Source organism: Dipodomys merriami, unplaced genomic scaffold (assembly GCF_024711535.1).
Source record: "Dipodomys merriami isolate MVZ:Mamm:240054 unplaced genomic scaffold, mDipMer1.0.p SCAF_1151, whole genome shotgun sequence".
Classification (NCBI taxonomy): Eukaryota; Metazoa; Chordata; class Mammalia; order Rodentia; family Heteromyidae; genus Dipodomys; species Dipodomys merriami.
Genome location: NW_027202440.1, coordinates 78,914 through 151,002, shown reverse-complemented (window position 1 = coordinate 151,002; position 72,089 = coordinate 78,914).

Sequence of the window (72,089 nt, the reverse complement as noted above, 5' to 3'; positions counted from 1 at the left end):
GATGCCTACCATTCCTACTGGAATCAAGACAAGATGGAAGATTGGAGAAAGGAGTTTATGGAAGGGATGGAGATGCCACATAATTGTAAGTCCTTTCCTACCACTGCCTGAGGAACACATCATACAAGGTTTCACTGGATCCATGCAAATTCTTTCTAATAAGACAAAGGTGAACTGCAGATGGACTTGGTCAGCTCCATAAATGTAAGACATATCTATTATATAGCTAAGTCCCAAAGTAGAGCTTTCATGGATGATCTGTACAAAAAGATGCTATTTAAGAATGCAAGAGGAAGTGTTGTATTGCAAAGTAAAACAGAAAATGATGCTCTTCCCTATAGATACACACTTGGAGATGTACTAGGCATGGTGTCATATTGACAATTCAGAAAACTCCAGCAATAGAGGGGCTGGGAAGGTGGCTCAGTGGTAGAGCGCTTGCCTTGCATGCTCGAGGCCCTGGGTTCGATTCCTCAGCATCACATAAGCAAAAAGAAAAAAGCCGGAAGTGGCGCTCAAGTGATAGAGCGCTAGCCTTGAGCTGAAGAGCTGAGGGACAGCACCCAGGCCCAGAGTTCAGGCCCCAAGACCGGACCCCCCCCCAAAAAAAAGAAAACTCCAGCAATAGAAAAAGAATGTCACTTTGCCTGACATGATTCTCAGCACTTCCTGAGAAACTGATCAAGGAACTGCATTTCCCCTTTTATCTCTTCATAGACTACTCCCCAGGGAGTTCACAACACCTGGATTTGGACAGACTGAGAGATGACACCAGAATGACAAGGGACTATTATCACTGCATTGACACCACCACTTGGATTTTGTCCCTATAGGACCTGTCCCCTTTCCTGCCAGGACTTCAGCTCTCTTGTAAACAGAATAAAAGGTCAGAATCATTGGACGTCAATGTAGCTTTCTTGGCCAGACTGGTTTTTGGGAGTTTGTGTTTCTGTCCATCCTGAAGAGAGAGTTACTATGGATGAAGCTGCCAACTCTGTTTAAATAACAGTTTTGAAATACAGCTTCATCCCACTTTATCTCTCAGAGCCAATCATGCCTTGCTCTCTTATGCCCTGTGAGCATTTTTTTAAAACCTGTGAGCATTTTTTAAAACATTGTTTTCACTTGCAAAGAAGACAGTTAATAACGGGATTGGCACTGTACTAACACAAGTCTTACTCCCACAGGAGAGAGGCTGCAAGACCATGCAAGTGGGTCAGAGATGGATGGGGCTCACTCACACGTTACTAGACAACTGTGCAAATGGGATGGAAGTGATATTGATACCTAGGACTATGCCTTGGAAGTTCACTTGTTTCAAATCTCCAAGGCTACACTTCTCCTTTGCAACAATAAATAAATTAAAAGTGTTGAGAGAACATTCTCCTGCTTTCCAAAACAATTCTGGGGCCAATGAAAACACGAGCCATGTTTCTGAATGCTGAAGGCTGCATTTAGGTTTATTTACTCCCCCTCTTTCTCATTCAACATAGGAGTCATCAACCTCTCTATTTCTCAAGGTCTTGAATATCTCCAAGCCCTACCTTTGGGAATCACGAGCAAGCTTGAGGATGGATGGAAGAAAAGAAGAAAATTAGAGGCATGGTAGAGGCAATTGGGGCTAAAAGGCCATGGAAGAATGGAGGTTGGAGTGAAGATAAGAATAAGAGAGAGTAAGAGAAAGACTGATGAAGAAATATGCATATTTTAGAGGTAGAAAGATGGGATGAAGACTCATTGTTCCACCAATGTTTACTGCTGTTAGTTTGAAGAGACATTGGGGAGTTGTGGCAAATCTGCCTCTCTCTCTGTCCCTTTGTTTCCTAATATGGTAGCTACTTAAGAGGAGATTTTTCTCTTAGGTAGCTCTGTGTCTGAGCTTCCCTCCATATTCCTTCATGAAGGAGTTAGGCCTCCCTGGCTAGGTAAAGGATAACAGCAAGGACCAGCTCCAATATGGGAGAGAGATGATTCAACAAGATGCCTGAGGAGAAGGACCCAGCAAGATGATGCATGCAAATCTCACAATGCAGTAATGACTCAGTAGAGACAGAGAAACCAAGGAGACTCCCTACAGCACTCCCTACACCCTATCTAACCCTATACCCACCAAATGGACCAAGCCATGCCTCAGAGGGAGAAGCTAAGACCCTATACATAAGGGACAGGTACAGGCAGGATGGAGATGCCATAAGGCTCCCGGATCCATTCTTTTTTTGTTGTTGTTGTTGGTCATGGGGCTTGAACTCTGGGCCTGAGCACTGACCCTCAGCTCTTCAGCTCAAGGCTAGTGCTCTACCACTTGAGCTACAGCACCACTTCTGGTTTTCTAGTGGTGCAATGGAGATAAAAGTTTCTCGGACTTTCGTGCCCAGCCTGGCTTTGAACCTGGATCCTTAGATTTCAGCCTCCTGAGTAAGTATAAAATTACAGGTGTGATCCACCAGTGCCTGCCTCCAATTCTATTTTAGCAGGATTTCCTTATGATATTATGATATTATTTAGTTCTCATAATCACTGGATATTACAGTCTCCTAGTTTTATAACTTTGCCTTGGAGATGTTGTGTCTCAAAGATGTTAAAATTCTCAAGGTCTCACCCTGAAAAAGTCACTGCTATAGTTTGGGTATTGAATGTGCTAAGGATTTCATCTCTAAAACACCAGTACTGGAGATATTAGGGGCCCTTTAAGAGTTGAGTCTTTATGGGGAGGTTGTCAGGTCAAGATCTTCCTGCTCCCCTATTCTGCCTGTCATCTGAGCATCTTCTCTGACACATGTTCCTATCAGGATATACAATCTTTGCCAGAGGCTCAAAGCAAGAGACTACTTGACCTTGGACTAGAACCCACAAACTGTGGGTAGCTAAGGGAACTTTTCAGTTATAAGCTAATTGCTTCAAGTATGTTACTGTAGTAAAGCAAAGCTGACCAATACAACCATGGTGATAAAACACACTCCCCTTCTTTTTGTTTGTTATTAGTCATGAACTTGAACTCAGAACCTGGAGTCTGTCCCAGAGCTCTTTTGCTCAAGGCCAGCTCTCTACCACTTTGAGCCATAGGTCTACTTCTCTGGTGGTTGGCTGGAAATAGAGTCTCATGGATTTTTGCTGCCTGAGGTGGCTTCAAATAGTGATTCTCAGATCTCAGCCTCGTGAGTAGCTAGGATTACAGAATGAGCCATTGGCTCCCAGTTCTTTTTCAAGCCAGAGCTTTAGACTAAGTTTTGTTTCCAACTCAAAGGAATCCTCTATACCTGCCCCTTGTCACTCTTAGCAATCTGTCCTCCAGCTAAATAAAGGATTGTGAGGAGAAGAAACTTGTGATTCACGTCAGAGTTCACCAGAAGACCATGAAGAATGGAAAATAGAGAATTAGAGACAAGGTTATAAATACTAACCTTTACCTTGCTCATGTAATTGTAACCCCTCTGTACGGTATTTTCACAATAAAAAAAAGAAATAGAAATACTAACCTTGTATTTCCCTACTTACTACTTTTTGCCTCCACAGCAATTTTTCTTTGTAAGTTTAGATGTAATTTGACAGCACTGTATCTTGACTCTTAATGATTGATCATTGATTTTTTTAAAAAAAGTCAAATGGACATCCCAGAGTTGTCAGAAGAGCTGAGGCTCTGTATTGAGTTGTAAAGGAGAATCTGTGACTCTGCTTGCCTTTGGTATTAAAGTAGGCAATCCTGCCATCTAGTGGACTTTGAATCAACTTCAGTTGAAAGTCTTCTGCAATTTAGGGGATTCTATTTTAAATAACAAGGGAAGCCTGGAGTTGCAGTTCATCTCTATAATCCTAGCTACTCAGGGGGCTGATCTCTGAGGATCATGGTTCAAAGCTTGCCTGGGCAGGAAGTCCTGAGACTCTTTATCTGTAAAGAAGCACCAGGAAAGTGGAAGCAGGGATGTAGCTCAAAGTAGTAGAGGGATACCCTGAAAAAAAAAAAGGCTCAGGGACAATGCCCACGATTGACAAAACAAACAAAAAAGCCCCCAAGATGCCAGAAAGGCCTTGTGGGAAAAATATCACTTCTTTCATGTTTCAGCTCTACAGGGAGGAGAAAATGTGAACCTGGCACCCTTGCTTGCCACTGGTAAACTTTGCCCATAATTACTAACACTCATGTTCGCTGAGCCCCTAAAATAAACACCAAAACAAAGATTATGTTTATCTTTCCTACAGACATTCCTAGTAACCAGAAAGAGTTTGCACAATACTAGTAGCAATCAGAAAATATTTGCTGAATAAACGTATGTGCTTAGGATAAGTAAATAAAAGAGATGGGAACAGGAGAGATTGCCGATGTCTCAAAGGGAAGAAAGTAAGTTTTGAAATTTTTGCTTTCTCAAACAGAGCAAACCTAGTCCCTGCAATTGCTGGGTGAACAGGGAGAAAAGAGCTTTATAAAGCAGCACCATCACTCACACCAAAAGCCTTGGGCTCACCAAAAGTCCCTGTCTCAGGTCTCCCAAGAGTCAGTTGTTGCCTATCTCTGACCAGCAGAGGGCAGTGCATGCTCGCTCAAGCCAGGGCTGAGTTCAGTCTGTACAATGTCATCTGACAGACTTTGTGTGCTCTTATTCCTTGGAGATGTCTTTATGGTGCTTATAACTGGGGAACAAGATTGCTTTCTAAGTATTGTATGGAAAACAAGTTGTGTTCTTGTTCTTTCTTTAAACAGTGATGCTGAGAATTGGGTTCAGTTCAATAGGGCTGACACTGACATAACACCCTGTAGTGGGAAGTCAGTTTAGAATGACTTTCAGATTGGCAAAATCATCTGTACATAGAAGGTACCAGAGGCTTCAAATAGAAAATGGAGACTAGAGTCTCAGGAGCCCAGCTAGAACTTTCCTCTAGGTCCTGTGGCCTCTCTCCTGACAACACATGTACATTACTTTTTTTTTTTTTTTTTGCTTATGTGGTGCTGAGGAATCGAACCCAGGGCCTCAGGCATGCAAGGCAAGCGCTCTACCACTGAGCCACCTTCCCAGCCCTCACATGTATGTTTCTTTGGCTGTAGATCTTTCTAGTCATGTCTTGGCTCATTTTAGGGTCTTTGGAGTCAGGGTGGGTAAAGACCACCCCTCAGCCCCCATCCCTGCCTTTCTGTTGCAGGGTTGGTCACTTGCTTTGGAATTTAAATGTAGTCAATCTGAAATCATTTATATTATTTCCAAACCAAACAACAAAATGGGTAAGTTGTGTGAGGTTTGATTTTCACAAATATTTTTTTTGGAGGGGGGGGTGTTGGGTCCAGTCGTGGGCCTGAACTCTGGGCCTCAGCACTGTCCCTCAGCTCTTCAGCTCAAGGTTAATGCTCTACAACTTGAGCCACAGTGCCACTTCTGGTTTTTTTTTCTTTTTTTTTCCCCCTGCTTATGTGGTGCTGAGGAATTGAACCCAGGGCCTCATGCATGCAAGCAAGCACTCTACCCCTGAGCCACCTTCCCAGACGGTTTAACAAATATATTTTTAGTGATTTTGGTGGTGGTGGTATGGGGCTTGAACTTGAGGCCATGATGCTGTCCCTGAGCTCTTTAGCTCAAGGTTAATGCTCAACTACTTTAAGCCACAGCTCAACTACCAGGTATTTGGTCATTAACTAGAGAAAAGACTCTCATGCAAATTCCTACCAAGGCAAGATTCCATGAGCCATCAGATTCCAGTGAAGGAATACTTGCTTTTGTTGTTGTTGTTGTTGTTATTTGTTTCTTTTTGTCTGCATGTACTTCCATTTACGGTAGCACCACTCACAATAAAGATAGGGAATCAATCAAGTGTACATCATTGGACCAATAAAAAGAGAGCATATACATTCAGTGGAATGTTATTCAGCCTTAAGTAAAAAATAAATAAATAAATAAAATAAAATCAGGTTCACGCCTGTAATCCTATCAATTCAGGAAGCTGAGATCTGAAGATCAAAGTTCAAAGTCAGCCTGGGAAGAAATGTCCATGAGATTCTTTTCTCCAATTAACCTCCAGAAAACCAGAAGCAGATCTATGGTTCAAAATGGTAGAGTGCTAGTGAGACAGTGCCCTAGACCCATGTTCAAACAAATAAAAAGAAAACAATTTCAACAATATAAATTGCACAGTAGAACACTAAGCTTCAAGAAATAATGCAGAGCCGGGTGCTGGTAGCTCACACCTATAATCCTAGCTACTCAGGAGGCTGAGATCTGAGGATCACGGTTCAAAGCCAGCCAGGCAGGAAAGCCCTTGAGACTCTTATCTCCAATAAACTACTATAAAACAAGAAGTGGCATTGTAGTTCAAGCAGTAGAGTGCTTGCCATGAGCTGAAGAGTGCAAGGACAGTGACCAGGCTCAGAGTACAAGCCCCACAACTGACAATAAAAGAAGAAAAAAAAAAAAAAGAAATAATGCAGGTACAGAAACACCAATATCAGACACACCCTTTTATATTTGAAGATTAAGAAATGTGGCTTTAGAGCAGACAGGAAAACCATAGGACACTGCTGAAGCATTGCTCATAGTCCTCCTTCAGTGAAGGGCAGAGCCTGAGGCTCCCGTGCCTTCTCTGATCCTGTCTCTTACCACTGAGCGCATGCTTCCTCGCTGCAGCCATACTGGCATTTGTACTGTTCTGCAGCAGCCCAAGATAACCTTGCCAGGCTGGGGGCCACTGTTATTCTACTGCCTGGAATGCTCTTCTCCAGACACCCAGCTGCTCATCCCCCATCCTCCCCCACTCCCACCCACCAAAGAGATCTACTCTATGATACCCTGCTCAAAAATACAACCTTGTGCACATGCATGCACACACACACATGGGTGCAGACACACACAGAATATTCCCACCACTCATCCTTTCTGCCTTACATCTTCCTTCTGATGTATTCTCTTTATTACTTATGTAAATCTGGGTAAAGTCTTTCTCCATGCTTGAGTGTAAACTCACAAGGAGAGATATTTTTGTGCTGTTCTTAGCATTGTGTCAGTCTTCAGCATGATGTCTCTCACCCTGTGGTCACTCAATAAATGTCCATTGACTGAAGGCCTACCCATTCCCTCACACACTTATTTGACAAGTGTCCTGTTGCACATGGTCAAAGCTCTTTCCCACTGCTTTCTTATGACTCCCTTCCACAGCCCTTCTCACCCTTGCCTTGTGGTCTCCACACCTGTGTTTCCATGCCCTTTGCCTGAAGCCTTGTGCACCTCAATCTCACATATGGAGAAGGTGTGCACACACCAGCTCACCTGCTCCTCCTCTGGGAAGCTTTTCCATCCCACACTGGCTCCTCCCTCTTCAGTTCTTCCAAGTCTTTCCTCCAGCACTGGTCCCATCCTGCTGGTTAGAAGCCCATGTAATGGTCTGTGTGATATTCTAGCTAAGCTGTGGGAGCCTCATTCTCTGGGCCAACTTTTGGTCCTGTCTCCTTCACCTACTGAGCCAAATGCACTCCAACTGTTCCACAAAGGTTTAGGAGTGGTCTAGCATGCCTGTGTATCAGACTATCCATTGAAAAGTCAAAGGTAGACCTGAGTTTTAGACAGGGAGCTCATCTTGCCCCTTAAGACAAGACTGGCATGGAATCATAAAATGACTTGCCTCCTGCTTGGCATAATACCCCTCTCCCCCATCTCCACAATGCAACCCAACACTGAAATAACAGCAGCGATGAGGCACACTCTCTACTGCACTAGGACTACAAGACACTAGCCTCTTAAGCCAAACCCACAGATGTGAATTGAAGCCCACTCCTTCACTCTGAGCCTCAACTGCAGCTTTTGGGGCAGCAAGGCCTTGTCTCCTGGCAGTCTCTGCATCACACAGAGGAGATCATTTCTGACACATCTAGCTCTGCATTGAGAGCTGAACTTGAAGGAAGAAAAGAGCACATTTTCTTTCCTAATTCCCTCTCAACGTGCACATCAGGTTGGGTTTGTAGAAGGCTGATTCCCAGAGGAATTCCTGAGCAGCCATCTGTTTGTGTGCTTCTGAGACATCTTGGTAAAGAGAGAAGGAAGCTGTTAATCAATCATGCAAAGGGAGCTGCTTGCTCTTTCACTAGGAAATGGGGGTGCACATGTCCTTGAGTGTGCACATGTTCTGATATTCTAAGGGTCTTGATACACTTGCACTATACATGTCCTTCTCTCCCTGTCCATTCTGCACAGCAGACTAACACCACCTTCCTTCCACACCCATTTTAATGTGTCACTGACACAGCTGTCCTTCAGATAAATACACAAATACCTTTCATAAGAACAGAGAAACAAACCTGTGCCACAAGAGATTAGCAAAGTCAAGTGCACTGCCTGATGCTGGAGGCTCTGTAATCCTAACTATCCTAGAAGCTACCTGGATTGCAGTGACAGCCAGTCTAGGAAGACTCCATCATCAATTAACTAGAAAAATGCAGACCTGGAGGTGTGACTCAAGTGGTAGAGCACCAGGCATGAACATGCAAATTGAAAGAGGGAGAGAAAGAAAAAGAAAGACTGAAACAGAGAGATGAAAGACAGAGAAATGGACAGAATTAGAGACAGATTCAAGAACAGGAAGAGAGAGAGAGAGGTAAGAGAAGAGGGAGATGAGAGGAAGAAGATGAGGGGAAGGAAAAGTAGACTAAGAGACGGTATGAGGTAGAAGAAGAGGAGGGAAGAGAAAGTAGAGAGGGGGAAAGATGGGGAAAGGTGAAAGAGGAAAGTGATGGAAAAGGAAGCAGAGAGAGAATTAAGAAAAAAAGCACTGAGATAAAGACTTGGTACGAGCAAACACTCACAAACATATACACACAACAAAGAAACAAAAGGAAAAAAATAAAAGGCATGGAAACATCATGGAATTTAACAGTATTTCCCTCCCCACGTACCCTCTTCACTGAACACTGGACCACGAGGAGTTCAGGATCCCACAGCACCCTTCATGACCTTCCGCCTCTCAGTTCTCCTTCAGCATTAGTGTCAACCCTGTCATTCACCAGGTGCCTATCCTTTACCCTCTTTAGCCCTCACTGCTTCTATCACCAGAATCCCACCTCATTCTTTGAGGGGAGATCTGCTCCCCAAATAACCCTGAACTGCACTTGTCCACCAGGAGACCCAGTCCTCCTCTTGCTACAAATCTCATCAGTCAGCTCTGCAGGCTCAGCCTCCTAACCCCAATGTACACAGAGCAAAGTCCAGCTGTGCCCAACTCCTCCCCATCACACACTTGTCACCCAAGACAGCATCAGCCCTCAGCACTTCCTCTGTGTGGAAATCTAATAGCCCTGGATGAACCAACGCAAACAACGCAGTGGTGGAGAGTCACATCCAATCTTACTGAATCTCCATTCATGTCCAGAAGTAGTCATCCCAGACCAAGTCCACAGAGGCCTGGTCCATCCACAGGCACCACTATACCTCCATGTTCTCTCAGGTCTCCTGCTCCTTCAGAGGTTTCTCCAGCTCTCACTGAAAGGAAGAGAACATATTTTAATTAATACACTTTGTGATTCCAAAAATAGGCTCTACATGTTCACAGTGGTCTCATATGTGAAACTCAGCACTCACAACACTCTGTTTACCTGAGGAGAAAAATTGGGCTAACAGAGGAAGTTGCAATAACGACTTCAGGGTGTATGCATTAGGGTCTTTCAAATATGTGTTTTATCTTTTACCATTGTGAGAAAATAAATGAGAAATCGGGTCCTCCTGGATGATGGCTTTATGTTGGGATAGTGATGAGTAAAGGATTATAGAGAAAACACACACAGAAGAAATGGCGTTGAAATGGAGGAAAGTGGGGCAGAAACCACTGTCATGGTACATGGAGACAGGTCTCATTTCTTTCCCAATGAAGACTTGCCCTTATGCTCCAACCTAGCCAGTGTAACTGGTGTGCTCAGGAGTTGGACCCAGTCATCTAGAGGCCACAGTAGGAGGAGCAGAGTCCAGGATGCCTCCTGACCCTCAGATCTATGGGCTTCAGCTGAAATGTAAATACAACAAATAAGTATATAAACATACAGGAAACCTACATGAAAGGTAAGGTGATTACTTGCTGTAGCATTTGGAACAAAACCACCTCAAGGACAAAGGTGAATGGTTGTCAGGTGAAGTCACCATGTGATCAAGCTGCAACCCCTACCACCTCTGAAGGTAAAGACACCTTCAGGCTACTTTTCCATTTTCCTTTCAGCCTGGGAAGGCCAGCTCAGTGTCAGATGTACTTTGACCAGAAGCTCGGCTGCAGAATCCTGTAGCACCAGGCACTTGGCCTGAGTGTGCTACACGGATACTATGCCAGGCATGCTGGGCTCATAGCACTAGTCATGCCTCCTGAAATGAGTGAACTAGTGTGTAAAGGACTGGTAAATAGTCACAAGAATCAAGTCTCTGTGAGAGCTTGGGGGACTACTACTCTTCCATGTGGCCTAGCGGACCATTGCCAAGGCCACTGGGCACATGGGAGGATGCTGCTACTGCTACCTTGGCAACCATGTGGTAACCATGAGGACATCGACCAGAGACAGGGAGAGAGGGGGAGAGACAGACCGACAGACAGACGCAGAGACAGAGAGACAGAGACAGACAGATACAGAGCCATAGAGAGAGAATGGGTTGATCAGGCAGGTTTGAGTCTCTTGGCAAGTATAAATTTTACAGACATGACAAAATTTCATGAAACCAAAAAACAAAATTAAGAGCTAATCCCCAAATAATGTACCTATAAAAGCTTGTTTTTTAAAAGATGGTTTGACTGTAGCCCAGGCTTGCCTTGAACTCAAGAGCCTTCTGCATTTGCCTTCTAAATACTGGGATTACAGGTTTGCACTACCAGTCCATCATAAAAAGATCATCTTCCATCCTGAGGCTATCCAGGTGTACATCAAGGGTTGCACCTCTTAGAACATGCTCTTGTGACAGGAAATTCCAAAGGATTTCATAGCTCTGGGTCAGATGCTACTATAACTCAGGAAATGACTAAGGTCTTAGGAGCTCTGATTGAGGAACCAGGGTCAATGACTAAATAGTAGAGCAAAAGATCCTACTACCACCCCTGTTACTCAGGAAAGCATGAGTGTTTTTGGATTTCTATGTCAGGAACCATAGAAAAAGGCCAAATACATTTACATCACAGGCAATCACAGGAGATTGTTTACAAACAGAATGAATTACTCAGTAAGTCATCCTATCAAGGGTAATAGGTTTCTTGGTAGTTACAAATATGGAAAAGGAAAAAAAAACTGGAAGAATATTTGGGGTGAGATTGCAGTTGGAGGTGTCAGTGTGAACTCATGATTTTGAGTATATATAGATGGATATATATACATAGATTGGTGTACAAATCAGAAGTTGAGACACTCAGGAGGCTAAGAGCTTGAACACTGAATTTTGAGACTAGTCCAGGCAGGAAAGTTTATTATATTTCACCTCCAAACTAACCAGCAAAAAGCAGGGCTTAAAGGGGGGCTCAATTACTAGGACCCAAGCAAAGCAAGCAAGAGGTTCTGAGTTTACATTTCTTTACTACTAAAAGAAATTAATATAAATTTAAATGTGTGTATGTGTAAATATACATGTATGGGGTTGTATATATCAATGCACACCCATATACATGAATACATGTATTTTGTATATTCGTTTCATGTATTTTCCAGTTCTCTTCTCCAAGAGGGCCTAGGAACAATAACATCTCAAAAGCAAAGAACATACCTAATACTCAGATGTTGGTTTCTAAATGCCATCCAGCCACATCTCCTGGATAATAGTTAATTCAAAGGCTAGAGCATGGAAGGTACTAAATAAACATTGATCTTGTGTATGAGTGAAGAGCAAAAGCACTAATGAGGGCTTAGGGGTAGAGTGCTTGCCTAGCATCCATGAAGCCCTGGGTTCTGCAGTGCCACATAAAGAGAAAAAGCTGGAAGTGGCACTGTGGCTCAAGAGGTAAAGTGCTAGCCTTAAGCAAATAAGCTCAGGGACAGTGCCCAGGCCCTGAGTTCAAGCCCCAGGATTGGCAAAAAAATAAAATTAAAATAAAATAAAAGCACTAATAAAAGTCTGTTAGAAGGGGCTCCCACTGGCCAAGTCTGGAACCATTTACTCATCAAAACCATGACAGGAGTGGAATTACAACCCAATGCATTCAATAGGAATCCCTTAGCAAGTTCAAACATGAATAAATATGTAAATACATAAGCAAACTGTCAATGATGTGAGGAATGGGATATTTCCACAGCCTTATGTGTTTTCCCACACATCACTCAGTTACAAAGGGAGAGGAGAATTTTTACAGTAGAAAAACGGGCAAATTTGGCCATCTTCAAGTGATCAAAATTACCTACTACACTCCTAAGACAAACTGATGTCCCCAGCCACCTGGTGAGATGCAGTGGGAGGCACACAGTGTCACTTCACGACAGTCCTGCAAGACCCAAGTCAAATCATGATAAAACTTCAGACAAGACTAAGTGGAAGAACAATCGATAAAAAAGAAGTGGCATATAATCTTGAAAACAGTCAAAAAAATCTTGAAAAATTTTCAAGATTGAAGAAGACTGCAGAGCCAGAACCAGAGCAGGCAATCTTGACTTCTGGATAGGATCTTTTCACTATCAAAACTATATCATGAGCCAGGCATCGGTGGCTCACGCCTGTAATCCTAGCTACTCAGAAAGCTGAAATCTAAGGATCATCATTCAAAGCCAGCACAGGCAGGAATGTCCATGAGACTCTTATCTTTAATAAACTACCAGAGAACCAGAAGTGATACTGTGGCTCAAGTGGTAGAGCCCTCGCCTTGAGGAAAAGAGTTCAGGGACAGAGCCCAGGCCCACAGTTCAAGCCTGACAAGCAAGCAAAAAAACACACAGAACCCTATAATTTGAGCTGGGCTACTCAGAGACTGAGGTCTGAGGATCATAGTTCAAAGACAGCCTGGACAGGAAAGTCCTTACCACTCAAAAAACAGCCAGTATCACACTCATCTCCAAACCAGGCAAAGATCCAACAAATAAAGAGAACTACAAACCAATCTCTTTGATGAACACATATGCAAAGCTACTCAATAAAATTTAAGTCAAGTTTGTAAAGACCATAAGCCTTATAGACCATGATAATGACAATGCGCCTCATGAAGGTTAAAAAGTGTTTGTGACTTTAAGTATCTCTATCCCACAATACTGTGAATTTTATGAAATGTATGTAATCACTTAATCTCAATTAAAAATTAAAAACTTGAAAAAAAGGTGTTAAAGATGTTTGACAAGAAATGAACTCATTACCTTACTCATGTAACTATAACTCCTCTGTATAGCCTCTTTACAATAAAAATTTTAAAAAAGTGAAGGGACAGAGTTCACACTTTGAGTTCAAACCACAACACTGACAAACACACACAGAGAAACCTGGTGCACAAAAAAGCATAGATATGGTAGAATAGAAGTAGTGAGGGGCTAGGAATGTGGCTTTGGGGTAGAGTGCTTGCCTAGCTTGCATGAAGCTTTGGGTTCAACTCCTCAGTATCACATCAACAGTAAAAGCTGGAAGTGGCACTGTGGCTCAAGATGTAGAGTGCTAGCCTTAAGCAAAAGAAGCTCAGTGACATTGCTCAAGCCATGAGTTCAAGCCCCAGGAAGAAGAAGAAGAAGAAGAAGAAGAAGAAGAAGAAGAAGAAGAAGAAGAAGAAGAAGAAGAAGAAGAAGAAGAAGAAGAAGAAGAAGAAGAAGAAGGAGGAGGAGGAGGAGGAGGAGGAGGAGGAGGAGGAGGAGGAGGAGGAGGAGGAGGAGGAGGAGGAGGAGGAGGAGGAGGAGGAGGAGGAGGAGGAGGAGGAGGAGGAGCAGGAGGAAGGGGAGGAGGAGGAGGAGGAAGAGGAGCAGGAGGAAGGGGAGGAGGAGGAGGAGGAAGAGGAGGAGGAGGAAGAGGAGGAGGAAGAGGAGAAGGAGGAGGAGGAGGAGGAGGAGGAGGAGGAGGAGGAGGAGGAGGAGGAGGAGGAGTGAGGTCAGGGCAGCGTTAGCACTCCACTCCTCACGCAGTACAGCAAATCATAGCAAAGCAGGCTGGTACCTTTACTTTTGAAAGCACTACTTTTGGGAAAGACCAAGGTAGCTTTCTACTAAAGCATAATAATCCTTTATGAATTCTATTTATTCTTTAATAAGCACATTAGAAATACTCACTATGCTGATTAACTTGCCCAAATACATACAAGTTCAAACTTTCTAGCTTCAATTAAAATTTTACTGAATGTATCTTCTAAAAACAAGATTGCTTTGGCTTTCATAGTCTTCATTCTTTTTCTTTTCACATTCATTAATCTGTAGAATATAGTAAGTTCAACATTAGCTAGCATTCAAATTTAATGTAAGAATTCTAGCCTTGATCTAAGTGTGTGGCTCATGTCTATAATCCTAGCTACTCAAGACACTGAGATCTGAGGATCATGATTCAAAGCCAGCCTGGGTAGGAAAGTCTTTGAGACTTTTTAATCTCCCATTAATGACCAAAAAGTCAGACATAAAGCTGTGGCTCAAGTGGTAGACTGCCTTGAGTGAAAAAGCTAGGGGACAGTCCCCAGATCCTTCGTTCAAGCACAACTATAAGCATGAGGAAAAAAAAAAGCATGATGCCAGTAGCTCACATTTTTCATCCTAGTTACTCAGGCAGCTGATATCTGGGGATCATGGTTCAAACCAAGCTAGCTAAGAAAGTCCAGGAGACTCTTATCTCCAATTAAGCACTCAAAAATCAGAAGTGGTGCTGTGGCTCAAGTGCTAGCATGCTAGCTATGAGAACATTGAAGCCAGCCCACTCTCCCTCCTCCTGATGTGCCCCTCCCACCTGCCCTGCCTGGGGGAGCCTCTTCATGGAGTTGGAAGCTCCTTCCCTTTACAGCATCTTGTAACCTTCCTGGCTGGTCCCCTCCCCCTCCCATCCTGGTGCCTCTGGCTTCAGCTAGATGGCCTATCCCCCAAAGTCTAATATGGATGTGATAACAAGGATACTTCTTCTTTTTTGGACAGGACTGGCATTTGAACTTAGGGCATTGAACTTAGTAGCCTACAAGTTGAACCATGTACCCAGTTCTCTTTTGCTTTAGTTATTTTTCAGAAAGATCTTATGGCTTGCCTGAACCATGATCCTTCTACTAATGCTTTTCTCATAGATGGGAGGTTTTTTTTGTTGATATAGGGTCTTGCTAGCTTTTTTAAAAAATTATTTTTATTTTTATTTTTCGGCAAGATTGACCTTGAATCATGATCCTCCTGATCGCCATCTACTACCATTGTATTGTAGGCATGAGCCACCACATGCACTTAGAAAAAAAAAAGTTTGGCTTTAAAACAAAATATTTTTATTGTAAAGATACTGTGCAGAGGGGATACAGTTACATTAGTAAGGTTGAATACATTTCCTATGGAACATTGTTACCACCTCCTTCGTTTTTCTCCCACCATCCCTTGCTACACCACCTCCTTCCTCCCTGCCCCTCCCCAAGTTGTAAAGCTCATTTTCAACATAGTGTCTTGTACATATTTATCCTTATTTCAGCATTTTGTTATTTCCCTTCCCCTCCCCAAATGAGAAAAATGTATATATAAGATGCAGGACACAGGAATCAAATACACTGAAAACAGGGGTTATACCGTGGGGGAAGAAGATACAAAAGAAACAAAAAAAAATCATGTAGTACATTATAAGTACATTAAAAACAACAACAAAGAAAAAACCATTTGTGTCCCTCTCTTGGGGTTCATTTCGCTCAGCATCATCTTATGTGGTCATATGTACATAGCTTTTGAACTTTTCTGCTTATCCTAGACATACACTACTTATTGCAAATAAGGGAAACCATGGGACCTATGTTTCTTTAGGCCTGGCTTACTTCACTTAATATAATTCTTTCTAAGTCTTCCATTTCCTAACAGATAGGGCAGTGTCATTCTTTCTGATGGAGGCATATAATTCCATTGTATATTTATACCACCACAGTTTCTTGATCCATTCATCTACTGAGGGGCATCTGGGTTGGTTCCATATCTTAGCTATAGTGGATAATGCTGTGATGAACAGAGTTGTGCTAGCAGCTTTAGTATGGCCTTGTTTGTTCTTTTGGATAAATGCTTAAAAGTGGGATTGTTGGGCCATAGAGGAGCTCTATATGGAGTCTTTTGAGGAACCTCCATACTGCTTTCCAAAGTGGTTGAACAAGTTTACACTCTCACCACCAATGCAGTAGGGCTCCCTTCTGGCCACATCCCCTCCAGCATCTGTTGTTATTAGATTTCTTGATTATACCCATTCTAACTGGGGTGAGGTGGAATCTCAATGTTGTAATGATTTACATTTCTTTTATAGCTAGAGAAGTTGAGCATTTCTTCATGTGTCTATTGGCCATTTTAGTTCCTCTTCAGAGAAATTTTTAGTCTTATAAGTTTTCCTCATGTCTGGAGAAGTGTGGGTTTTTGCACTGTTTTGTGTACGTGATTTTTGGTTTTATTTATTTATTTATTTTTGGTCAGTCCTGGGGCTTAAACTCTGGGCCTGGGTGCTGTCCTTGAGCCCTTTAGCTCAAAGCTAGTACTCTACCACTTGAGCCACAGTACCACTTCTGGCTTTTTCTGAGTAGTGTATTGGAGGTAAGAGTTTCACAGACTTTCCTGCCCAGGCTGGTTTTGAACTGCAATCCAAAGACCTCAGCCCCCTGACTATCTAAGGTATCATGCCTGAGCCACTGGCACCTGGCTTTGGCTTTTACTACTTTTTGGATTGAGTCTCATTACCTGTCTGTAATACACTGGAATGAGTGCTATTTTTTTTTCTGCTCCTGGGGCTTGAACTCTTGGGCGTGGGCCCAGTACCTGAGGTTCTTTTGCTCAAGAGTAGCTCTCTACCACTTGAGCCTCTGTACCATTTCTGGCTTTTTCTGAGTAGTTTATTGGAGATAGGAGTTTCAAAGACTTTCCTGCCTGGGCTGGCTTTAAACCACAATACTCAGATCTAGGTCTTTTGAATAGCCAGGATTACAAGTGTAAGGCCCTGGCGCACAGCTGAATCTCCCTATTTTAAGCCTCATATTGTAGCTTAGACAGCAGGTGTATGCCACAAGGGCCAACATCTCTGAATTTTCTGCAGATGCTGGCCTGGAACTCTGATCCTCACAATCTGAAGCCTCCCAAGTATTAGGATTATAGGAGTGAGCTACCAGTGCCTTAGATTCAAGGTCTGATATAACTGTTTATAGAGTCCTGCTTGATGCCTTACCTAGGACAGTATTTCAGTGACAACTGTTCTTTTCTCCCACTTCTGCACAATAAAGGAGAGGTTGTAATAAAACTCAAGTTTCCCTCCCCCTCACTAAGTAGGTTGAAACCAACTGCTTTTTTTTGGCAGACTTGTATATTCAGAATAAAGTGAGACTTCTGACGGAATGCCTGGAAAGGAAAATACCATCTCTAGGAAATTTTCAGGGATGTTCCCAGTGGCAGTTTAGGCTGTGATCAGATTCTAGAAAAATTGAGATTAAATCTCAAACTTTCTATCACAAAGTAGAATGATGTTTTCATTCATTCAGTACAGTGTTTAAGATCACTACAAATTGCTAGAAATTTTCTCAAGAAATACCAAAGCCACTTAGGCTCAAAGCTTTTACTTTCTAACAAATAGCTACATGAAAGGGGATGCTAGTTAATGAGAATGCTAGCTAGTACTTTGGAAAATTGAGAGGACCTAATAATTAGATTTAGATGACTTTGGAGAAAGGTGCAAAGAGGAAGATGAGAATGTTGCACGAGAGAAAGAAGAATGTCGAATGTTGAATGGAGTGACAGAAAAGCACTCCTGTGTTGCAGTTCATGTGCAGGAGGTCAGGATTGAACCAAAAGTTCACCTCTAGCTGGGTTCTGGTGGCTCACATCTGAAATTTTAGCTACTCAGGAGGATGAGCTCTGAGGACCTGGTTCAAAGCCAGCATTGGCAGGAGAGTGAGACATCTCTAAGTAACCGTCAGAAAACCAAGTGGCACTGTGGCTCTAAGTAGTGGAGTTCTAGCCTTGTATGAACAAACAGTGTTAGGGAGATTCAAGAAGGAGAGAAGTAATGGAAGAGAGAGGAGAGGAAGATGAGGGGAAGGGGAAGTAGAGGAAGAGAAGGTATAGGTTAGAAGAGGAGGGAAGAGAGATGATGGGAGGAAAGGAGGAAAAAGGGGAGAGAATGAAGTGAAAGAATAAGAATAAGAGAATAAGAAAAATTGCACAGGCATCAAGCCCAAGCTCCAGCATGCGCGCACGCACACACACACACACACACACACACACACACACACACACACACACACACACACACACACACACACACACACACACACACACACACAAAGGGAAAAAAACTGATAGTGAAATCAACAGTACTTCCCTCCAACCCATCCTCTTCACTGAACACTGGTCCATATGGAATTCAGGATTCCTTAGCTCCCTTCATAACCTGGATCCCATCATTTCTCCTTTAGTATTACTGTGTACCCTTGTCATTCACCATGTACCCATCTTGGCCCTCTTTTGGCCCTCATTGCTTCTCTCACTAGAATCCCATCCATTTTTTGAAGGAATCACTGCTACTCAAATATCCCTGAGCTGGACCAATGAAGCCCCAGCCTTCCATCTGCTGAAAATCTCATCAGTCTGCTCTGCAGGCTCAGCCTCCTATTCCCAGTGTACACATAGCAAAGGCCACGTCTACCCAACTCCTCCCCATCACACGCTTGTCACCTAAAGGCAGCATCAGCCTCCTCATAGCCTCTCTGTGCAAAGATAATGACCTGGCTGAACCAACACAAATATCACAGTGGTGAAGGCTCATATCTAATCTTCCTGAATTTCTGTTCATGTGGGAATAGTCAGTCCAGGCAGGATGTAGCTACAGGCAGAGTTCATCCAGTCCCATCCATCCACAAGTACCACTATATCTCCCATGTCTTCTCAGGTCTCCTGTTCCTTCATATATTTCACCATGTTTAGCTGAAACAAAGTCGGTAAATTTTAATGTATACACTTTGTGATTCAAAAAATGGACTCTTGGTGTTCAGAATGATTGATTATTGAACATCAGCTCCCCCAGCACACTGATTCACCAAGCAGAAAATTAGGGTCTACTCTTCCATGAGGCCAATAGACTTCTCCTGGAACTGCCAAGGGAAAGCACCATGCCCAAAGCCTGGTGCTCTGGGGAAGGGGTGTCAGCTGGTGGCCTCTCTGGGGACTCACTGGGTCTCTACCAAGATAAGCTAACACTCAGTGCTGACCCTCCCTCAATTCGTCTACCAGCCCATCACCCCCTTTCTCCCACAACCATTTATAAGGTGTCCCTCACACAGCTGTGCCTCACATAAGTACACAAATCCCTTTCATAACAACGCAGAAACCAAGCTATGTCCCAACAGACTAACAAAGTCAAATGCACTGCCTAATGCTGGAGGCTCTGCCTGTCATCCTAACTATCCCAGCAGCCTGTCTGGAAACACTCCATCTTCACTTAACTAGAAAAATTCAGGCCTGGAGCTATCATGTAGTGGTAGTGTAATAATCAACATGGCCAAAGGCATCCTCCTCCCCCCACATGCTGAGCTCAATGTTCCCCTGTGCCTAGCTGTAGGAGGGGGGTCAAGAAGGGATGGGACAATGCACTTCCTGGGTGCAGGGCATGAGTGGAGGTTGAAACTGTTATAGCTGTTGGAGTGGGGGAGGGGCCCAGTTTATATATATGCTGTCTGTTCTGAGGAGCAGGGGCTGGGGAAAGATAGAAATAGGCTCCAACCAGAGTAGAGCAGAGCAGAGCAGGGCTGCCCTGTGAAGAGGCCTGAGGCCTGAGGATAGGCCACTGGAGAGGCATGCAGAGGAGGAGGAAGGAAGCAAGAGGAAAAGCCTTCCCCTTTGGAGGTTTGCAGACTATTTGGAGGTTTGCAAGTCTGGAGGTGTGACTCAAGTGATAGTGAACCAGTCATGACCATGCAAGCTGAAAAAGAGAAAGTGTGAGAGAAGGAGGGAAAACCAGAGAGAGTCAGAGTCAGATTCAAGAGCAGGAAGAGAAGGAGAGAGAATGGAAGTGTGCATGAAGGGAACAAGAAGTGGGATAGGGGAAGTAGAATAGGAGAAGTTATGGGGAGAAAGAAAAGGGAAGAAGATGGTACAGGAGGGAATGAGGGGAAAAGGTAGAGAGGAAGGAGAAAGAAAAGGAAATTAAGAAAAAAAGCACTGATGTCAAGCCCCCCAGTACCAGCACAAGCATACACACAAAAAGAAAAAGGGGAAAAAAGCATGGAGGAATCATGTAAAACAACAGTACTTCCCTTCACCCACCCTCTTCACTGAACACTGGTCCATGTGGAATTCAGGATTCCTCAGCTCCCTTCCTAACCTGGCTCCTGTCATTTCTCATTTAGATTTAGTGGGCATCCTGTCATTTACCAGGTACCCATCTTTGTCCTCTTGTGGCCCTCAGTGCTTCTCTTACTAGAATCCCATTTCATTCTGTTTGCTGAGCTCTGCTCCCCAAATAGCACTGACCTGGACTCCTCATCCACCAGGAGCCCCAAGCCCATCTCTTGCTGCAAATCTCAAGTCTTCTCTGCAGGCTCAGCCTCCTGATCCCAGTGCACACATAGCAAAGGCCTAAGTCCTCCATTACACACTTGTCACTAATGGCAGCATCAGCCCTCAGCAACTGCCTCTGTGTGCAGATCTAATGTCCCTGGCTGAATCAACACTAATAACCCATGGATGGATGATCACATCCAAACTTTCCCAACTTCTGCTCATGTCCAGATGCAGTCATCCCAGGCAGGGTCCATCCTATATCTTCATGCTTTCTTAGGCTTCTTGCTCCTTCACAGATTTCTCCACCTCTAGAGAGAGGGAGGAAAAGTATTTTAATTCATACATTTCTGTGATTCAAAAATGAGTTCTGGATGTTCAGAATGCTGCTCATCAGCACTCTGATACCCCAAGAACAAAAACAGGGCTCTGCTATTCTTCCATGAGGCTTAGAGCCTTCTCATGGGAACTGAAGGGGAGAGGAAGCACCATGCCCAAAGTCTGGGGAAGGAGGTGTTAGCTGGGTATTCTGGGAACTCACAGAATCTCTACCCAGATATGACATCACTCAGTGTTCACACCCTTCAATTGTGCATGTACTTCTCACCCGGTGCATTTGGCACAGCAGCCTACTGCACCTGTCCTTCCCTCAACCATTTTCAAGGTGTTCCTCACACACCTGTCCCTCAGATAACTACACATCAGAGAAGCCATCCTGTGCTACACCAGTTTAACAAGATCAAAAGCATTGTTGATGGTGGTGGATCATGCCTGAAAGCTTAACTCTTCTAGAAACTAACACCCCGAAGATCACAGTTAAAGCCAACCTGAGCAGACTTCATCTTCAATTAACTAGAAAAATCCTGGCTTGGAGGTGTGACTCAAGTGGTACAGCATCCGTTATGAACATGCAAACTCTAAGAGAAAGTTCTAGAGAGGCAGGAGAGAAAAAGCAGTCTCATGAGGACAGAGGAAGGTAGAAGGGAAGAGAAGAGGAAGAGAAGTGGAAAGAGAAGAGGGAAAGAGGAAGAAGAGGAGGAGATGAATGGTCTGGAGGGAAGTTAGCTGGAAAAGGGGAGAGAGGAAATGGGGAGAAAGAAGAGAGTGTCTGAGTGTCACAAGTATCAATTGACCTACTGCTCCACATGCTTAAGTGGGACCATTAATAGATGTTTTGCCAGCTGCCAGTGGCTCACACTAGCAATCTTACCTACTCAGGAGACTAAGGTCTGAAGATTGTAGTTAAAAGCCAGCCAAGGCTAGAAAGTAAATGAGATTCTTATCTCCAATTAACTACCAAAAAGCTGGAAATGGTGCTGTGGCTCAAGTGGTAGAATGCTAGCCTTGAGCAAAGCAGCTCAGGGGCAGCACTCAGGCACTCACATCTCAGAAGCAGCACATACATACACACACACACACACACACACACACACACATACACACACACACACACACACACACACACACACACACACATACACACACACACACACACACAAAGATAGATGCTTCACATTTTCCTGGCCATGTTCTTTTTTCTTATGCTTCTTTTGGTGAAGATTTTGTCATCTTGATGTCAATTAATAACTATGCTGTCTTGGGCTTATCGTCCTCAACTTCATATTCATTGCCTTGTAGAATGAAGACATTTCTTGGCAAAATTCTTGCAGTGGGTGAATCCACTAAGAGTAGTCAATGTACATGTATGAAAATATAACCAGGAAAATTGAGGGCATGGGGTTGGGAGAGATGGAGAACTATCTAAGTGGTGACAATGATCAAGATGTACTGTACTCACAAAGTGACATGTTAAATTAGAACTCATTTGTACAAGTACATAGGTATAATTTTTTAAGTAGAAAAACAATGAAACCAGTGCATCAGTGCAATCCATACCTCTTAGGTCTAGATTGTGCATAGCTGCCTCTTTTAAAGAATATAGGACAGAGAAGAGTAGAACAAATCATTTCCAGAATAAAAGTGATCAACTCTACTCCGAAGTTAACATCAATAGTGATGTTGACAGACACCCTCGATTTCATGCACTGAGAACACATTTTCCCCCAATCCCCCAATCCTGGGTTTGAACTCAAGGCCTGGCTTCTGTCCCTGAGCTTTCTCCTCTCCACCCCTCCTTCCCCCACACACAATGCTAGTGCTCTAACACTTGAGCCATAGCTCCAATTCTGGCTCTTTTTGGTTAAATGGAGATGAGTCTCATGGATTTTCCCAGCTCAGGCTGGCTTAGAATCATAATCCTCAGATCTCAAGCTTGTATTACCGCTGTGAGCTACCAGTGCCCAGCGTGAGAACATACTTTTTCTCTGTAATTCTCCTCCCTGAAACCTCATAGCCACAATCTTAGGAGAAAAGATTCAGAGAGCTCCCAACTGAAGAATATTCTACAGAATGCCCTGTCCAATACTCCTAAAAAGGGAGAAATACCATCTCTTTCCCTTTGGTGATTATTATATGACAATAATAATAGCTATTATTATAATGCTCACAATATGTATTCCCATCCCCATTGCTATCAGGCTTGTTTGTATAACTTACTTTTTTTTTATTGTAAAGATACTATACAGAGGGTTACAGTTACATGAGTGAGGTAATGAGTACACTTCCTCTTGAACATTGTTACCCCCTCCATTGTTTTCCCCCTACCATCCCCTCCCTCCCTCCCTTCCCCGAGGTTCTTTTTTTTTTTTTTTTTGATTGTGATTAAGTGATTACATAATTTCCGGAAATTCATAGTATTGTGGAATAATGATGCTCATTTAAAGTCACAAGTTCATTCTAACTTTCCTGGAGCAAATTGTCTATCACAGTCTGTAATATATAACGGTGCTCACATTATAACTTACTTTTTGACAAATGACATATGAGAAGTGATGACCTGTCTTTTCTGAGTTTTAGTCATGTGGTTTTCACACTGTTTTCTTCCCTTGGGAACCTCCAGCAGTCAGTCTGAATCCCAGAATGGACACCATGCTGAGTGGAAGTGGACATGGATTAGGCTTGTAGCATGATAGAGTAATGAAAATTGTAAGCTATTGGGTCATTGGGGTTGGTTTGCCACAGTATAATTAAGCTCACATTGAGGTCCCAAATCTAGGTAATCTAGGCCTTTCTCTCTCCATTCCCTCCTGTCCCCTTCTCATTTTTCCTGAATATTCCCTCTTCTACCAGCTTCTCCTCAGGTGACACAAAGTCCTGAGTCTCCTTATCCTAGAAACTGTTTTTAGGCTTAATCATTGTGGATTCCTTTCTTACATTTTCTCTTAGCTGTTTCTTCACTTTTGTCTTTCTGGAGTTTTCAGCCAGAAGCTCTCAAGTGTGATGGAGCCTCAGATAAAATCCCTCTGCCACATCTGCCTTGCTTGCTTTCACTCTTCTCATGTTGGCATACTATAAAACCAGAATAAGATGAAGCTCCAGAAACCCTTTGGATAGAAAAAGAAACCACCGCATGGGAGTGAGGGGTGTGTTAGAAGAGATTGGGAGCTGAACACAGGCAGGAAGGCACATAGCTTCAGCCTCAGCTGTCTTCTGAATCATTGCCCAGGTACCAGCTGTAATTCTTTGCTCCAAAGTCAGTGTGGTGAATTCTGCCATTCTTATTGACTCATCCACATTCACAGACCTAGTTAGGCATCCAAAATGACTTAAAATATAGACTCCCCAAATCATAGAAATCTGTATCAGATAAAATGGGCAGAAAGAACTTCAGTTAATCAGGTTCAATTCATTTTTACATGCTTATAATTTAACTGAGAGAAAAATATCAAATTCACTCAGCCTTCACAAAATCAAAATATCAAAGCAACTACTTCTTATAGGAAGTAAATATTCACATCATAAATCAGAATTTCTGAAGGGGTGGTGTTCTCAGAAAGTAAGGAATTAGGGCTCAGGACACATTTCAGACACATTTCACATCAGCATCAAGATTAAATTCATTAGCACAGGCTGCAAAAGTTGCTTACTCTCAGCAGGTAAGAACCTATCATTTTTTTTCTGGCCCTTAGTAAAAAAATGATGGAAGAGTTTGATTTCCTTTCTCAATTTCAATCTTCAAAGTCACATTGTCTTCTAAGGAAGTCATTTATCTCACTCACCTGAAAATACAGAATATGTCTTCAAAGGAAGGTCTTCTGGGCATCTGGAAGCAAAATAGGAGGAGTGAAACAGGCTGCAAGATACTTGATTGTTCAGGAATAGAATGTTTGTCTTCTTCCACAGCCAAGCTAGTTTTGAGGGCTTGTCCTTTCCACAAGCCAGGTGGGACGGTGGTTAGGTAGGACGGGAGAAATGTCATAGAGTTTCAGAAAAAGGCAAAAGAAAGGTGTATGGCTTTTCTTCTCAGAACAGAACCTTTAAAAAGGATATGGTTTTTCTCTTTACATAACACTTAATTATACAGTAGTCCCCTTCACTGTAATTTCCCCTTCTGTAGTTAGTTACCTGTGATTAACTGTGATCTGAAAAGATTAAATGGAAAACTCTCATATTTTGGAAGAGACCACATTCACATAATACCTTTTTTGTTTTTTATTTTTGGTTTTTTGGATGTAAGGTCTCACTGTATATCTCTCTCATTATCTTCCTGCCTTAGCTTCAGTTTCCTAGGATTACAGGTGTGCACTTCCACACCCATTTCACATTACATTTTTACAGCATATTGTTACAATTCTTCTATTTTATTAGTTACTGTTATTATTGTCTTACTGAACCTAATTTATAACTTTAGCTTTATTGTAGCTATAATTGTCTGGGAAAAAACATAGTATATATGGTCATCTTGGTATTAATATGGTTGCTTTCAGAACTGATTGAGCATACTAAAATCAGCATAGGATCCAATCCCATATAGAAAATAGCATATTTCATACAAAATAAGTTACACTTTAAATCGCATCAAGGTTATATCTATTACCAACATACATGTAAAGGTACGTAAATAGTTGCTATATTGTCTGTTTAGGGAACAACAAATTTTTCCTATTTTAAATTTCTGGTTGGTTGAACTCCTAGATGTGGAAATTCTGGATACCTACGGTTAACTGTATAAAGTACTTCACTGATTTCACGTACTCACTTGGAATGCATCTCCAGAGGCTAATCTGGAACTACTATAAACATCAAAAAGACAGAAACTTGACCTTCTTATTTTGCCATAATTACTCACTAAAGAAAATATGGATAAATTTCATTCTGTACCTTCTCCTCCTCTTCCTCCTCCTCCTCTTCTACCTCCTCCTCCTCCTCCTCCTCCTCCTCCTCCTCCTCCATCATCCTCCTCCTTCTTATACTTCTTCCTTTTTTCAGTGCTGAGGGCCTTGCACATGCTAGGCTTGTTCTCTACCACAGTTTTACATCCCAACCCTCTAGAGCTTCTCAAAAGCCTAAGATGTTGATTTGGGTTTCCTGAGAGAAATTCATGTTTAATTCCTTGTTTTTTTAAGGTTATCAAATGAATAACTTTATATTTGTAAGATGTTATTATAGTAAATATGAAATAATATTTTTATGTTACTAGGTGGTGCCCAGTTTCCTTTTAGATAGAAAATATGTGGCTGGCTTCCAACCAAAATCTTTACATCTCAGCTTCCTGAGTACCTAGGATTGCAGGCATCAGTCACCTCTCCTGGCTGAGACAAATAATTTTGGTAAGGAAAATCACTATGATATGGAATATGAGGCATGAAGAATGTGGACTAAACAGGAATATTTTGAAAGCTTGAACAAAACTGAAGTTATCACAAATTTGCAGTCTTCAGTGATGAAAAAAATGAAAAAGAAGTTACAGAAGCAGAGAATTGAAAACTAAAAAGAAGTTAGTGAATAATTCCTTGTTAGCAGAAGTACTGATGATTTCTTTTTAGAAAAAGAAATAAAAAAAATCTGTTTGATATAGTGGTACATGCCTATAATTCTAACTACTTGTGAGGTAGACACTGGATTTTTCTGTTGGTATGGTAAAAATATAATACTGAAGTGCCAATCTCTAAAACAAACTGGTGCCACATGTTGATAAGAGAGGGAGAAGTTGGAGGACCATGGTTTGAGGCAGTTAAGATAAGACTATCTGAAAAGCAAACTAAAGCTCAACAAAGTGCTAGGGATTTGGATCAAGAGCAATTATCCAGCCAGGTTGAGGCCCTGAATTCCATCCCTTCTACTGAGAAAGTAAAGACAAGAAAAAGGAAAAAGATTCTTGATACAATTTTCAAGGTATTTTCTATGCAATTTTCTGCTATAATTTCCTTCTTCAATTGCCTTAAAAGTTTTGAGAAGTCATTTACACAAATGACTACCATCATTTGGGGAAATCAAGGGAAAGTCTTTGCAACCAGTTTTGTAAGACAGAACAACTCTGTAAAACTGAGTTCAATGAGATTAATATGAGAGGTAATGGTTTCATGAAAATGCACTTAATAACTACATGTCAGAAGGTGAGGAGCTCATAAAGAGGATGTACTTCTTAAAAGAACAGGAGGGTTGCGTTGATTTCATTTCAATTTATTTTTATTTTTATTTTTTGGGTCCGGTCGTGGGGCCTGAACTCTGGCCCTGGGCGTTGTACCTCAGTTCTTCAGCTCAAGGCTAGCGCTTTACCACTTCAGCCACAGCTCCATTCCCTCTTTTTCTTTCCGTTTATGTGGTGCTGAGGAATTGAACCCAGGACCTCAGGCATGCAAGTCAAGCGCTCTACCACTGAGCCACCTTCCAGGCCCTCAATTTTTAAAATTAGGGTAAATTTGGTTGGTACTTTAACACCTTTAAGCAAGGTGTTAAGACAATAAAATTATTGTTGAGATTTTTATAAAAAATATAACGCAATTGTTACATAGATTTTTTTTTATAAAAAATATTCAACAATTGTTGGATAAATCCCAACAATGTAAATGTGTTCTGTATCATCTGATGGTGTTACATATCTCATCATCTAAGGTTGGGAGAATGTTATCTTAATTTTCAGAATACAGAAATGGAGGCAAGAAGAGAAGTGGTGTATTTCTGAAGGCTGAAGTATAAATTACAATTAAGACTGAGTAGAAACCAGAATCCATGGCTCAAATTCAATTGATTATTTGCAAACCCTGGGACTATACTAATATCTAAAACTCTTCTGCTAGCTGGGTGACATTGGACATGTTTCTTAGAGTTGTCATGTGTTGCTTTTTTTCTGTAAAAAGCTAAAAATATTGGTGTTTTCTAGAATTAAAGATTATGCCTTTTGTAAAGTGTTATGCTCAGAACATGAAACAAGAATTCCATGAACTCTGAAGTTCTTTGTGCAGTTTGTCTTAAAATTATTATTTGAAGAATCAAGATAGTGAAATTATTCACATTCCTTTCATTCCAGAAAGCATTATCTGAACACATTTGAGAAGAATTTCTACAACAGTTTTGTAATGTATGGGCTTTTGATGTACTTATTTGCCTTCTCTCTGTATCTTCTTAACGGGGTTATTATTGTCTTATTCATGAGTTTAAGAGTTCTTTATATATTATGAATAAAATCTATTTGTCAAGAACTTTATATTTTGCTTCATTAGCAAAAATGCCTGCTATGTGGTTGAACAGAAATGGATGACATCTTTGCCTGATTTCTGAGCAACTGGGAATTCTTTCATTCTAATGCAGTAGCTATATCAGGTCAAGAAAGTTCCCATATAGGGGTTGGGAAGGTGGCTCAGTGTTAGAGTGCTTGCCTTGCATGCATGAGGCCCTGGGTTTTATTCCTCAGCACCATATAAGCAGAAAAAAGCCAGAAGTGGCACTGTGTCTCAAGTGGTAGAGCGCTAGCCTTGAGCTGAAGAGCTGAGGGACAGCGCTCAGGCCCAGAGTTCAGGTCCACAACCAGACCCTCCTCTACCCCCCCCAAAAAAAAGAAAGTTCCCATATAATAAGTTTGACAAATTTTTACCATCCTGCTATTTTGAACAGGACAGAATTATTTTAGGGTCACAAGTAGGGAATTCCCCTGTGACCTGTCTCCTGTACAGGCATGGAACCCCAATTTGCAAACTGCTGATTATACTGGAAACAAATTTTTGCTTGTTAGGACTGTCAGATTTTTGGCGTATGTGCTCAGGATGTTTTTCCAGAAAACATAAATCCACACATAGAAATTAGATAGTCACAGCTGTTTGAATTGGCAATAGTAATAATATTTTTTATTCTTGATGTGCCATATCTCTATATAAAACAGAATGAAAAACACAGTTTGTAACAGAATAAACATGAGTATATCACCTAGAATCTGGATATGGTTAGTAAACTCTAGGAGATTTTCTCATAGCTTTCAGACTTTTCATAAACATAAATAATAGAAAGCAAGTGAGATGGTTTATACCTATAATCCTAGATACTCTGAAAATGGACCTGTGGATAGTGGGAGTTCAAGGTCAAGCTGGAAAACATACAAGAGACCTCCATCTCAATCAAGAAAAGCTGGGTGTGCCAATGTGTGGCTTGTCATCCTACTGGACATCCAACTAGGAAGTTCACTATCCAGGTAGCCTAGGAATAAACAAATGCAAGACTCTATCTCAAAAACAACCAAAGCATGCTGGATGTGGCATGATTCAAGAGGTAAGGTGTTTGCCTGGCAAATGCAAGGCTCTGAATTGAAACCCAAGACCCTACCAAAAAATTAAAAGTAAATAATATGAAATAATTCTCTAGATAACTACACACTTAGTTTAATTATCTTATGTATTCTCCAAATAATCTTGTAGTGAAGGCAGAGAATTGAATAAGCCAGATCAATATAATACTCCAAAATCACAGAGTGGCCCAGAGGTCAGCTTTAAGATCATTCAATGTCTGGATCTTCCTGTTCTTAGATACACAATGTTATGTGGGGGGGGGGGAAACGAATGTATAAGGACAATGCATTTATTTACACCCTTCATCCAGTTTCACTTATTGAAATCCTATCTCAAATGTAATGTTATAGAAGTGGTCCTTTGTGTGTAAGTGGATGGTAATTAAGTCACGGAGGCAAGCCTTCATGAATGGGATTTAAATAAACAAAACCAAATAGATTTCACTCCTGATCTTTAATACAGAGCATCACTCAGAAAAAAAATCCTGACTATGCTGGCATTTCAATCTTGTATCACCAGGCTCCAGAATGTAGAAATAAATTTAGTATTTATAACCAATACAGTGTCTGGTAATTTGCCATCATAGGTCAAAAGGATGAACAGTAAGCCAGCTGAAAAGGACTGTTGTGGTTTCTCTATGTTTTATTCTTCCATCTTTCCAGAGTCCCTGTGATGTTGAAAAATGTGAAGGCTCCATAGGGAAAAGTTTTAAAACTTCCTCTTGTCCAACTCTGACTTCAAAACTTTTGGAATGTAAAGAATGACATCAAGTACTCAAGAGACCTAAGACAAGACAGTTGATCCTCGTCTGCTTTGCTCTTCAGCACCTGGTGAAAATTTACACTATATAAACAGGTCAACTAAAGGTAGTTATAATAAATTTTAAAATGCATAGCCAGAAAACACTTTATGAACACTCTCTCACTATAGTCTCATTGGCTCCCATGTCCAAAATAGGAAACTAAGGCTGAAAGAGAGGTAGGTAATTTACCCAAGTTTGCAAAATTGGTATATTTGTACATTTAAATGCAGACTAAACTATATCCATACTTAGGCTGACATACCATGTGCATTTATTTTTCTGCAGAAATAAAAGGCTCACGAACTTTTTTCCATGTTCTACACTCATATGTGCTACCATGATATCTCTATCCTTGTTGCCGCCAAGTCATATCAGCTGAAGTTGATACATCTGTACCCACTCAAATACAAATGGCTGAGACTTGGGCAACTGTACTTTTAAATCTCCCATGCAGTAATAATGTGTAAATAACAGTATGAAATCCTGAGCTAGAGAATAAAACTTCTATGATGGTGCTAGATCCACCTCACATATCTTTGTCTCTTTCTTCCTTCCTTTTTAGTGCTGGGGATTGAACCCAGGGCCTTGTGCATATTAAGCAAGTGCAACAACACTAAGCTACATGGCCATTTCCATCTCTCCAATTTGATTCACTGCTACCCTGTTCCTGGTACTTTGCATTCCTTGGTCATAATATTTGGAGATTAGTAAACTTCATAAGCTTTTCATGTTTTTTCTTCCTTCCCATGTATCAAGACACTGTGCAAGAAGGGTTTTCCTGACCTCCCAAGGCAGAATTCATGGCTCATTATCAGGTTCTATTTTACCATGCATATCACTCTATTATTACATTTATAATAACAACTCACTTAAATAATTGTTCTCTTCTTCAGACTATTGGTAGACTATTGTTCAATCTTATTTTTTATATAACCAGGAATAGAATTTTTTTGTCTTGTTTTCCTCTTTTTGACTTGGTAAAATTTTCCTGATTTTGAAGAACTATTTATTCTCCATGAATATTGTCTCAGGACATTTCTGCATAATGTCTATAATAAAATTAAGAGATTTCCAGCCAAAGAAGACAACTCAGCATTCTAGAGGTTAATGACTGTACTCTGGATTCCTGTGCGTTGGGCACTGCATTTGGCATCTCTGTTTTACAACAATGGACAATCTATATTGAAAGTTGCTTCTTTTTGTTTCCTATTTTGATCCATATGAAGTATTTAAGGTGTATAGCAAGTTAATTGTGGAAGTATGAGCTGGTAATCTTTTTAAAAATATTATTTATTGTAAAGATACTGTATAGAGTTGTTACAGATACATGAGTAAGGTAATGAGTGCATTTCCTATTGAGCATTGTTACCCTTCCTTTGTTTTCCCTCTATATTCCCTCCTCCCTACTTCCCCAACTCCTCCTTCCCCCTACTCCCGAAGTTGTAAAATTCGTTTTCAATGTCTTGTACATTCCATTGTTACAATAGTCAACCTGAATCCTTGTTTCAGCATTTTTTTTATTTCCCTGCCCCTTCCCAAATTAGAAAAATGTATATACAAGATGCAGGGCACTGGAACGAGGGTTATATGAACTGGTAATCTTTAGCCTTCAAATCTTAAAATGAGAATAAGCAATGCATGATGAAATTTGTTCATGAGGATACTCTCAACCTCCTGATTGATGCTCTGATTCTACCATTAAAGTATAATCTTGTTAGAATCAAGTTTTGATCCAGGTTAAAATGCAAATACCCGTGGAAATGATGACATTAAGTTGGTATTAGTTAATTATGCCTTCCTATTAATGAAATAACTTAGAAAAGGTTTTTACAAAAACTGGATGATAGCAAGAGGGATTTTAGAAAAGGCTTTATAGTGGGTAATGTATATAAAATTGTACAAAACTGGAACTGCATGATAGGAAAAGAATAAATTCACAGGGAGGTGTAACTTACTTTTCTAGATGAGCCAAGTTAAGATGAATTATTATGTAAGAAGAAAGTTTGTATTTGGTTCTTTCTGACAACTAGCAGATACTTATTTATAAAAAATAAATACTAGAATGAAAAATTCAAAAGAACTTTGATGATGCATTTAATATTTTGGGGACACAAAAGATTTTTAGTGTAGAGACAATTCAATAAATTATGGTATTTATAAGCACTGGACTCCCATGTAATCATTATAAATGATGTTCTTAGAACAGTGCAATTTCTTAGGATGTTATTAGATAGGAAATATATGCATGATATGATGCCATGAAAAGTCAATTTATAAAGTAGGCTCACACCTATAATCCTACCTACTCATAAGGGTGAGATTTGAGGATCATGATTCAAAGCCAGCCCCCACAGGAAAATCCATTTAACCACCAAAATGCCAGAAGTGGAGCTGTGGCTAGCCTTGAGAGAAAAAAAAAGCTGAGAACAATGTGCAGGCCCTGAATTCAAGCTCCAATTTGGCAATAAACAAATGAATAGTCAAACAAATATATGACCTCAAAGTTGTAGGAAAATATGTATATGCATATATGCATGGCAGAAAGGTCTAACCGTGTGTTCCAATGTTCACCTTGTGGAAGTCCAAAATGGGATCAACATAAACATTTACTTAAAGAAAATCAAGAGTGACAATATATTGGAAATGATCTGTACAACTTGTGGGGCATTGAGAGAGGGAGGGAAAGAGGAAAAAATGAGGGAGTTGGTAATAAGTTAGACAAGAAAGTAATCACTACCTTATTATGTAACTCTGTACATCACCTTGACAATAAAATTAAAACAAAAAAACTAAAAAAGAAAACTAAAAGCTTTTACTTATTGTATTTAAAACTATATTTTAAAAGAATTATAGGCATGTTTAAAAGTTCTAATGCATTGCCCCACTCTACTGGACTGGAATATGGGGAGAATTATTTACACGAGTCCATGAGTAAGAGCCCCAATAAGAATTCTACAAAGAAATGTCAACATGACCAAAGGATCCTACTCATAATACCTTGCTTCTACAGCAAATCACACAACCCCCCAATCCACATAATTTGATCATTTAAAGGGAAATGATGAACCTATTTCTCCATTTGTAGAAATACATACCTGTGACAAGGATGGAAAAGAGCCATAGTGAATGATACACAATTTTGAGGAAGAGTCCATAGATAGATGTGTCCCACACATTTCCAACCCTCAGTCTAGGAAAGTCAGTCATTCTTGTCATACTAATAAAACCACAAAAATGCTAACTGTGGGATTCAAAAAGATTGCATGAGAACATGTGTTCATTGTGACAGCACAGCAACTTCAGCACAAATTACTATGTCTCTCTTTCCTTGCCTTATTCCCACCTCATTCTTCAATTCTGAAGGTGAGATTCTGGGGAGCCACTTCTCTTTGCTCCAATAATTAATGAAAGGACACAGGTTATTGGAGATAAAATTTCTACACACATAGTTCTTGCATTCTCATTCTTTATTAAGCTTACTGAGTACTAATGGGATTCTAAAACACAAGAAAGTCTTAATTTTTCCACTAATTTTTAAAATGCCTCCTGTAAGAAGAATCAAAATTAATGAAAGAAATAACTCAGAAACAATATAAAGATATTTGTGGTGTATTGATACCAGGAGAAATTGAAATGTCACGTGTAAATACCAAATGACATTTACAAAGCACAAACCATAATTATTCTGTGAGCTAATGTGGTAATTACAGATTTATACTTTCCAAAAAAATCACCATTGAGAATACCACAGCCAATTTCAATCACAGAAACAAGCTGCAAAGAATTGCTGAAATGCTCACCTATTCAGTCCTAAAATTGAGAGGGTTGATTCTGTTGATGTGGATGGTTTGATCCTCTTCCTCCTCACAAATGAATATGCCTATGTAGAACAATTTATAACTATATTTTAACTTTACGGGTGTCTTGCCTTTCTGGTCTGATCTTCAGTCTGAGTACCGCTATTGAGCATATGTAGTTTAGAAACATGGGCCATCCCTTAACAAGCAGAAGCACGCTCTAAAACAGTTCTAACAGAAACTCTGTGATAATGGCAATATTCTATACATGTATTGTCTAACAGACTAGCCACTGGCTACATGTAGCTACTGAATATCAAATGTGAATAGTGTCAGAAATTAATTCTTCCAATTTTAGTTAAGTTAAATGAAATTTTAAACTGAGCTGGACAGCTCAGTTTCCAAATAAGGAAGCTAAAGTTCTCACAATGATAGTGATAAAATATAATCCAAGCTGGGCAAAGGTGGCTAACACTTGTAATCCTAGTTACTCAGGAGGCTGAGATCTGAGGATCTTGGTTCAAAGCCATCCCAGGCAGGAAAGTCAGTGAGTCTCTTATCTCCAATAAACCACTAGAAAACCAAAAGTAGCTCTGTGGCTCAAGCGGTAGAGTACTCACCTTGAGCTGAAGAGTGCAGGGACAGCGCCCAAGACCAGAGTTCAAGCCCACAACCGACCAAAATATCTATATCTATCTATCTATATATACATATACATATACATGTACATATGTATATATATATATACATATATATACATATGTACATATATATACATATTTATATATTTATATACACACATATATACACATATATACATATACATATATATATATATATATATATATATATATATATATATATATATATATATATATATAATCCAAGTGAAGAAGTTTCCATTGGATACTAACTGCATGTCTGTGAATTATCTGAGTTTTTCTGTCTTATAGAATTCAGTCATCACTCACCTAGATTGACCGCTGGGTGGAAAGGGGTGGGGAGAAACACAAGCTACTTGGGATACTGAGAACTGCTCCTTGAAGGTGAGGGTTGTGCATGAATCTTTTCTATATTTAGTAGACAGCGAAGTGTCTAGAATGCTGTAGGTAGAAAAATGTATTTCAAAGTGTAAAACAGGTGCTCTGTTTATCAAAATAGGAGAGAAATCAGACAGATGAATTGTATAAATATACAAGTAATATATAGAAAATTTGCTACATTCTATTCCATGATAGGTTCTGGAATAAACTTTAGTTTTATGTACATACTCTGTAAATATTCACAGGCTAACATACAGAAATGTAATCCTTTATTACTGTTAAAATACATAGAATATCTTCATAAAATATATTTGTGGACCTATTTTTTCCTTAATTTCTTCCACACCTGCATTAAAAATGGCTCTAAGAGAAAAGTTTCTAGATGTGTAAAATATGAACTCCATCTATTTCTTTTGTTGAATTTGTACTCTAGATAAGATTTAAGTCCCTATTTCATCTTAAGGCTTAGGGCTAGAAAAAGAATAAGTAATCTCAACAAATTGTCATGCCTCATTTTTAAGGAGAGCTATATATTTATTAGGAGAAATATGTATGGGTCTTGGTAGCTAGGAACATTCAAGAAACAAAAGAAAAAGAACAATTCCACAGCAGTCTCAAGTATTTGCATATCTTCAAGTGAACACTAGTTGCTCTTTATTCTATAGTATATTTACAAAGATATTTTTACAAGCTATTTCTAAGCTATTGTCATCCTCCAGAGTAAAGTTCAGGCATGCCTATTGCTCATTATATAGATTGCAGTTGCTCAAATTCAGAACCCGTTGTTTATTTAGGTTTCATCTGGCTATCTTTACCTCACTCAGTAGCACTGAGGGCTGGGATATTTACTTCAAATATATAAATACACACATACACATCACTAACTTTCACTATTGCTGTAAAAATTAAGTGCCTTTTGTCTCTGACCCAAGAGTATCACAAATTGTCTAGCATCCATGAAAATGTGACAAGTTCATTATTAACTTGCAAGTAGTTTAAATTTCTAGCTTCATGGAAGTCTAAATACTCATATGAAGAAATATATATACCTAGAGTTTTGGTGTGCTTCTACATTACAAAGCTCTCAATTTTCATCTTTTTTTAAAATAAATTTTTAATTGTAAAAATACTGTACAGAGGGGTTACAGTTACATGAGCAAAGCAATGAATACATTTCCTATCAAGCATTGCAAAGCAACTCATGGGTAGAGTGCTTACCTTGCATGCATGAGGCCCTGGGTTTGATTCCTCAGTACCACATACACAGAAAAGGCCAGAAGTGGCACTGTAGCTCAAGTGGTAGAGCACTAGCCTTGAGCTGAAGAGCTGAGGGACATTGCCCAAGCCCAGAGTTCAGGCCTTATGTCTGGCAATTAAAAAATTATTCTGTATCAATTTTCATATTATTTGCCTTATTTTAGAAATTAGAAGTCACATATTTCAATCAGAACTAACTAAATTTAATGGCTGCAACTTTCGACAGGATGTTTAGGTCCTAATAAGTTGTGGATATGCCCCCAAGGCTTTTTACTAAAAGCCGAGGGAAAGAGATCCAAAAATGGGAGCCGATAGGCAACCAGAGCATTATTATGTAGCTTTAGTTCATTGTTACAAAAACAGGTGTGCAAATCAATATGATGGTTCATAGTTACAGGACCAGAAGACATACTGAAAACTGACATCAGAGAAGGGTCAGTCACTGTAGGAAAACACAAAACAGGATGCACCAAAGGATGCAATCATCAATGTCCAAATAAGCAACACAAAATGGGATAAAGCCATTGTAAGCATATATTTGATGAGTGGTTCACATCAAGAATATACAAAGAACATCCTCCCAACAACAACAAACAACCTGATTTTACAATGTGCAAAGAACTCAGATGTTTCTCCAGAGAAGACCATTAAAGTGTTAACAAGCACATGAAGAAGTTGTTTAACATCACTATTCACCAGGAAAGTGTAAGTCAAAACAATGAAGAATATGAATGACCATTTCATATGAATTAGTATAACTACAAAAAACAAAGTAACAATACTGACAAAAGTGTGATAAAATTGGAACCTTTCTATGGGAAATAGAATGGCATCTTTTCTTTTTTTTTTAAATTTATTTTATTTTATTTGTGAACATACTAGTATGGCATCTTTTCAAACAATTAAAAACAAGATCATTCATGCCTATAATCCTAACCACTCAGGAGAGGAAGCTGAAATCCAAGGATGGAGGTTCAAAGCTAGCCTGGGTAGAAAACAGGAAGTGGATCTGTAGTTTAAAGTAGTAGAACACTAGCCTTGAGGAAAAGTTCAGAGACAGTGACCTGGCCCTGAGTTCAAGCCCATGACAAAGATAGAAAGAAAGAAAAGAGAATTGTCATATTATACAATGGCTCCACTTTTGGTCATATACTCTGAAGATCTAAGCAAGGTCTTGAAGAAATCTTTGAACACACATATTCATTTTTTACAATACTAAAACATGGAGGCAATCCAAATGGCCATCAACAAATGAATAGATAAAATAAATGTGGTTTAAACATACAATGGTATATAACTTCAACTTTAAAAAGGGTAAACAAAGGAGGAGGCTGCAATGCTTGGTAAGAAATGTACCCATTATCCTGCCCATGTAATTGTAACTCCTCTGTACAGTGTGTTCACAAATAAAATAAAATTAAATTAAAAAAAAAAAGAACTATGTTGTGACAGATGCTATATTATGGATGAATCTTGGGGACACTGCTAAATGAAATAAGCTGTAAAACTGAATTCAGAAATCCTTACACAAAAAACCATCAGAAACATTCACAAATGTAAAAGCAAAGGAGTTCTTATTGCAAGCTCCAGCTTGGTCCTCCACGCACCAGGTAATGTTAAGAGGCCCTGAGCCCAGGGTTATAGTAATTTTTATACACATTTTTAGGGAAGGCTGGGACTTTGTATACATCACAGCATCTTACAACAAATTATTACAAGTCGCGGGGAAATGATAATAAAATTCTATAGTATGATTGGCACACTACAAAGCAGAAACAGGCTGTTGGGTAGATCAGAGGGCTGACACACTTTTTTTTGGGGGGGGGTCCGGTCGTGGGGCATGAACGCTGGGCCTGGGCCCTGACCCTTAGCTCTTCAGCTCAAGGCTAGAACTCTACCACTTGAGCCACAGCGCCAATTCGGCTTTTTTCTTTTTGCTTATGTGGTGCTGATGAATCGAACCCAGGGCCTCATGCATGCAAGGCAAATGCTCTACCACTGAGCCACCTTTCCAGCCCCTAGGGCTGACACACTTTAAATGGTTGGCTTCCACAACAGGGAGTCTCATGGAGGTTTGTGCTAAACTGCAGGGTTCCTTTCTTAAACAAACACCACCTGTGGCCTGAGTGTTGGGGTCACCATGCCCTCCAGCACCTGCCTGCCTGCGATTTTCTCAAGGATTGTTCATGTTCCTAGTGGCCAAGAATTGCCTCTTCTGTTCCTTCCTATGCCAGGTTCATCTTCAGCTGCATAACTCATACTTCAGAAGATGACAGCTAGCTCAACAGGGAGTCACTCAGGCCTCAGTCTCCTCAAAGTCAGTGATAAAAAGATCAAATATTGCATAATTCTACTTATATCAGTTACATAGAACAGTCAAATTGATAGGAAATAAAATCGTACTTGATGGAGATCTTGAAGCAGAGGAGAGTGGAAAATTATTTTAATGAATATAGAATTTTAATCTTGGAGGATGAAAAGAGTGTGGACATCGAATGTATACAATATTTTGACTATACTTACTACTACTATGCTGTATTCTTAAAATAATTAAGATAAGAAACCTGGGAGAGGAGAAGAAAGAGAATGATGAAGGAGTAAATATAATCAGGGTACATTGTATACCTATGTGGATATATCAAAATGAAATCCACTTATATAACTAGGTAATGCTAATACAAAGTGTAAAAAAGATGATAAATTTTGAGTTGCTTGCATTTGACCACAATTACTGATAAAAAAAGAAAAAACAACCCCAGGTTGGGAAAACATTTAAATTGCCAGTAAGCAATAAACCTGGGTTCAAAACTATATCTCACTTAAGTGTGTGAAGCTGTTTTTTTCAATGTAAAGAGAGAAGGCTCAGGGAAATCATCTCTTTTGTACAAAATAGTCAATTTGCGGTAATTTGGATGTTATCATACACATTTAAAAAATATAATAGCATATGTAGCATCTGAGATATGTTTCCTCTTTTTTTTAAGCTTCAAAGTAGTTTCTAGTTGCACAGAAAATGCATCATCTATTCTGTTTACAAAACAGTAAAACATTAGAGGTGAGGTCCATAGCCCTTGATATACATGGCCAAACATCTCAGGTGCCTACCATAATATCCACCCTTCCTTTCTGAATCAATAGAGACACCTTTCCATTTAACTGAACCCCAGGCTAAGTAAAATAGTGATAACATTTCCCAATGGTGATAATATTTAGATAACGATACAGAGAAAAATGTTACCTGATAGCTTCTAGAATACTGTCTTAAAGGACAGTCTGCACATGTTCTGTATTTCTTTATTTCCTTCTTTCTGTTCCTTCACCTCACTTCCTGGAACTTGAAAGTGATTAAGGGCATTTTAGCCTTCACCTTGGGCCAAGACAGTGAGGGCTGTATACTAACTTTGGGGTATGCCTCCATGCTCTTGGAATCTTCATGCTTTTACTGTCTTCCTCTGGACTTTCAACAGATAAGAGATTAAACCATTATTAGTTGTATTGTTATGATACATTTGAGTTCTCCTTTCCTTAAGATACCTACACTGTGGATATGCACTCACAGAAAATACATTGTATTGCTTTTATATATATATATATATATATATATATATATATATGTATATATAATCCTTTAGGTAGTGTACAAAGGGTCATCACTCAACAAGTCAGTTATCGTTCCTTCATGATTTTTCTTTCAAAATGACATTACCAGTTATATAAAGAACACACGTTCTGCTACTAAGAACTTGCTTCATCTGCAGTTAAATTCCTAAGTATATGCTTTCAGATGCACAAATATGATCTTCGGCCTGAATTTAGCTCACAATGTACCTTCAGGAGAAAGTACTTCCCACAACAAAATACAGGACTATGAAGATAATACAAGCACTCAGGAATGGTGGCCCCTACTTCACCTGACTTTAGAAATACAGTCCAGTTATTTCTCTGCCCTAGATTTGCTAACGGTATCTTACCATATTGGCTCAAAGCAGAACTGAATTTGCCTTCTGTAAGGAGAAATCAAGTTGCATTCAAGGTAAGTATACAAGTTTATGTCAGAGGGCTTTGCTGCTTCAAACAGCTATTTAGCCATTCAATCTCTCTGTCAGCATGGTGTTTCATGGGAGACCAGAACCCTGTGAGTAACAAGTGTAGATGTGCCACTCCAAGAGAGTTGAACCACTTCAGCTGGGTAGTTATGGATAATAGGTGATGGTTGGAATTGGCTCCAACACGGCGGGGATGAATGACTCAGCAAAAAATACACACCTTGTTCCCATCAGGCTTCAGGTGCTAATGCATGTGCTGTTTCTGACTATGGTCTGGGGCGTGTCCCTTTACCTTCCATCCAACAAAAGTGTTTTCCCCACTTGTGCTTTGAGATGGGGCATCCAATAAGGAAACTTCCTACTCATGCTCTGAGACTGGGACACCAATCACCAGATGCCATGCAGCACAAGCCCACCCCTTGACCAATCAATCCAGGAACACGCCCTACGGGGCAGAGTCAAAGGGCTGTACATATACTCAGGGATGTGGGCTTCTTCAGATCCGCTTTTGGCTTCTCCTTTTGCTGAGGGGTCTCTTTCACTGCTCTCTTTTCGCTTTGAAGAAACCTGTTTTAGGGGGGAGATAGGAAGGGAAAAATACAAATTGAATCAATAGGGATACAGTGAGATGAGATGTACAACACGCTATGGCGAAAAACAAACTTTACAACTTTTGAAGCAGGGTGGTGGTGGGGTTCAAATGGAGAGGTGGGGAGGTGAAATGGGGAGGTGGGGGTGAAATGGGGAGGTGGGGGTGAAATGGGGAGGTGGGTTGAATTGGGGGGAGGTGGGGTGGAGGAAGTGTAGTCGTGGAGATGGGAGGGCAGAGATGGTAGGGGAAAAACAAAGGAGGAGGCAACAATGCTCATGTAATTATAACCCCTCTGTACGGTATTTTCACAAGAAAAAACTTATCTTTTAAAAAAAAATTTCTGCTCTCGAATTCTTTAAAGAAAACAAACCTGAGGGGCTGGGGGTTTAGCCCAGCTGAAGGGCGCCCAGAAGAATGTAATGAGCACCCTGTAAGACTTCTTAAAAGCTGCTTAACTCCTGTAAGAGGGAATAGAAGACTGCCAGGCAGGCAGGATTGACTAAGATGTGGGAAGTGTTCTCATACTCTTCATCTAGAGGGCTAGAAAACATATTGATCTGCTTGCTGCCTCAAGCAATTCAGAAAGTGGCTTGCATTTTCTAAAACCTAAATCCAAACTTTCAACTTTTCCTTCCCACCAAGAATTCTCCTTCAGGCATCTTCCTACCATAGTGTCTTGGCAGCTTGGAAATGCTCTGCCTCAGAAATGTGGCATCAAGAAAGTGCCCTGTGGTCAGCCAAGCAGCTAGGATCTAACTGATTCATCTATATCTCTTAAAATGCTACAGCCTGCTCTGTGTTCTTTGCTCTGTGTTCAATATGTATGCTTAAGTCCACAGCTACGTACCTCCTCTTTCTAGTAGTCATAGGAGCAGAAGTACAAGGCAGGTTCTTTATATGAAGCAGCCACACACAGCTGTTGGTTTCATAACCATCCACTGAGGTGGGTTTGCATAAGGGAACCAAGGCAATATGTGAATAAGCTCATAAGCTTTTTTTTTTTTTTGGTCTGGTCGTGGGGCCAGAACTCTGGGCCTGGGCACTGTCCCTCAGCTCTTCAGCTCAAGGCTAGCACTCTACCACTTGAGCCACAGCGCCACTTCCGGCTTTTTTCTTATGTGGTGCTGAGGAATCGAACCCAGGGCCTCGAGCATGCAAGGCAAGTGCTCTCCCACTGAGCCACCTTCCCAGCCACTAAGCTCATAAGCTTATAAGCCTCCATTCCAAAGAGTGAGCTGCTGACAATAAATTCTGTCTGGGAATGGATTCTGTAGGAGTTAGAATCTTTTCTCTCAAAGTGATTGCTTGAACTAAAGCAACTAAGAGTAGCCATCTTACAAAAAGCTATTTTAACTAAAGTATATCCTGTTACTAGAATGGTTCTAGGGACTTTGGAGGCATGGATTAACTCATAGAGCACAAACTAAGATTTTTCTAAAAATTTGTGGCCTGGTTGTCCTGGTTTAGTTGTTTGCTCTGAAACTGTTAACCCCTTTGAAAATAGCCAGCTGAGCTTCAAAATTGACAATTGAACAAGACTGTGAGCACAACTTCTGATCAAGAAAAGTAGTAGCTCATTAAGGGTAAAACCTGTTCAGATTCCCACTCAGCACTCTGGAACTGCATGTCCACCCCCTCCCCAATGCCACACTGGCCTAGCCTGGCACATACACAACCCAAGCCTCGGGCTGGCAGGGTTGTGCTTGTGAGAGGCCCACCAGCCACACAGATGCGAGAGTGGAGAGAGAGCAAGGGGAAGGAGGAGGCCCCAACCCAAAAGGTTGGATGGGAAGGGGACCGCCCCCAATCCCCACCCCACTGGTATGGGAAGGGCTCAGGACAATTGCCTGCCCATGTGGGGGTGGGGGTGAAAAGACAAACCCTTGTGTGGAGGGCTGACTTTCAATAGATTGCAGCGAGGGAGCTGCTCTCCTACTTATGAAACCCCGACTCAGAAGCAGGTCGTCTATGAATGGCTTTGTGCCAGGTTCCACACAAAGGTGCATTGCATGACAGGAGGGAGGCAGTGCCCTTTCCAGCCTCACCCTGTTTCCCAGGATGAGAGGCTTTCAGCAGTGGACCCCAGTCCCAACGCGCGGTGGTGGGGCAACGACCCCGTGTGGATGCCGGGCTGGTTGCTTAATTGGCTTCCTGTCAGTAACATGCCCTTTGACAGAACTAAACTTTGCCATGCAAAGTTCTTTCAAGTTGATGGTCTTTCTTGAGATATTGGGGTACACTATGGGAGTATTCCCAACAATTTGGGGACTTGTCCAGGATCCTTGTTACTCAAGGGGATCCTGGGAATCCCTCAGGAGGAGACACATCCTACCTTGTTGAGGTAGCTCAAGCTTGGTTAAACACCGTCCCATGTGGTTAATGATGAACCCAAGATGGAAAGTTTATCAGCCATGTCAGGAAGGAGCCCAAGGAAACACCCAATAAAAAGTAACCTCATGCATTGACCATGAGAAGAAAAATTGGACTAGAGGGGGAGGCGGGGAAGGGAGGTGAAGGGTAAACAAAGGATGAGGCTGCAATGCTTGGTAAGAAATGTATGCATTATCCTGCCCATGTAATTGTTGCCCCTCTGTACAGTATGTTCTCAAATAAAATAAAATAAAATTTAAAAAAAAAAGAAAAAAAAAAAAGAAAAATTGGACTAGAGTATAGTACCTTGTTGGTGAGAATTTTCATGGGCTGAGTGTGTCTTAGGCACAAAGAGAATTTGAGTCTTGACCTGCGTGTTCATTCTCTGGCCCAAGAAAAAAATGTGGGAGCTGGAGGAAGACATACTTGACAAATCCCAATAAGGGGAGAGTTGAATATGAAAGGGTTGCACAAGAAACTTACAATAGGGAGGATTAAGTGCACCCAAAACTGAAATCACAAGAGACCTGCTAAAATGGGGAATAAGAATTGTAGACCTAAGGAACCCAAGAAAAATGGATCCATAGACCTGCTCCTGATAATCCACTGGAAGAATGTTGAAAAATGTCTGAGAACACTATGAATGATTTTCATTTTTGAGCTCTAGAATATGCACTTGTCCAAACAAAAACTTGTGTATATGTGCTTGCATGTTTGTGTTAAATCCTATATCCGGAAGGGAGAACTCAAAATATCCTACTCACTAAACTCCTTCAGCTGACCCACTTTGACTCTGAGGCTTGGATGGATCCTCTAGCTGATCCACAGATGTATGGCATTGGAAACTGTTTCAGAAGCAGACTTTCAGGGTAGACTTAAAATTTAGGTCAAAAGCCAGGTGCCAATGGCTTGCATCTGTAATCCTACCTACTCAGGATCTGAGGGTTGGGGTTCAAAACCAGCCCAGGCAGGAAAGCCCTTGAGACTCTTGTCTCCAATTAACCACCAGAAAACTGGGAGTGGTTCTGTGGCTCAAGTGGTAGGGCATTTGCCTTGAGCTAAAGAGCTCAGAGACAGCACCCAGGCCCAGAGTTCAAGTCCCACAACCAACAACAAGAAAAATGCTTGGGTGAAATGGATTAAATATTCTGTCCACCATTACTGTTAAGATTGTGTGGCACAAAGGCCAGAAAAACAAGTGGTCCACTTCCCACTGTGATGAACCTCTGACCCCCAAGGGCATGTGGTGCATGATCTGTTGGTCAAACACGGCCTGGGGAAACTTGTAAGACCCTGCTGTTCCTGTTCGCAAGAGTAAGGATCTAAGACAAAAACCCCATCTTCCCAAGGCCAACTATACCCCTTGCCTCTCTAGGTTGGGGGGACAATTGGCATTTCTGGGAAACTTATCAGGATGAGTGAAGGCCGATCCTGTGAAGAGATGAGCAGTATGCACTAACCATGGCCAACTAGAGAAGAACCTGTGCTTTGGTTCAATTGGCCATCCCTTTCACCCTAGCATTTCACCTACCTGTCCATTCTCAAACATTTTATACTAGGTAAGGAGAAAGCCCTTCCCTAGAGGGTCATTCATATCTCATATTTTCATGGGTGCTATTCAGGATTCCCCAAAAGTTTCCAAAAAGTTCAAAGCCAGAAACCAAATAGCAGCTTATGAATCAGTTTTATTCTGATGATTACTATAAATAAAAAATGTAATTTGGGGGCTGGCAAACTATTTAACTAGCATTCACATGATGTCCTGTGTTTTATTCCTCAGCACCACATAAACAGAAGAGGCTGGAAGTGGCACTGTGGCTCAACTGGTAGAGCGCTAGCCTTCAGCAAAAGAAGCTGAGGGACAGTGCCCAGGCCCTGAGTTCAAGTCCCAGTACTGGCAAAAAAAGAGGGTTGTTAAAAGATTTTTTTAAGCCATAAACTAAATGCTCTAGTAGGATAGCATGGGAAAATTAGTTCTAGAAATGTTATCTGAAAAGGGAAGAGTTCATGTGGTGATTGGAGGCCAAAGCTGCACAAAGGCCTTAGAACAATTGAACATTGGCAACTAAGTTAACTAAAAACTCAGATGAAGGGCAGGGAAGTTGACCCAGTGGTAGAGTGCTTGCCTTGCATGTATGAGGACCTGGGTTCCATTCTTCAGCACCATGTAAGCAGAAAAAGTCAGAAGTGGCGCTGTGGCTCAAGTGGTAGAGCACTAGCCTTGAGCTGAAGGGCTAGTGACAATGCCCAGGCCCAGAGTTGAAACCTCACAAGCGACAAAAAAGGGATACTGCAAATAAGGGAAACCATGGGACCTATGTTTCTTTGGGCCTGGCTTACTTCACTTAATATAATTTTTTCCACGTTTTTCCATTTCCTAACAAATGGGGCAATGTCATTCTTTCTGATGGAGGCATAGAATTCCATTGTGTATATATACCACATTTTCTTGATCCATTCATCTGCTGAGGGACATCTGGGTTGGTTCCATATCTTAGCTATGGTAAATAATGCTGCAATAAACATTGTTGTGCTGGTAGCTTTAGTGTAGTCTTGTTTGTAAACATTTGGGTAAATGCCCAAAAGTGGGATTGCTGGGTCATAGGGGAGATCTATGTGAAGTCTTTTGAGGAACCTCCATACTGCTTTCCAAAGTGGTTGAACAAGTTTACATTCCCACCAAAAATGAAGTAAGGTTCCTTTCTCTCCACATCCCCTCCAGCATCTGTTGTTGTTAGAGTTCTTGATTTTTGCCGTTCTAACTGGGGTGAGGTGATATCTGAATGTTGTTTTGATTTGCATTTCTTTTATGGCTAGGGATGTTGAACATTTCTTCATGTGTCTATTGGCCATCCTTCCTTCTTCTTCAGAGAAGTTTCTCTTTAAGTCTTTCGCCCCCTTATTTATTGGGCAGTTGTTTCTTTGAGGATTTGTTGTTGGGGGGTTTAATTTTTTGAGTTCCAAGTATATTTTAGATATGCGACCCTTGTCCGTTGTATGGCTAGTAAAGATCTTCTCCCAGTCCGTGGGCTTTCTATTGATCTTGCTAGCTATGTCATTTGCCCTGCAAAAGTTCTGCAACTTTATGCAATCCCATTATGAGTCAAGCGGAGAAGGTCAGATAATGTGAGGTCAGGAAAATGAACCCTTAGATATGTATTTTAATGTTTTTTCTTTCATGCATGTGTTTCTAACGCATTTATAAGATTATCTCTTTGTTGCTTTGTATGTCCCTCCCCCTCAGTATAACCCATGCTTTCACTATATTTGATGTCAGTATAACTTGTGTAGGAGATGGGGAAAAACCAGTTGTTTAAGGATACAGGTGGACCTGTTGCAACAATGAGAAATACAAATTGTCATGTCCAAGATGAGCTTTACAACGTTAGTGGGGGTGGGGGGGAAAGGGGGGGAAGGAGAAGGATTGGGGGGAGGGGGGCGGCTGGGAAGAGATGTGAAGGGTAAACCACAGGAGGAGGGTTCAATGCTTGGTAAGAATGTACGCATTATCCTGCCCATGTAATTTTAACCCCTCTGTACCGTATGTTCACAAATAAAATTAAATTAAATAAAAAAGAAAAAAAAGAAAAAAAAAAGAAAGAAAGACACCATAAAAAAAAAAAGGGAAAATATTAAAAACCAGGATAACAACAGATGGCTGGAGGGGATGTGGACAGAAGGGAACCTTACTGCATTGTTGGTGGGACTGTAAACTTGTTCAACCACTTTGGAAAGTAGTATGGAGGTTCCTCAAAAGACTCCACATAGAGCTCCCCTGACACAGCAATCCCACTTTTGGGCATTTACACAAATGTTTACAAACAAGACCACACTAAAGCTACCAGCACGATTATATTTATTGCAGCATTATTTACCAAAGCTAATATATGGAACCAACCCAGATGCCCCTCAGTAGATGAATGGATCAAGAAAATGTGGTATATATACACAATGGAATTCTATGCTTCCATCAGAAAGAATGACATTGCCCCATTTGTTAAGAAATGGAAAGACTTGGAGAGAAATTATATTAAGTGAAGTAAGCCAAGCCCAAAGAAACATAGGTCCCATGGTTTCCCTTAGTTTCAATAACTATATGTCTGAGTAAAGCAGAAAAGGTCAGTTAAGTTGATGTTAGGGAAATTAACCCTAAGATATGTATTGACATTTTTTTTTCTTTCATGCGATTATTTCTAACACATAAGATTATTTCTTTGTTGCTTTGTATGTCCCTCCGCCATGGTATAACCCCTGATTCCACTGTATTTGATGTTATAATTTGTGGAGGGGAAGGGAAAAAACAAATCATTTAAATAGGGATACAGATGGACCCATTGAAATATTGAGATGTACAAGTCGTTATGTCGAAAACGAACTTTACAACGTTGGTGGGGGGGTGAGGAGGGGAAGGTGGTGGGTGGAGGGAGGATGGGATGGGAAGGGAAACCAAAGGAGGAGGCTACAATGCTTGATAAGAAATGTACTCAGGACTTCCGGGAAGATGGCAGAAGAGAAGCTGTAATCTGAACAAGCTCTTGCATAGAAATCAGTTTTAGAGTTCCAGTGAACTGTCCTAGGCCAGAGAATCACACCAAGTGTGCCATCACAGGACAGAGAGTTAGACAAGAGAGGGAAACCAAGGCAAAAAGAAACAGCTGAGTGCTCGCCAGCAGCCGCGGCGGCGGCGGCGGCGGCGGCAGGGTTGCAAGCAGCGGAGACCGCAGCCGGGGGGCCATACCTGAGCGCTCACACAGAGAGTCCGGGACGAAGGAGCCAGATGCAGCGGGCGAGCGGATTCTACTCAACACCAGCAAGAACCAAAAAAGAGTGGGCATCTTCATCCTGCAGCTTGCAGACCAGAGATGACCCAGGATCCAAGACTCGGCGTGAGTACAAGCCCGACGTCCTCACTCCTTCTCAGGGAGCAGAGGAGGGAAGGCCACCCCTCCTCCCCCAGCACCGGGGATCTCCATCTTGGATACCGACAAAGCCCGGAGGAGCTGCCAGCTCCAACCCAGGACTTGGAATAAAACGAGTCATTTAGCAGGTCACAAGAACTTAACGGCAAAGTGACCTGCCAGACTCGGCTACATCCAGGGAAAAGTCACCCAGCTCAGGCGCCAGCCATTGGAGTGGCTTCCCTCACTGGGTAACCAGAGCCAGAGGCTGCCCCTCCCTCTAGCAGCCTCAACAATCAATTGAAAAACAGAATCCCTGAGAACGGCTCCAGGCTGGGCTCTGGGAGATTTTTTTTTTTTGCACAAATCAGCCCCAGGAAAAAGCTACTGATTGTTGAAAGGCCACAACTCTACCCAGAACCTAGCCTCACCACTGCATCCCCCTCTTTTGTGATTCTCAAAGCAGATCACCCTCCTAGAAAACTAACCTGGGAGGGGGATCTCAAAATCTTGGGTAAAGCAGAGCATTTTTCTGCCTCTTGCAACAAATCGACTTAAGAAACCAATCAAGCCACAGGACCTAAAGCTGACCAGAGACTCCAACAAAAGGCTGGTTACAGACAAAAGGGAGATACAGGATTCTTCCCACCCCTCCCCCCCAAAAAAAAATCAAAGGATTTTTTTTTCTTCTTTTCTTTTTTTTTCTTTTGTTTGTTTTTTGTTTTTTGTTACCTTATATATATATATATATATAAATTTTTTTCTCTTTTAAAACTTTTATTAATCTTTAATTTTTGCCTCTTCTGAAAAAATAATTGATTTCCAGTAACTTTTTTTTTGTTTTCTCCTCTTATAATTTTTATTTTAAGAATATGTAAATGAGCGTTTCTTTTCTTATCTTCTTTCTCTTTTCATTTCTTTCATAATTATCTTTTTGTTTTTTGTCTAGCTCTACTGAACTTCTGATCTTTTCTTCTCCCTTTCCCATCCTTAAAGTTTTTCACATCTTCTCTATGTCCCTCCCTTTCTCACAACATATTCACATTCCTCTCTAAATAGATGGTCTTTTAATCTCTACAATAACATTAATTTTTACATTTCTATTTTTTTCTAGTCTCTTTTCATTCCCCTATCCCTCTCTTCTTTTTCTCTCTCTCTCTACTTGCATCCTACCCAACCCATTTCCTGCATTGTGATTAGGACATAGTTAACTCTCCCTGTGCTTCCCCACACCAATCTATTCCTATTTTTCACCCACATCTCTCCCTAATCCTAATAATTTCTGGTTTTCCAAATTCTTTTCTGCGGTTCGAAGTCCTTTAACATATAGTTGTTTGATGTTGAATAGATGTATCTGTTGAACTAGATTGTATCTGTAGACTATTGACTGTACAAATGCAAACTTTGGTTGATGGTTGCCTTAAGATAGTGTTCTAGCACAAAACTGGTACTATCTTCATCTCAAATGGGCAGAGTAAGCCGGAAAAACACAAGAAAAATGGCAAATTCGGGTATCTCAATTCCCAATCTTGATAATCAGGGGTCAGATCAGATAATGAACACTCCAGAGGAGAGTTCCCAAATAGCTCTACAAACACTGGTGGCAAACATGATAAATGAGAAGTTTGACAACTTACAAAGGACTCTCTATGAGCGTGATAGGGAGAGAGAGGAGGCATCACAGAAGTTTAAACAGGAATATCATAAGCGTGAGGAAGCTAATCAAAAACTGATACAGGATTTGCGTGAACAACTTGAGAATACTCAAAGAGAAAGGGAGGAATGGCGTGAGCAGGCTGAGAACACTCAAAGAGAACTGCAGGAATCCCACGAACGTGAGGAAGCTAAACAAAGAGTAGTACAGGAATTGAGAGACCAGGTAGAGAACACACAAAGATCACTAAAGGCATCCATAGAATCCATTAACAAAGAGCTGAAGGAAGTCAGGGAGACCACAAAGGGAATGCTGAATGGAACCCAACAGAAGGAATGGGAGTCCAAAGAAACCATATCCAATCAACTAAGTGATTTGAGGACAAACACTGAACACCAAACTAAGGAAGTAAAGAGATTCATACAAGACCTAAAACAGAGCTTCAACAAAGAACTTGAAGCCATCAAAGCTGACCAATTAGAAGGAAAAGAGATTAAAAACAAAGTAGAGAGTCTTGACAGCAGGTTAGACCATGCAGAAGATCGAATCTCAGGGATTGAAGACAGCCTAGATATTATAGAGAAAGAACATACAACCATCCAAGACAAGTCCAAGAAATATGACAGATCTATCCAACACCTGGAAGACACCATCAGAAGGCCTAACTTAAGGATAATGGGTGTAGAGGAGCACCTAGAAACAGAAGTTAATGGTCTAGGAAATTTGTTCAACAGGATCCTAGCAGAGAACTTCCCAAACATGCAAAAAGATAGGCCTATTCAGATACAAGAAGCCTTTAGAACCCCAAATAGACCAGACCAGAATAGGACATACCACCGTCACATTATAATCCACACAGGATCAACTCAGAACAAGGAAAAGATCCTTAAAGCTGTCAGGGAGAAAACGGTAATCACCTATAAAGGGAAACCAATTAGAATCACCTCAGATTTCTCAGCAGAGACAATCAAAGCAAGAAGAGCCTGGAATGACGGATGCCATGCCCTAAAAACAAACAACTATCAACCAAGAATACTGTACCCAGCTAAACTCTCCTTCATAACTGAAGGCCAAATAAAAACCTTCCACAGCAAAGAAAAATTGAAACAATACATCTCCACCAAACCAGCCCTACAAAAGATTCTTAAAGATGTCCTACACATAGAAAACCAACAAGACCACAATAAAGGCCAACAAACTGCACCCAAACGGAGAATCCAAGAACCATAGGAAGAACCCAGTTTTCGCAGCCCCCAAGAAGGTAGATAACATGGCAGGAACTCCCAAATACCTCTCAGTCCTATCGCTTAACGTTAACGGACTGAACTCTCCAATTAAGCGACATAGACTGTCTAGTTGGATTAAAAAACAAGACCCTTCTATCTGCTGCCTGCAAGAGTCACATCTTGCCCGTAAAAACAAACACATTTTCAATGTTAAAGGCTGGAACAAAATCTACCAAGCAAACGGCCCTCATAAACAGGCGGGAGTTGCAATCCTAATATCAGATAAAATAGACTTCAAATTAAAAATCGTGAGAAGAGATAAAGAAGGTCGCTACATACTAATCAAAGGATCTCTCCTTCAGGAGGATATTACAATTCTCAATATCTATTCGCCAAACAATGGAGCACCCAAATTTATCAAAGAAACACTACTTTCCCTCAAATCCCATATAGATCCAAAGACATTAATTGTTGGGGATTTTAACACACCACTCTCCCCACTAGACAGATCAACTCGGCAAAAACTCAACAGAGAAACCGCAGATCTAAACAGCTGCATAGATCAACTAGACTTAACAGACATTTACCGAACATTTCACCCAGCAGCATCAGAATACACGTTCTTCTCAGCAGCACATGGAACGTTTTCTAAAATAGACCACATTCTAGGCCACAAAGCAAACTTGTCTAAATTCAGAAACATTGAAGTTATACCCTGCATTCTCTCTGACCACAAGGGAATAAAATTAGAACTCAACACCAAAAGCCACCAAAGAAAGTCCGGTATCACTTGGAGGCTGATCAACACACTGCTGAATCAAGAGTGGGTCATGGAAGAGATTAGAAAGGAAATTCAAATGTTCGTGCTATTCAACAAAAATGAACACACAAATTACCAGCTCCTCTGGGACACAGCAAAGGCAGTACTCAGAGGCAAGTTTATAGCTCTGAGCTCCTACATCAACAAATTGGAGAGATCTGAAACTAGCAATTTCATGACACATCTAAACCTCCTTGAAAAAGAGCAGCAAGATAAACCCCAATCCAGTAGACGGAAAGAAATAATCAAAATTAAATCAGAATTAAATGAATTAGAATTCAAAACAACTATAGAAAGAATCAACAAAACAAAGAGTTGGTTCTTTGAAAAACTTAACAAAATTGACAGACCCTTAGCAAATCTTATCAGAAAAAGAAGAGAACACACCCAAATTAATAAACTCAGAGATGAGAATGGAAACATCACCACGGAAACAACCAAGATTCAGAACATTATAAGGGAATACTTCTCAAAACTTTATGCTAATAAGTTCGACAACTTGACAGAAATGGACCTCTTCCTAGCAAATATTGACATGCTAAAACTAAACCAAGATGAGTTAAACTATCTTAACAGGCCCATATCAAGCATTGAAATAGAAACAGCAATAAGAGACCTCCCAGCTAAGAAAAGTCCAGGACCAGATGGTTTTACAGCGGAATTTTACAAGGCCTTCAAAGCAGAGCTCACACCAATTCTCCTCCAACTCTTCAATGAAATTGAAAGAGAAAGCTCAGTACCGAACACATTCTATGAAGCCATCATAACCCTAATCCCAAAACCAGGCAGGGATTCATCAAAGAAAGAGAACTATAGACCCATTTCTTTGATGAACATTGATGCAAAACTTCTCAACAAAATTTTGGCCAATCGACTTCAACAATTCATCCAAAAAATCATACACCACGATCAAACAGGATTCATTTCAGGGATGCAAAGCTGGTTCAATATACGCAAATCAATTAATATTATTCATCACATCAACAGGAGCAAGAACAAGAACCACATGGTTATCTCAATAGACGCAGAAAAAGCATTCGACAAGATCCAACACCCCTTTATGATCAAGGTTTTGGAAAAATTAGGAATCCATGGAACATTCCTCAATACAATAAAGGCTGTATATGACAAACCTACAGCCAGCATTATACTCAATGGTGAAAAACTAAAGCCATTTCCTCTTAACTCAGGAACAAGACAAGGATGCCCACTCTCTCCACTTCTCTTCAATCTAGTATTAGAATGCCTAGCTACAGCAATAAGACAAGATGCAGACATAAAGGGGATCCAAATAGGGAAAGAAGAAATAAAACTCTCCCTCTTTGCAGATGACATGATCTTGTATTTAAAGAATCCCATAGACTCCACTCCCAAATTACTCAAGCTGATTCAAAACTTTGGCAAAGTAGCAGGTTATAAAATTAACCCCCCAAAATCAATGGCTTTTCTGTATGCCAACAATGAGAAAAGTGTGGCTGAAATTAGGAAAGCAACTCCATTTGTAATAGCCCCACAAAAAATAAAATACCTAGGAATTAACTTAACTAAATAAGTGAAGGACCTCTATGATGAAAACTTTAAAATCTTGAAAAAGGAAATCAACACAGAACTTAAAAAATGGCAAAACCTCCCATGCTCCTGGATTGGCAAGATTAACATCGTGAAAATGGCAATACTTCCCAAGGCTATCTACAAATTCAACACAATACCTATCAAAATTCCACCCTCATTCTTCAAGGAAATAGAAGAGGCAATCCAAAAATTCATATGGAACAATAAAAGACCCCGAATAGCAAAAACGCTCCTCAACGGAAAGAACACTGCTGGAGAAATATCAATACCAAATTTCAAACTCTACTATAAAGCCATAGTAATCAAAACAGCTTGGTATTGGCATAAGAACAGACCTCAGGACCAATGGAATAGAATTGAAAACCCAGAAATGAACCTACAGACCTATAGCCATCTAATCTTCGATAAGGAAGCTAAAACAATAGAATGGAAGAAAGACAGCCTCTTCAGTAAATGGTGCTGGCAAAATTGGTTAACTACATGTGGAAAACTAAAGCTAGATCCTTATATATCACCCTGCACGAGAATCAACTCCAAATGGATCAAAGACCTTGAACTCAAAGCAGACACTCTGAAAACATTACAGGATGGAATAGGAGAAACCCTAGGTCTTCTTGGCTCAGGCCAAAATTTTCTGAATAGAGACCCGGAAACACAACAAATCAAAGAAAGGTTGGACAAATGGGATTGCATAAGGTTGCAGAGCTTCTGCAGGGCAAATGACATAGCTAGCAAGATCATTAGAAAGCCCACCGATTGGGAGAAGATCTTTACTAGCCATACAACGGACAAGGGTCTCATATCTAAAATATACTTGGAACTCAAAAAATTAAACCACCCAACAACAAATCCTCAAAGAAACAACTGCCCAATAAATAAGTTTGCGAAAGACTTAAAGAGAAGCTTCTCTGAAGAAGAAAGAAGGATGGCCAATAGACACATGAAGAAATGTTCAACATCCCTAGCCATAAAAGAAATGCAAATCAAAACAACATTCAGATATCACCTCACTCCAGTTAGAACAGCAAAAATCAAGAACTCTAACAACAACAGATGCTGGAGGGGATGTGGACAGAAAGGAACCTTACTTCATTGTTGGTGGGAATGTAAACTTGTTCAACCACTTTGGAAAGCAGTATGGAGGTTCCTCAAAAGACTTCACATAGATCTCCCCTATGATCCAGCAATCGCACTTTTGGGCATTTACCCAAATGTATACAAACAAGACCACACTAAAGCTACCAGCACAACTATGTTTATTGCAGCATTATTTACCATAGCTAAGATATGAAACCAACCCAGAAGCCCCTCAGTAGATGAATGGATCAAGAAAATGTGGTATATATACACAATGGAATTCTATGCCTCCATCAGAAAGAATGACATTTCCCCATTTGTGAGGAAATGGAAAGGCTTGGAAAAAATTATATTAAGTGAAGTAAGCCAGGCCCAAAGAAACATAGGTCCCATGGTTTCCCTTATTTGCAATATCTAGTATAGGTATGAGTCAAGCGGAAAAGGTCAGATAATGTGATGTTAGGAAAACGAACCCTTAAATATGTATTTTAATGTTTTCGTTTCTTTCATGCATGTGTTTCTAACACATTTATAATATTATTTCTTTGTTGCTTTGTATGTCCCTCCCCCACAGTGTAACCCCCGCTTTCACTTTATCTGATGTCAGTATAAAATGTGGAGGAGATGGGGACAAACAAGTCGTTTAAGGATTCAGGTGGACCTGTTGCAACAAGGAGAATTACAAAATGTCATGTCAAAGCAAGCTTTACAATGTCGGTGTGTGTGGGGGGAGGGGGGTATGATTGGGTGGGGGGGGAGGGGGGAGGCTGGGAAGGGAGGTGAAGGGTAAACAAAGGAGGAGGCTGCAATGCTTGGTAAGAAATGTATGCATTATCCTGCCAATGTAATTGTAACCCCTCTGTACAGTATGCTCTCAAATAAAATAAAATTAAATAAAAAAAAAATAAAAATAAAAATAAAGAAATGTACTCATTATCTTGCCCATGTAATTGTAAACCCTTCTGTACAGTATTTCCACAATAAAAAAGAAAGAAAAGAAAATAGAAGTAACAATAAAAAAAAACAGGTGTTGGTTGCTCACACCTATAATACTAGCTACTCAGGAGGCTAAGATCTGAGGATCACGATTCAAAGCCAAGCTGGGCAGGGAAATTCCATGAGACTTTTTGCCAATAAACCACTCAGAAAACCAGAAGTGGTGCTGTAGGTAAAGTGGTACAGCACTAGCCTTGAGCTGAAGGAGAGCACCCAGGCCCAGAGTTCAGCCCCAAGACCTACCAAAAAAAAAAAAAAAAAAAGCTACACCTAAATGGTTTCCGACAAAGAGGGACGGAGTCTTGGGGGTTTCTATCTAGCAGGAAAGCAGGTTTCCCTTCTAGTTGGGAGGGGGATTGCCTTCTAGTAAGGAGGGGGCTTCTGATCAAATTGTTTCAGTTTCATACTGCCCAAATAAGTGTCTAATGTTTGTCAGGTATTGACTTGTGAAAACATCCTGCATGGGGAACTCCAGTCTTAATGACCTTATGGTGACCATGCTTGGCTCCAGGGCCTCAATCCACCCTCTAGTTAATCCTACAATATGGTTGCCACTTCAGTCTTGGAGCAGACACTGTGTATGACTTCCAATTTTGAGTCTACCAGGACTGAAATTGAAACGGATAAGCGAGGTAAATACTGTGGTGATTCTGTCCACAGTCTAAGTACTGCTATGACTGTGTGGCAGGGAGGCCACACAAGTGGTCTTATTTGTGCTGTCATGGATCTCAGACCCCATGGGCATGAAATGCATGATAAGTCATCAAGACAACTTGGAACACCCTGTTGCTCTTCTCAAAAGGAAGAGTCTATTTCAAAAACCCCTGAAACTGATCAGCTCCATTCTTTCCAGGCCAACTATACCTGGGGAAAATTTGACATTTCTGGGAAACTTACCTGGATGTAGTGAAGGCCACCCCTTGAGATGAGCAATAAGCACTAATCATAGCCAGGCGAAATATCTGGTGGTATTGCAGAAGACCAATGTAGAACTGGAGTGGAATCTGTGCTTTGGTTCAATTGTCCAACCTGCACCTGACCATTCTCAAATACCTTAGGTAAGGAGAGACTTCATAGTAGCTCATTCAAGAATCATATTTACAAATATGGTATTTAGGAGCCCCTAAAATTTTCCAAGAAACCAGAAACAGCAGTTCAAATTAGTTTTATTCTGTTGATCTCCACAATCGATTATTCCAATATATGCTTTTATTTATCAGCAGGGTTTGTTAATTGGAAATGCCGCCAAGGGCGGGGGTGGGGGGAAATTAGGAGCCACTGGAAGGACTGAATGGGAGAAATTAGCTCTAAGTATAATACTTGAAAGGGAATCTGTGTGGTAGTTGGAGGCCAATGCCACAGAAAGACTTACAAGGTTTTAATACTGGCAAACAAGTTACCTAAAAACTCAGGTGAAGCTGAGTGTAATCCTAGATGTTCAGGTGGCTGTTTGAGGATCTGTGTTTGAAGTTTACCTGGGCAGGAAAGATGAGACTTTCCAACTAACCTGCAAAAAGATAAACTACTGGAGTTGTGGCTAACGTGGTAACCTTGAGCAAAAAAAAGAGATGAGATCAAACCCCGGACCAGCCTACAGTCCGTTAAAAAAAAAGTTTGTCAAGTTGTCATGTCCAAAACTAGCTTTACAACGTCGGTGCGGGGGGGGGGGGGGGAAGGAGAAGGATTGGGATTGGGGGGAGGGGGGAGGCTGGGAAGGGATGTGAAGGGTAAACAAAGGAGGAGGCTGCAATGCTTGGTAAGAAATGTACGCATTATCCTGCCCACGTAATTGTAACTCCTCTGTACAGTATGTTCACAAATAAAATAAAATTAAATTAAAAAAAAAGTTTGTGTCTGTGTGGTGGCAGATCCCTTTAGTACCTTGATGATGAAACAAGCATTTTAAAAATGAGTCATGGTGTCAATATTTACCTCTTTAGTAACTGTTTTCAGAGGAATGTGTGGATGGGTGCTTTATCTCCTGTATAAGAGGTTTTGTTCAGTGAAAAACTGCCTTAACCAATCACTTTTTAATCAAAATACCCTTTGGATACTGCTGAATAGGAAAGTCAGTGCTTTAGGTTGGAAGAAAAAGTAAAATAAGGGTGGAATTTTGATAGGTATTGCGTTGAATTTGTAGATAGCCTTGGGAAGTATTGCCATTTTCACGATGTTAATCTTGCCAATCCAGGAGCATGGGAGGTTTTGCCATTTTTTAAGTTCTGTGTTGATTTCCTTTTTCAAGATTTTAAAGTTTTCATCATAGAGGTCCTTCACTTATTTAGTTAAGTTAATTCCTAGGTATTTTATTTTTTGTGGGGCTATTACAAATGGAGTTGCTTTCCTAATTTCAGCCACACTTTTCTCATTGTTGGCATACAGAAAAGCCATTGATTTTGGGGGGTTAATTTTATAACCTGCTACTTTGCCAAAGTTTTGAATCAGCTTGAGTAATTTGGGAGTGGAGTCTATGGGATTCTTTAAATACAAGATCATGTCATCTGCAAAGAGGGAGAGTTTTATTTCTTCTTTCCCTATTTGGATCCCCTTTATGTCTGCATCTTGTCTTATTGCTGTAGCTAGGCATTCTAATACTAGATTGAAGAGAAGTGGAGAGAGTGGGCATCCTTGTCTTGTTCCTGAGTTAAGAGGAAATGGCTTTAGTTTTTCACCATTGAGTATAATGCTGGCTGTAGGTTTGTCATATACAGCCTTTATTGTATTGAGGAATGTTCCATGGATTCCTAATTTTTCCAAAACCTTGATCATAAAGGGGTGTTGGATCTTGTCGAATGCTTTTTCTGCGTCTATTGAGATAACCATGTGGTTCTTGTTCTTGCTCCTGTTGATGTGATGAATAATATTAATTGATTTGCGTATATTGAACCAGCTTTGCATCCCTGAAATGAATCCTGTTTGATCGTGGTGTATGATTTTTTGGATGAATTGTTGAAGTCGATTGGCCAAAATTTTGTTGAGAAGTTTTGCATCAATGTTCATCAAAGAAATGGGTCTATAGTTCTCTTTCTTTGATGAATCCCTGCCTGGTTTTGGGATTAGGGTTATGATGGCTTCATAGAATGTGTTCGGTACTGAGCTTTCTCTTTCAATTTCATTGAAGAGTTGGAGGAGAATTGGTGTGAGCTCTGCTTTGAAGGCCTTGTAAAATTCCGCTGTAAAACCATCTGGTCCTGGACTTTTCTTAGCTGGGAGGTCTCTTATTGCTGTTTCTATTTCAATGCTTGATATGGGCCTGTTAAGATAGTTTAACTCATCTTGGTTTAGTTTTAGCATGTCAATATTTGCTAGGAAGAGGTCCATTTCTGTCAAGTTGTCGAACTTATTAGCATAAAGTTTTGAGAAGTATTCCCTTATAATGTTCTGAATCTTGGTTGTTTCCGTGGTGATGTTTCCATTCTCATCTCTGAGTTTATTAATTTGGGTGTGTTCTCTTCTTTTTCTGATAAGATTTGCTAAGGGTCTGTCAATTTTGTTAAGTTTTTCAAAGAACCAACTCTTTGTTTTGTTGATTCTTTCTATAGTTGTTTTGGATTCTAATTCATTTAATTCTGATTTAATTTTGATTATTTCTTTCCGTCTACTGGATTGGGGTTTATCTTGCTGCTCTTTTTCAAGGAGGTTTAGATGTGTCATGAAATTGCTAGTTTCAGATCTCTCCAATTTGTTGATGTAGGAGCTCAGAGCTATAAACTTGCCTCTGAGTACTGCCTTTGCTGTGTCCCAGAGGAGCTGGTAATTTGTGTGTTCATTTTTGTTGAATAGCACGAACATTTGAATTTCCTTTCTAATCTCTTCCATGACCCACTCTTGATTCAGCAGTGTGTTGATCAGCCTCCAAGTGATACCGGACTTTCTTTGGTGGCTTTTGGTGTTGAGTTCTAATTTTATTCCCTTGTGGTCAGAGAGAATGCAGGGTATAACTTCAATGTTTCTGAATTTAGACAAGTTTGCTTTGTGGCCTAGAATGTGGTCTATTTTAGAAAACGTTCCATGTGCTGCTGAGAAGAACGTGTATTCTGATGCTGCTGGGTGAAATGTTCGGTAAATGTCTGTTAAGTCTAGTTGATCTATGCAGCTGTTTAGATCTGCGGTTTCTCTGTTGAGTTTTTGCCGAGTTGATCTGTCTAGTGGGGAGAGTGGTGTGTTAAAATCCCCAACAATTAATGTCTTTGGATCTATATGGGATTTGAGGGAAAGTAGTGTTTCTTTGATAAATTTGGGTGCTCCATTGTTTGGCGAATAGATATTGAGAATTGTAATATCCTCCTGAAGGAGAGATCCTTTGATTAGTATGTAGCGACCTTCTTTATCTCTTCTCACGATTTTTAATTTGAAGTCTATTTTATCTGATATTAGGATTGCAACTCCCGCCTGTTTATGAGGGCCGTTTGCTTGGTAGATTTTGTTCCAGCCTTTAACATTGAAAATGTGTTTGTTTTTACGGGCAAGATGTGACTCTTGCAGGCAGCAGATAGAAGGGTCTTGTTTTTTAATCCAACTAGACAGTCTATGTCGCTTAATTGGAGAGTTCAGTCCGTTAACGTTAAGCGATAGGACTGAGAGGTATTTGGGAGTTCCTGCCATGTTATCTACCTTCTTGGGGGCTGCGAAAACTGGGTTCTTCCTATGGTTCTTGGATTCTCCGTTTGGGTGCAGTTTGTTGGCCTTTATTGTGGTCTTGTTGGTTTTCTATGTGTAGGACATCTTTAAGAATCTTTTGTAGGGCTGGTTTGGTGGAGATGTATTGTTTCAATTTTTCTTTGCTGTGGAAGGTTTTTATTTGGCCTTCAGTTATGAAGGAGAGTTTAGCTGGGTACAGTATTCTTGGTTGATAGTTGTTTGTTTTTAGGGCATGGCATCCGTCATTCCAGGCTCTTCTTGCTTTGATTGTCTCTGCTGAGAAATCTGAGGTGATTCTAATTGGTTTCCCTTTATAGGTGATTACCGTTTTCTCCCTGACAGCTTTAAGGATCTTTTCCTTGTTCTGAGTTGATCCTGTGTGGATTATAATGTGACGGTGGTATGTCCTATTCTGGTCTGGTCTATTTGGGGTTCTAAAGGCTTCTTGTATCTGAATAGGCCTATCTTTTTGCATGTTTGGGAAGTTCTCTGCTAGGATCCTGTTGAACAAATTTCCTAGACCATTAACTTCTGTTTCTAGGTGCTCCTCTACACCCATTATCCTTAAGTTAGGCCTTCTGATGGTGTCTTCCAGGTGTTGGATAGATCTGTCATATTTCTTGGACTTGTCTTGGATGGTTGTATGTTCTTTCTCTATAATATCTAGGCTGTCTTCAATCCCTGAGATTCGATCTTCTGCATGGTCTAACCTGCTGTCAAGACTCTCTACTTTGTTTTTAATCTCTTTTCCTTCTAATTGGTCAGCTTTGATGGCTTCAAGTTCTTTGTTGAAGCTCTGTTTTAGGTCTTGTATGAATCTCTTTACTTCCTTAGTTTGGTGTTCAGTGTTTGTCCTCAAATCACTTAGTTGATTGGATATGGTTTCTTTGGACTCCCATTCCTTCTGTTGGGTTCCATTCAGCATTCCCTTTGTGGTCTCCCTGACTTCCTTCAGCTCTTTGTTAATGGATTCTATGGATGCCTTTAGTGATCTTTGTGTGTTCTCTACCTGGTCTCTCAATTCCTGTACTACTCTTTGTTTAGCTTCCTCACGTTCGTGGGATTCCTGCAGTTCTCTTTGAGTGTTCTCAGCCTGCTCACGCCATTCCTCCCTTTCTCTTTGAGTATTCTCAAGTTGTTCACGCAAATCCTGTATCAGTTTTTGATTAGCTTCCTCACGCTTATGATATTCCTGTTTAAACTTCTGTGATGCCTCCTCTCTCTCCCTATCACGCTCATAGAGAGTCCTTTGTAAGTTGTCAAACTTCTCATTTATCATGTTTGCCACCAGTGTTTGTAGAGCTATTTGGGAACTCTCCTCTGGAGTGTTCATTATCTGATCTGACCCCTGATTATCAAGATTGGGAATTGAGATACCCGAATTTGCCATTTTTCTTGTGTTTTTCCGGCTTACTCTGCCCATTTGAGATGAAGATAGTACCAGTTTTGTGCTAGAACACTATCTTAAGGCAACCATCAACCAAAGTTTGCATTTGTACAGTCAATAGTCTACAGATACAATCTAGTTCAACAGATACATCTATTCAACATCAAACAACTATATGTTAAAGGACTTCGAACCGCAGAAAAGAATTTGGAAAACCAGAAATTATTAGGATTAGGGAGAGATGTGGGTGAAAAATAGGAATAGATTGGTGTGGGGAAGCACAGGGAGAGTTAACTATGTCCTAATCACAATGCAGGAAATGGGTTGGGTAGGATGCAAGTAGAGAGAGAGAGAAAAAGAAGAGAGGGATAGGGGAATGAAAAGAGACTAGAAAAAAAATAGAAACGTAAAAATTAAAGTTATTGTAGAGATTAAAAGACCATCTATTTAGAGAGGAATGTGAATATGTTGTGAGAAAGGGAGGGACATAGAGAAGATGTGAAAAACTTTAAGGATGGGAAAGGGAGAAGAAAAGATCAGAAGTTCAGTAGAGCTAGACAAAAAACAAAAAGATAATTATGAAAGAAAGAAAAAGAGAAAGAAGATAAGAAAAGAAAGGAAAACGCTCATTTACATATTCCTAAAATAAAAATTATAAGAGGAGAAAACAAAAAAAAAGTTACTGGAAATCAATTATTTTTTCAGAAGAGGCAAAAATTAAAGATTAATAAAAGTTTTAAAAGAGAAAAAAATTTATATATATATAAGGTAACAAAAAACAAAAAACAAACAAAAGAAAAAAAAAGAAAAGAAGAAAAAAAATCCTTTGATTTTTTTTTGGGGGGGGGAGGGGTGGGAAGAATCCTGTATCTCCCTTTTGTCTGTAACCAGCCTTTTGTTGGAGTCTCTGGTCAGCTTGAGGTCCTGTGACTTGATTGGTTTCTTAAGTTGATTTGTTGGAAGAGGCAGAAAAATGCTCTGCTTTACCCAAGATTTTGAGATCCCCCTCCCAGGTTAGTTTTCTAGGAGGGTGATCTGCTTTGAGAATCACAAAAGAGGGGGATGCAGTGGTGAGGCTAGGTTCTGGGTAGAGTTGTGGCCTTTCAACAATCAGTAGCTTTTTCCTGGGGCTGATTTGTGCAAAAAAAAAAAAATCTCCCAGAGCCCAGCCTGGAGCCGTTCTCAGGGATTCTGTTTTTCAATTGATTGTTGAGGCTGCTAGAGGGAGGGGCAGCCTCTGGCTCTGGTTACCCAGTTAGGGAAGCCACTCCAATGGCTGGCGCCTGAGCTGGGTGACTTTTCCCTGGATGTAGCCGAGTCTGGCAGGTCACTTTGCCGTTAAGTTCTTGTGACCTGCTAAATGACTCGTTTTATTCCAAGGCCTGGGTTCGAGTTGGCAGCTCCTCCGGGCTTTGTCGGTATCCAAGATGGAGATCCCCGGTGCTGGGGGGGGAGGGGTGGCCTTCCCTCCTCTGCTCCCTGAGAAGGAGTGAGGACGTCGGGCTTGTACTCACGCCGAGTCTTGGATCCTGGGTCGTCTCTGGTCTGCAAGCTGCAGGATGAAGCTGTCCACTCTTTGTTGGTTCTTGCTGGTGTTGAGTAGAATCCGCTCGCCCACTGCGTCTGGCGCCTTTGTCCTGGACACTCTGTGTGAGCGCTCAGGTATGGCCCCCGGCTGCGGTCTCTGCCGCTTGCGACCCTGCCGCCGCCGCCGCCACGGCGGCTGCTGGCGAGCACTCAGGTGTTTCTTTTTGCCTTGGTTTCCCTCTCTTGTCTAACTCTCTGTCCTGTGATGGCACACTTGGTGTGATTCTCTGGCTTAAGACTGTTCACTGGAACTCTAAAACTGCTTTCTATGCAAGAGCTTGTTCAGATTACAGCTTCTCCTCCACCATCTTCCCGGAACTCATAGATTATATTTATTATCAGCAGATCCTTGATAATTATACTAGACACCATCAAGGTAATAACAGAACAACTAAATGCCACTAGTAGGATTGCATGGAAAGACTAGCTTTAGGTATTTTAGCTGGAAAGGGAATTATTTCTGTGGTGATTAATAAGTGGTGCTGCCAAGGCCTTACATAGATTGAAGGCTGGCAAAAGGTGAGCCATTTACTAGCTTGTTGATCAATAATTTGGAAGACAAAGGAATGGTGCTGTCCAAATTTGCCTCTAGTACTTGTTTTCATAACAATGCCTGTGTTGGTTGTTGTATGAATGAGGGCAAAACACCCATTTCTTAAATAGTCTACCTTTGGATACTGCTGAATGGGAAAGTCTAGCAAAGCTGACTAGGTTTGAAAAAAAGATAAAACAAGGCAGGACTGTAGGAGTTAGAATCTTTTCTGCCAAAGTGCTTGACATAAGCACTGCCTTTTAAAGATGAGCTGCTATCTTACAAGAAGATAAGACTCCTTTTCTGACAAACTTTGACCAGATACCCTGGTTTTTCCTAATTTGAAAGTATATCTGAGCAAGAAAGATTACGATCCCAAAATTCTGATGAGTGAGAGATATGGTTGACTTCCTGCTCAGCATGCTTGCTTGGCTTCCTGTCAGTATCAGATTCTTCTGCAGAAGTAAATTATGCCTTGCTGGGTTCCTTTTGAGCTGTGGGATCTGAGGTGTCACATAGGAGAAAACATCAAGATATTTACAACAACTGCTCTGATGAACTTAAACTCCTTATTTAGTATAGCTTTGGAAAAGCACAAGTTAAAATTGTATATTAATTATACAAAGGAATTTTACTGTTACTTCCATATATACAAGGTGTACTTTTAAAGAATTTGATTGTTCTTCCCCTTTTTATGGCCACCTTTATAGAATGTACTTCAATCATCTTCATCTCCATCACTTTCACCTTTCCTATTCCCCGTCTGGCCGATTCTTGCTCCAGTCTGAGGTTTCTTGTTTGCCTTTTATATCTTTTGCATAAGTTATTGTAAGCAAAATTACTTACAGAAAATACACTATAGACTGTGATAACAAGGTTAAAAAGTCTTAGAATGGAAGATGCATTATGTTAACTCAGATATGCCTATCTTCAAACTTTTGTTTTCATTCTTTTCCATGAGGGGCCTGCTTTCAAATCGGAAGTGTTTATTATTTTCTGTTTAACCATTGAATCATAAGCATCTCCCATTACTTATTCTGAAAACATAGGCACCCATTGGTGGTGAGCCTGTCTGTTAGTGAGCAAGGGTATTTTTCATTTTATTGGAGCTTTGGTTCTGGTTATAGTTTATCTGCTTCTCCTTCTGCAATTTGCTTTTCGCTCTGCAGTCTTTCCTGGAATAAAGTTGAGCAGTGGCAGAGCAAGTAGTCAAATGCTATGTTCACTCAGTGTGCTAGACAGAAATCTGCAAATTAGGTATGTGCTCAAGGTGGTCCATTGTGGCATGGTGACAAACTATTATGTAAGTTATACATACACACAAGGGAGTAATCTGTCTTTAGCAGAGATGTCACGAATACAAGGTTTTGAAAATATTTTGTGGACTTCTCTTCAATTAGGCTTGAGTTAATTTTGTATTGCTATTACAAATACTTGATAGTCACCTTAGAAAAGCTTATTTTGGCTCAAAAATTTTGAGGTTCCAATCTATAATTGGGCAGACCTATTGTGTTAAGGCCTCCTATGTGGAGGATGGGGATGACATGATGGTTGTACGGTGTAGGAAAACTATTCACTTCATGGTCAAGAAAAATCTGGGGTTCCATTTCTCACTTCAAGGACACACCCTACATAACCAGAAGACATCCCATTAGGTCTTATATTCTCATTTGCACCATCTCCAAGAAGCTAAGGGCCGAGCCTTTAAAACACAGGCATTAGGTGGACACTTAAGATCCAGCCTATAGCACTACTTTTTGAACAGTAATGTGCATATAAATTATTTGGGAATTTTAAATGTAGCTTCAGATTCAATGGGGCTGGGACTGCTGAGAATTTGAGTTTCTAATAGGTTCTATATTAACACATGTTTGGGTTTGGGGATTACTTTTTGAGTAACACTGCTCTTTGTACCACATTTGTGCCATAAACTTCAAGTTTTCAGCTAGAATCTTAACACTGGAGGAATGAGAACAAGCAAAAGAAGATACATAGCTATTAGGCCCCTAAAAGCCACAGAAGATAGGCAAAGAGGTAGTTTAAACACTAGCACAGGTTTATTTGGAAGAAAAGTCTACAGAAAGGGTCTCAGATGTTGTAAGGTAAATTATCAGAATTCAGAGAAACCATATTTTGAGAGGTAGAATATTGGAGTTTTTGTGACAATGCACTGCCTACAGACTGCTAACTTAATAATGAAGGCCTGCAATCCACAAATACACTTAACACAGCTAGGGAATAGGCTGGAGAGGAAAGAACAAAAAACCAAAATTTCAGCTCTCTGATGGATAGCTGAATTGGACACCATGATGACTAGAGACAAGCCAGGAGATGAGAGACAGGCAGGAACATGGAGATACACATGGCATGGTGTCCCCCACTAGGGGGATGGGTCACATGACCCTCAGTCCCAGGCACTGAACTGACAGGTTCAGTAACCTATCAGTCAAGTAGCCACTCCCATCTCCAGGGATCCAGGGGTGCCTATCACCTGAGGGGGTGTGGGAGCATCACCCTCCCCTACTATGAAGATTTCAAACCTTAAATGGACTTACTCAGGTACCAGCAGAACTTTTCTATCTAGGGTATGCTTAGAGGCTACTCAGAGGCTGGTGATCCAAGCCATTTAGGGAATTAATCAATGCAGTGTGATGACCCCCTGTCCCCCCCCCGACAAAAAGAAGAATGTGAAATGTTAAAATAGAAACTGTACAAAATTATTGAATTTTAAGAATAGGGCCAAACTATGCAAGGCAGGATTGAACTGGAACAAATAGTTACGAGGAAAGGAGTAGGCCTATTTACCCCCTAGCTGTTCCTTCTACTGTAATTACTAGATTTGAAAAAGCAAAATACCTGGCCCCGAAACCAGGAACTGCCCGTTGCTTTAGGTCAAGAAATTGTTACAGGAGTACTTATGGTTTTAATTGTTTCGGGAATGTTTGTGACTTAAGAGCTTGCAAAATAAAATAACTGCGAAGTTCTTCTGTACACCACCTTGCTTGAATCTGCTCTAAAAGAATGCTTTTTTTTAACCTTTATAAACCCTGAGCTATTTGAGTTTGGGACTGCTCATTCCCTAGATGAGTTAACCCTGGCTGATCAATTGAATAAACTATCTTTTAAGATACTGGTCAGCGTCTGTGACTTTGTCCAGGGGGTGAGTCCACTTCATCTGGATGCCCCAGTGAGATCCTATTCTCGCCTGAACAGGACAACACCTGTCATGACCTGACTCCTGTGTCAGGGGACAGGCCACATGGCCACACCTAGTGGAAGGCCTTGAGAGACATTCCTCAGTCCCAGGTGCCCTTGCTCTGTGAAACCCCTGAAATGAACTCTGGAGTTTGTTCTACCAGTAAATTTCTGCTTGTCATCATCATGTAAAAACATAAATGAGTTGTTTTAAACTCCCAAGAAAAGTCATCAAGTTTTGGTGTTAGCAAAAACTTGAAAATTAACTAACGTTCTTCTTCAAAATAATGCAATAATCCTTTACATTTTTGAGAAGTCAGATAATTTGATTACAATGTGAACAGCTTAATGCATTAAAACACCAGATCTTTGGTTTTCTGTAATATCCAAGTTACTATTCACTGGCAGAAATTTCTTCCGTTGTCTGGCCTCAGTCCCTCCTGCTGTTAGAAATTTACTTTCTCCTCTGAAACCCCTTTTCCCTGGGAAAAGAATAGCCATGGGTACAAAACTGTGAAATCAGAAAACAAAACAGGGTGATATATAAGGATCTAGCTTTAATTTTCTGCAAGTAGTTAACCAATTTTGCCAGCACCATTTACTGAAGAGGCTGTGTTTTTTCCACTCCATTTTTTTTTATCTCCCTTATCGAAAATTAGATGGCTATAGGTCTGTAGGTTCATTTCTGGGATTTCAATTCTATTCCATTGGTCCTGAGGTCTGTTCTTGTCCCAATACTAAGCTGTTTTTATTACTATGGCTTTGTAGTAAGGTTTGAAATTTGAAATTGATATTCCTGTAGCACTGTTCTTTCTGTTAAGGATCTTTTTAGCTATTCTTTTATTGTTCCATATGAATTTTTTGATTGCCTCCTCTATTTCCTTTAAGAATGAGGATGGAATATTAATAGGTATCGCAATGAATTTGTAGATAGCCTTGGGAAGTATTGCCCTTTTCATAATATTAATCTTTCCAATCCAGGAACATGGGAGTTTTTGCCACTTTCTAAGTTCTATTTTGATTTCTTTTTTCAAGTTTTTAAAGTTTTCATCATAAAGGTCCTTCACTTGCTTAGTTAAGTTAATTCCTAGGTATAGAAAGCAGCTTTAGAGTTCCAGTGAACAGTCCTAAGCCAGAGAATCACACCAAGTGTGCCATCACAGGACAGAGAGTTAGACAAGAGAGGGGAAGCCAAGGCAAAAAGAAGCACCGAGTGGTCGCCAGCAGCCGCCACGGCGGCGGCGGCGGCGGCAGGGTCGCAAGCGGCAGAGACCACAGCCGGGGGCCATACCTGAGCGCTCACACAGAGAGTCCGGGACGAAGGAGCCAGACGCAGCGGGCGAGCGGATTCTACTCAACACCAGCAAGAATCAACAAAGAGCGGACATCTTCACCCTGCAGCTTGCAGACCAGAGACGACCAGGATCCAAGACTCGGCACCAGAGACGACCCAGGATCCAAGACTCGACGTGAGTACAAGCCCGACATCCTCACTCCTCAGGGAGCAGAGGAAGGAAGGCCACCCCTCCCCCCCCCAGCACCGGTGATCTCCATCTTGGATACCGACAAAGCTCGGAGTTGCTGCTAGCTCCAGCTCAGGCCTTGGAATAAAATGAGTCATTTAGCAGGTCACAAGAACTTAACGCCGAAGTGACCTGCCAGACTCAGCTCCATCCAGGGAAAAGTCACCCAGCTCAGGCGCCAGCCTAACCTCACTGGGTAACCAGAGCCAGAGGCTGCCCCTCCCTCTAGCAGCCACCACAATCAATTGAAAAACAGAAACCCTGAGAATGGCTCCAGGCTGGGCGCTGTGAGCTTTATCACAAAAAAGCCCCAGGGAAAAGCTACTGTTTGTTGAAAGGCCTCAACGCTACCCAGAACCTAGCCTCATCACCACATCCCCCTCTTTTGTGACTCTCAAAGCAGACCACCCTCCCAGAAAACTAACCTGGGAGGGGGATCTCAAAATTTTGGGTAAAGCAGAGCATTTTTCTGCCTCTTCCAACCAATCGACTTAAGAAACCAATCAAGCCACAGGACCTCAAGCTGACCAGAGACTCCAAGAGACTGGTTGCAGATAAAAGGGAGATACAGGATTCTTCCCACTCCTCCCCCCCCAAAAAAAAAAAAAAATCAAAAGACTTTTTTTTTTCTTTTTTTCTTTTTTTCTTTTTTTTTTTTTTCTTCTTCTTCTTTTCTTTTTTTTTGCTTGTTTTTTGTTTTTTGTTACCTTATATATATATATATATATATATATATATATGTATATAAATTTTTTCCCTTCTAAAACTTTTATTAATCTTTAATTTTTGCCTCTTCTGAAAAAATAATTGTTTTCCAGTAACTTTTTTTTTCTCATCTTATAATTTTTATTTCAGAATTACGTGAATGAGAGTTTTCCTTTCTTTTCTTGTCTTCTTTCTCTTTTTCTTTCTTTCTTAATTATCTTTTTGTTTTTTATCTAGCTCTACTGAACTTCTGATCTTTTCTTCTCCCTTAAAGCTTTTCACATCTCCTCAATGTCCCTCCCCTTCTCTGAACATATTCACATTCCTCTCTAAATAGATGGTCTTTTAACCTCTATAATAACATTAATTTTTACGTTTCTATTCTTTTTCTGGTCTCTCTTTATTCCCCTTTCCGTCTCTTCTTTTTCTCTCTCTCTCTACTTGCATCCTACCCAACCCATTTCCTGCACTGTGATTAGGACATAGTTAACTCTCCTTGTGCCTCCCAACACCAATCTATTCCGATTTTTTACCCACATCTCTCACTAATCCTAATAATTTCTGGTTTTCCAAATTCTTTTCTGCGGTTCGAAGTCCTTTAACATATAGTCGTTTGATGTTGAATAGATGTATCTGTTGAACTAGATTGTATCTGTAGACTATTGACTGTACAAATGCAAACTTTGGTTGATGGTTGCCTTAAGATAGTGTTCTAGCACAAAACTGGTGCAATCTTTATCTCAAATGGGCCGAGTAAGCCGGAAAAACACAAGAAAAATGGCAAATTCGGGTATCTCAATTCCCAACCTTGATAATCAGGGATTAGAACAGATAAAGAATAATCCAGAGGAGAGTTCCCAAATAGCTCTACAAACACTAATAGCAAACATGATAAATGAGAAGTTTGACAATGTACAAAGGACTCTGTATGAGCGTGATAGGGAGAGAGAGGAGGCATCCCAGAAGTTTATACAGGAATATCATAAGCGTGAGGAAGCTTCTCAAAAACAGATACAGGATTTGCGTGAACAACTTGAGAATACTCAAAGAGAAAGGGAGGAATGGCGTGAGCAGGCAGAGAACACTCAAAGAGAACTGCAGGAATCCCACAGAAGGGAGGAAACTAATCAAAGAGTAATTCACGAATTAAGAGACCAGGTAGAGAATACACAAAGATCACTAAAGACATTCATGGAATCCATTAACAAAGAGCTGAAGGAAGTCAGGGAGACCACAAAGGGAATGCTGAATGGAACCCAACAGAAGGAATGGGAGTCCAAAGAAACCATAACCAATCAACTAAGTGATTTGAGAACAAACACTGAACACCAAATTAAGGAAGTAAAGAAATTCATACAAGACCTAAAACAGAGCTTCAACAAAGAACTTGAAGCCATCAAAGCTGACCAATTAGAAGGAAAAGAGATAAAAAACAAAGTAGAGAGTCTTGACAGCAGGTTAGACCATGCAGAAGATCGAATCTCAGGGATTGAAGACAGCCTAGATATTATAGAGAAAGAACATACAACCATCCAAGACAAGTCCAAGAAATATGATAGGTCTATCCAACACCTGGAGGACACCATCAGAAGGCCCAATTTAAGGATAATGGGTGTAGAGGAGCACCTAGAAACAGAAGTTAATGGTCTAGGAAATTTGTTTAACAGGATCCTAGCAGAGAACTTCCCAAACATACAAAAAGATAGGCCTATTCAGATACAAGAAGCTTTTAGAACCCCAAATAGACCAGACCAGAATAGGACATCTCACCGTCACATTATAATCCACACAGGATCAACCCAGACCAAGGAAAAGATCCTTAAAGCTGTCAAGGAGAAAAGGTTAATCACCTATAAAGGGAAACCAATTAGAATCACCTCAGATTTCTCAGCAGAGACAATCAAAGCAAGAAGAGCCTGGAATGACGTATGCCATGCCCTAAAAACAAACAACTATCAACCAAGAATACTGTACCCAGCTAAACTCTCCTTCATAACTGAAGGCCCAATAAAAACCTTCCATAGCAAAGAAAAATGGAAACAATACATCTCCACCAAACCAGCCCTGCAAAAGATTCTTAAAGATGTCCTACACATAGAAAACCAACAAGAACGCAACAAAGGCCAAGAAATTGCACACAAACTGAGAATCCAAGAACCTTAGGAAGAACCCAGTTTTCACAGCCCCCAAGAAGGTGGATAACATGGCAGGAACTCCCAAATACCTCTCAGTCCTATCTCTTAACGTTAACGGACTGAACTCTCCAATTAAGCGACATAGACTGTCTAGTTGGATTAAAAAACAAGACCCTTCTATCTGCTGCCTGCAGGAGTCACATCTTGCCCGTAAAAACAAACATATTTTCAGGGTTAAAGGCTGGAACAAAATCTACCAAGCAAACGGCCCTCATAAACAGGCGGGAGTTGCAATCATAATATCAGATAAAATAGACTTCAAATTAAAATTCGTGAGAAGAGATAAAGAAGGTCGCTACATAGTAATTAAAGGATCTCTCCTTCAGGAGGATATTACAATTCTAAATATCTATTCGCCAAACAATGGAGCACCCAAATTTATCAAAGAAACACTACTTTCCCTCAAATCCCAGATAGATCCAAAGACATTAATCGTTGGGGATTTTAACACACCACTCTCCCCACTAGATAGATCAACTCGGCAAAAACTCAACAGAGAAACCGCAGATCTAAACAGCTGCATAGATCAACTAGACTTAACAGACATTTACCGAACATTTCACCCAGCAGCATCAGAATACACGTTCTTCTCAGCAGCACATGGAACGTTTTCTAAAATAGACCACATTTTAGGCCACAAAGCAAACTTGTCTAAATTCAGAAACATTGAAGTTATACCTTGCATTCTCTCTGACCACAAGGGAATAAAATTAGAACTCAACACCAAAAGCCACCAAAGAAAGTCCGGTATCACATGGAGGCTGAACAACACACTGCTGAATCATGAGTGGGTCATGGAAGAGATTAGAAAGGAAATTCAAATGTTCATGCTATTCAACAAAAATGAACACACAAATTACCAGCTCCTCTGGGACACAGCAAAGGCAGTACTCAGAGGAAAGTTTATAGCTCTGAGCTCCTACATCAACAAATTGGAGAGATCGGAAACTAACAATTTAATGACACATCTAAACCTCCTTGAAAAAGAGCAGC